The 70,381-nt window shown below is 52.8% G+C and overlaps 2 protein-coding genes across 4 annotated transcripts in view; both read right to left on the bottom strand.

Moving 5' to 3' along the window:
• ADCY9 (adenylate cyclase 9) overlaps positions 1-7,720 on the bottom strand; it is a 197,015-nt gene extending 189,295 nt beyond the window's left edge. Inside the window, exon 1 of the mRNA XM_051836275.2 lies at positions 7,245-7,720. The gene's annotated coding sequence lies outside the window, so the exon portion shown is untranslated. The remainder of the gene's footprint in view (positions 1-7,244) is intronic.
• Positions 7,721-12,921: 5,201 nt separating this feature from the next.
• On the bottom strand, positions 12,922-67,551 carry SRL (sarcalumenin). 3 transcript variants are annotated; one of them, XM_070063728.1, is made up of 8 exons: positions 66,178-67,551; positions 60,745-60,957; positions 59,337-59,401; positions 27,162-27,263; positions 24,067-24,162; positions 18,942-19,058; positions 17,981-18,214; positions 12,922-15,534 (listed from the first exon to the last, which is right to left on the bottom strand). In XM_070063728.1, the coding sequence occupies exons 4-8, from the start codon at positions 27,229-27,231 to the stop codon at positions 14,723-14,725; spliced, it is 1,329 nt and encodes a 442-aa protein (XP_069919829.1). In that variant the 5' UTR covers positions 27,232-27,263; positions 59,337-59,401; positions 60,745-60,957; positions 66,178-67,551; the 3' UTR covers positions 12,922-14,722.
• Positions 67,552-70,381: the final 2,830 nt, after the last annotated feature.

The raw sequence follows: 70,381 nt of genomic DNA, 5'->3' as shown, positions 1-70,381 counted from the left end.
GCTCAATAGGCTAATCCTCCGCCTAGCAGCGCCGGCACACCGGGTTCTAGTCCTGGTCAGGGTGCCGGATTCTGTCCTGGTTGCCCCTCTTCCAGGCCAGCTCTCTGCTGTGGCCAGGGAGTGCAGTGGAGGATGGCCCAAGTCCTTGGGCCCTGCACCCCATGGGAGACCAGGGGAGGCACCTGGCTCCTGCCATCGGATCTGCGCGGTGCGCCGGCCGCGGCGGCCATTGGAGGGTGAACCAACAGCAAAAGGAAGACCTTTCTCTCTCTCTCTCACTGTCCACTCTGCCTGTCAAAAAAAAAAATCTAGGCTGTCTGATGCCCAGACTTTATAGGGTTACTAATTCTGTTTTCCATGACCATCTGGTTGGATGGCTCCTCAATGGCCTGGACTTTGAAACACTGTGACAGTGACAGACGTTCATAGACTGTCTTACAGGACATTTGCAGACTTGTAAAAACCCAAGCTTCTGTATTTAAGGACTGCCTTCTGTGCCTCTCCTAGGTTAATGTTTCAGTTCCCAAGGGCTTTAAGCTGAGCTGTAGGCAGTGACAGAGCAGGTGAGTCATCCCAGCCCACACCCGTTCTCTGCTGAAGGGCCCCAGCATCTGTCTTGGGTGATATGGAAAATGAATGCTCTGAGCAGATTCAGAACCCAAGGCCAAGGTCTTCCCCTGCCCCTGGTGGTGAAAACAAGATGGTTTTGCCTATCTGAACAAACATAAAGGAACTCAGTGAGCACAGCGGACAGGTTTAGAAAAGCTGCAGCACATGATAAAGGTCAAGGGTCACTACTCTGTCGGACCCCAGCTGGAGAGATGTGTGGGGCCAATGTAGAAATCTTGTACCTAAGCAGCCTGTCTCTACTGCCTGCCCTCATTGGTGTCTTCATTTCCACAGATTCAAAGCTCTCAAAAAGATAAATAAAAAATAATATACACACACACACCCCAAGAACTTCTGAGTGCCCCACCAACCCTCTGACTCAACCAAGATACGGACCTTACATTTGAGTCTTATTATAACTAAAGTCAACAAATAAAGTTGAGGGAGAAATCTATGACTCTTCTCACAATAAAGAACTACCTAAAACATTCATTTACTGGGGGCTTACTATGTATAAAGTCCTCTGTTAGAAATTAGAGATATCCAAATACTAATGCATTATAATTCCTGCCCCCAACGAAGAAAATAACTTATGTACTCAAATTACTGTAATGTAAAGAATAATGTAGTAAGAGACTGCACTGTGGAATAGGTTAAGCCGCCACTTGCAATGCCAGAATCCTATACCAAGAGTGCCAATTCAAGTCCTGGCTGCTCTACTTTTGATTCAGCTCCCTATATATGAGCCTGGGAAAGCAGCAGCAGATGACCCAAGTGGTTGGGTGCCCACCACCCACGTAGGAGACTGGATGGAGTTCTGGGCTCCTGGCTTCAGCTTATTCCAGCCCCAGCCACTGCAGCTATTTGGGGAGTAAACCAGTTGACAGAAGATCTCTCAATCTCGCTCGCTCTCTCTCTCTCCCTTCTTCTGACATTCTACCTTTCAAATAAGCTTTAAAAAAAAAAAAAGAATAATGTCTCTTAAGAAACGCTTACAAAGGTGAACTTCGGAAACTGGAAGTGAGTGAGACTGCAGGAACACTGCATGGGAGGTGGCATCTGAGCTGGGCTTTGGAGACTGAGTTGGATGTTGCCACACATAATTAGGTGAAATGTCCTACAAATGGAGGAGACATCACCAGCAAAGGACTAAGGAAGGATACATGGCTACGAGTGGAACCAAATGTCCAGCAAGTCCATGTGGAAACCCATGAGCATGAGCTGAAACGATGCACTGCGTGTGAAGCCAGTGTTGTGGCACAGCAGGTTAAGCCCCAGTCACAACACCGGCATCCCATAGGAGCCCTGGTTCAAGTGCCAGCTGCTTCACTTCTGATCTAGCTCCCTGCTAAGGCAACTGAGAAAAGCCCAAGTGCTTGGGTCCCTGACATCCACGTGGGAGACCCAGATGAGTTTCAGGCTCCTGGCCTCTGCCTGACCCACCCTCAGCCAATGCAGCCATGTGGGTAGTGAACCAGCAGATGAAAGATCTGTGTGTTTGTGTGTTTGTGTGTGTGTGTGTGTGTGTCTCCCTTTCTCTCTGTAACCCTGCCTTTCAAATAAATAATTCTTTTTCTTTCTTTTTTTTTTTTACAGACAGAGTGGACAGTGAGAGAGAGAGACAGAGAGAAAGGTCTTCCATTTTCCGTTGGTTCACCCCCCAATAGCCACTGCGGCTGGTGTGCTGCGGCCGGCGCACCACGCTGATCCAAAGCCAGGAGCCAGGTGCTTCTCCTGGTCTCCCATGCAGGTGCAGGGCCCAAGCACTTGGGCCATCCTCCACTGCCTTCCCGAGCCACAGCAGAGAGCTGGACTAGAAGAGGAGCAACCGGGACAAAATCCGGCACCCCGACCGGGACTAGAATCCGGGATGCCAGCACCACAGGCAGAGGATTATCCTATTGATTCACGGCACTAGCCAAATAAATAAATCTTAAAAAGCAAAAAACAGGGCTGGCACTGTGGTACAGTGGGTTACTCCTCTGCCTGCAGCACCAACATCCCATACGGGCACAGGTTCTAGTCCCAGCTGTTCCTCTTCTGATCCAGCTCTCTGCTATGGCCTGGGAAAGCAGTACAAGATGGACCAAGCACTTGGGCCCCTGCACCCACTTGGGAGACCTGGAAGAAGCTCCTGGCTCCTGGATACCGATCAGCTCAGCTCTGGATGTTGTGACCATTTGGGGAGTGAACCAGTGGATGGAAGACCTTTCTCTTTGCCTTTCCCTCTTACTGTCTACAACTCTACCTCTCAAATAAATAAAATGCTTTATTAAAAAAAGCAAAAAACATAATACATTGCATATGCCCAAGACCCAGTGATGCAAGCAACTGCACAAAGAAAAGGCTCTGAACAGAAAAAGTACAAAACAAACCCAAACACTGCAGTGACATGGTTTATGCTGAAAAGTATGTCATGACAGGACTTGGAATTAGAGCAGAGTTCAAACTCCAAATTCCATCTTTACCTTTATATTTGTGCAAGGTTTGATAAATTTCCTAACCAACGCCTTCGTTCTCTTGCCTGCAAAGCCCCTACCTAATACTCTACCCACTGTGGCATCAAATGAGTCAGTGAGTATGAAGTGTCTGGCACAGGGTCAGGCCCACAGTACGTAGGCTACATACTCATGTCAGGTCCCTTTTCCATGCTGAGACGCTTGGATTATGAACAACAAACCCAGCACGTTAGTGGACCCTCTAGGAAAGAAGATGCCAGTGCCAAAGAATCCTGAAGAGAAAAGATGGTGGAGGAAGAGGAAGCACAGAGGAAAAGCCCCAATGCTTGCAGGCTTGAGTTTCTCTCCACAGCAGGCCATGGTAGGGGTGCTGGCAACTCTCTCCCAACCAAACTGGTCAATGGTTTGCCTCCAAAGAACGCTGTGTTCCAGCAGCAGCACCAGAAATGCAATTAGCAGAAATGAACTTGTGGGTGGAGTGGTGAGTAGGAGTGGAGCAGGGAAGAGAGACAGAACCCTGGGCCCCTGCCCAGATTGTGGGATATCAGAAATCAGGGGGTGGGTAAAGATGGCTAAGGTGGGTAAGACAGTAAAGACAAAAAAAATTTAATTCCAAAAGCTATCCTCTACTAGGAAAGGCAAGCAGAAGTCCAAGATTTTCTTTTCTTCAATCTTCCACATCTGCTAAAGAAGCTGACCTCTTCCAAACCAGGAGGCACCCACAGAAATCAACTCAGCTCTGTTGAGCCTTTAGTCCATAGAGCTGACCCTTCACGTTCTATGGAAAATAAGCACAGCTAGGCTCTTCAGTGAGATTTACCATCTATGTTTCTACTGATTAATTCACTCCACGAATATTCATAGGAACTATCATACACAGTATAGGCATCTGGAGCCGGCATTATGGGAGTTATGGGGCATGGGGGTTATGCCGCTGCCTGAGACTCAGGCATCCTATATGGGCGCTGGTTTGAGACCAAGCTGCTCCACTTCTGATCCACTTCCCTGCTAATGCACCTGGGAAAGCAACAGAAGATGGACCAAGTGCTTGGGCCCCTGTACCCACGTGAGAGATCCGGAAGAAGTTAGGCTCCTGGCATTGACCTGGCACAGCCTGACTGTTGTGGCCATTTGTGGGTCAATTAGAGGATGGATGTTCTCTCTGTCTCTTCCTCTCCATCTGTAACTCTTTCAAATAAATAAACAAACAAATCTTTTAAAAAAAGAAAAAAAGGCTCTTAAAAAAATAGGCTTCTGGAGAGGCAGCTGTCAACTTGGTTGCTTATTCCTCCATCCCTCACTTGTTGCACTAGTCAGTCTATCTGCCAAATGGAGAGAACCAAGTTTATGGGAAGATGCAAGGAGACGACACACATGCCTAACACAGTGTTCAAGGAATGTAAATTATGGGGCAGACATTTAGCCTAGCGGCTAAGACACCAGCATGCCACATCAGAATGCCTGGGTTGTTCCTATCCTGGTTCCAGCCCCCAACTCCAGCTTCCTGCTAACATGTATCCTAGGAAGCAGTGATCACAGTTCAAATTGGATTCCCAATGTCTACACGGGAGACCTGGATTAAGTCCCTGGCTCCTGGCTTTACCACTCCTCACTCAGAACAATATGCGTATTTGGGGAGTAAACCAGTAGATGAGATCTTCCCCTGGTTCTCAGATTTTTTTTTTTTTTTTTTTTAAGATTTGTTTATGGGGCCGGCTGTGGCTCAGCAGGTTAACCCCCTGGCCTGAAGCGCCGGCATCCCATATGGGCGCCGATTCGAGTCTTGTCTGCTCCACTTTCAGCTCTCTGCTATGGCCTGGGAAAGCAGCAGAGGATGGCCCAAGTCCTTGGACCCCTGCACCCACGTGGGGGACCCAGAAGAAGCTCCTGGCTTCGGATCAGCACAGCTCTGGCCGTTGCGGTCAATTGGAGAGTGAACCAATGGATGGAAGACCTCTCTCTGTCTCTACCTCTCCTCTCTTTGTGTAACTCTGACTTTCAAATAAATAAATCTTTAAAATAAAAAGATTTATTTATTTATTTCAAAGGTACAGAGACAGGGGAGAGACAGAGAGAGATCTTTCCTCTCCTGGTTCACTTCCCAGATGGCCGCCACAGCCAGAGTTGGATGGGTCCAAAGCCAGGAGCTGCTTCTGGGTCTCCCAAATACATGGGCCCTCTCCCGCTGCTTTCCCAGGCACATCAGCAGAGAGCTGGGTCAGAAATGGAGTAGCCAGAACTCAAACCACAGCCCATACGGGTGCTGGCAGACGGCAGCTTTACCCACTGTGCCACAGCGCCAGCCCCATCGGATATTTTTTTTAACTTTTACTTAATGAATATAGATTTCCAAAGTACAGCTTATGCATTACATTGGCTCCCCCCCTCCAATGACTTCCCTCCCACCCGCAACCCTCTCATCAGATATTTTAAATATAAATGATTAAGTATGCTTGCACCTTATGCTGGATACCTTCCACTTGTTCCTCCAGGTACCCTCATCCTGTTTCACCGTGTGCTGCAGCTTAGAACTGGCCTGTCTGCACTACACTAAGCTTCTCTAAGCAAGTAAACTTAAAAGCTGCATGACACCAAGTACTTGGGTCCCTGCCACCCTCAGAGAACACCAGGACTGAATTCCAGTTACCTGGCTTCAGCCTGGCCCGGCCCTGGCTGTTGCAGACATTTGGGGAGCGAATCAGCAGATGGAAGATCTCTGTCTCTTGCTTTTTAAATTAGTTTAAAAAATGTTTAAAGGTTCCCATACCTCTTTCACTTGGGTTTGGTCCATGGGAAGCCTTGGCAGACCAGAGAGAGGGAGAAAATGAGAACAGGGTTTGTATTCTTCCACTCCCTTCCTGAGCCCCACGGCCCAAAGCCCTAGGTACACAGGCTGTAAGACCCCACTACTACCAGCTCCAGAATATTCTATCCATAGTTGTTTCCCTACTGCCTAATTCAAAGTATGCAATTTAAATATGCTAATTTCTGCTGCATTCTGATATTCATGGTATAGGTAATTAAAAACAGGTGAGGGAGTTAGGAGTCCTGAATTCAAGCCCCATTTCTGCCACCAGGTGACTGCGAACCAGCCTCTTTCCTTTCCCAAGCCTTGGGTGCTGCACCTGTGAAACTAGTGGGTAAGTCTTTTTGTTTTTTTTTGTTTGTTTGTTTTGTTTTTTTTGACAGAGTGGACAGTGAGACAGGGAGAAAGGTCTTCCTTCTCCGTTGGTTCACCCCCCCTCCCCCCAGCGGCCGCTGTGGCTGGCGCACCGCGCTGATCTGAAGCCAGGAGCCAGGTGCCTCTCCTGGTCTCCCACGCGGGTGCAGGGCCCAAGGACTTGGGCCATCCTCCACAAACGGGACTAGAACCCGGTGTGCCGGCACCGCAGGCGGAGGATTAGTCTAGTGAGCCGCGGCGCCGGCCATAGACGAGAGGTTCTTTGGTGCTACAATCTCTTGCCACTTCTTGGTGTTCTGACAAGCTAAAACCCCAGAAAGGGAGGTCTGTAAAGGAACCAAGGTCCCCGGTGAAGCGTGTAAGGACGTGCAGCTCCACCAGCTAAGCGGCATCAGCTCCTGCTTACCCGGGAGTCACCTAACTCCTCTCGAGGGCCTTCCTTCGCCTTTCAGGGTCCCAGATGCCTAAAAGATCTCCACTCCAAAGAGATGGGCAGGGAAACCTAGGAAATTAAAGGCAAATTCCCTGTCCTTCCGGTAACCAATGGGCAGCCCATTGAGGTCCCTCCCCAGATTACAGCACAGCCAGGGGTCAAGCAGGGAGCGACTACACATGGACACCGATGTGTTGTAAAAGGGAAGTGACGCTGTCTCTGACAGAGCCCCCTAAACCAACACCCGTCAGAGAGATGGAATGCCCTGGGCTGCGGTCCCTGTCGCTGGACACAGAGGCTAACGACTTTCTGCTGAGAGTATGAGGGAATGTCTCAGGTCTTCGCCAGCTCCTGAAGTGAGTCCATCAGAAAGCCCCGGGAGCCACAGGGCGCCACTGCGCGCACACTGTCACCAGTCTGCCCCCTGCCCGCCCAGAGGTGCCTTCCCTACCGCCCCTCCCCCCGAAGAGGGGAGCAGGGGCTTCCGCTTAAACGACACGACGGGAGGGCAGGGAGGCCTGGATTGCAGGGCGGGGCGGGAATTTCTCCCTTCCTGTTTTACCTGGGGCTGGCCTCAGGTGAAAACCTCCCTCTACTAACGGCAGGCACCAATGTGTCTTTGGTGTCCTTTCTACAAGTTCGAGACCTTCGCCCGCGCCCAATCAACGCCTTCGCGATCCTCGCAAGGTCTCCAGCTTCTCTCCGGAGCCCACGAGGGCCGGCGCCGAGTCCCCGCGCGAGGGGAGCGCACAGCAGCGCCGGCCTTCGTCCCGGAGACGACAGGGCCCAGGTTTGGCGCGGACACCGCGGCGTGAGGCGGCGGCCGGCCCGGGGCGGACCTCAGCCGAGGCGGCGGACGGCGCCGCACGCACGGAGCTCGCGCTGAGTCCGGCCAGGGAGCCAGGGCCATGGCAGGGTGCGAGGAGGAGGCGGAGGTGCAGCCTCGCGCCCGACGCCCACCCCGTCCCGCCACCGACTCCCAGGCGGCTCGGAGAAGGCTCCCAGGTGCCGCTTTCCGGAAGCGCTGCGCCCGCGCGTCGCCGTCCGCGCCTGCGCGGGAATGCGCCCGGGAAAAGGCGGGGCCGAGCGCGACGGAGCCGCGCATGCGTAGGAGAGCCGCCGCGCGGGGGAGGTGGACGGAGCCTGCGTGAGATACTCGGCGGCGGGTCAGGCCACGCGTGGCGGCGAGGTCCCTCCCTGACCGGAGGGCGAGTGTCCAGCGTCTTTCACGCGAACAGACCGGGACTTGAGGGACGAGGCCAGGTTCAGCCGGGTGCCCGCTTCCATGCCCTCACGGCCCAGCCCGGAGCTGCGCACTGCGGCCCCTGAGAGCCACTGGGAAGGCTGGGCCCCTCCGGCCGCTGCCATTTCCTTCGGACGAGGGAACCGTGGCCGGCACGCGAGCTGCAGCCCCACGACCCCCCAGCGGGGGATCCCAGGAGGGGCCAGGCTGGAGGCATGGGCTCCTCGCCACTACCTCCCCTGGGCGCCCCCATCCGCTGCCTCCCCTGGGTGCCCGGCTCCGGCCTCTGCAGCCAGCCCCAGGGCAGCCACCAGCTGGGTCTTCTGTTCTTCGGGGCCCCCACTGCTCAGAAACTTGAGGCGCCTCAAGGGCACCCCCCCCCCGGTCTCCATTTGAGTCCCGTTTTCCCTGACTTAGCTCACTGCCGCTGCCGGCCTTTCCCCCAGGAGCCACCCAAACCTGCCCGTCTCGCGAAGGGCCACTAAAAGTGCCACTCCCTTCCCAAGCTTGGTGACACCCTGGCGGCTCAGGATTCTCAGAAGAGCCCTGGTAGCGGGTAAACTGTTTCCTCAGGGGTAATTATGGGTTAAAATAAATTTAGTAATTTTTATGCACTAGTCACTTTCAAATACCTTCATTTGGAAATGAGCAAGAAAATCCTTTCCCAGACCATGTGCCCTGGTTTAAGATTTGGAAAAAGGGGTCGCTTCAGCCAGGTGGACTTTGCTGATGGCTCCAATCCCGGTGGCTGTGTCCCTCCCTAGATGGCTCCTGCAGGGAACAGGCCAGGCCCTGATATGCAAGATTTCAAATCTCTTGAAATTGTGGTGGGAAAACTCCATAAATTTGGAGAAAATGGAATTATAACTTTATAACTAACACTTTCATAACCACAAATAAAATCTTTCAATGTGTCAGAAAAACACTACAAACAACCTGGTTGAAAACAAACACGACTCACTGTGATGGAGTATAGTAGGGGACATTGAAATGGGTAGAAAACTGGCTTTTTGGTTTGCTTTGTCATGGGGTGAATTCAGGCAGAACTCTGTAGGCTTCTCTGGTGATTTGGTGTCTGGTTTGGATCTAGGGATATAACTACAGCTGACCCATCTACTTGACAAAATCATGGGAAAGACCAAATGTGAAATGGAGTTAACATTTTTCTTCATTGAAGTTCTTTTTTGTTCAGGAAACAATCCCCAATGTTCCAATAAAAATTACTTTTAAATGTTGAAAATTTTGTTAATAACAAGCTTTGGGGTGTTGACTGACCTTTTTAAAAATCAAGCAATTGGGGTTGGCACTGTGACTCAATGGAGTAAAGCCGTGGCCTGCTGTGCCAGCATCCCACATGGGCACCGGTTCACATCTCAGCTTTCCACTTCTGGTCCAGCTCTCTGCTAATGTGCCTGGGGAAGCAGTGGAAGATGGCTCGGGTACTTTGGCCCCTTTACCCATGTGGGAGACATGGAAGAAGCACCTGGCTGTTGGCTTTGCTCTGGCCCAGCCCTGGCTGTTATAGCCATCTGAGGAGTGAACCAGCAAATGGAAGATCTCTCTCTCTAATTCTGCTTTTCAAATAAATGAAACATCTTTCTTTAAAAAAAAAAAAAGCGCCATTCTGAATCTTCCACCTTGTGAAAGAGGGACTCTCTTGTGATCTGAAAGTCACAGTGTCACCTAACGTGACCTTAATAAGTAGCATAGCAAGAGCTTTAGGGGGAGTCATGCATGGCACAGAATTCAGACCCTGCCACTCAAACTTGCCATTATTGCAACATCTGTCAGTCTCGTCATCTGTAAGATATGAATAAAATAATATTTACTAAGTGCTCTCTGTGAGCTGGGTACTGTTTCAAGCAAATTGTATGTACTAACTCATCAAATCCGCACAACAAGCCCTTGAGGAAGCAGCTATAAGTATTTCCATGTTATGGGTAAGGAAACTGAAGTACAGAGAAGTTAAGTCATTTGCCTAAGGCTGCCTAGGATAATAGAATAATAGGTTGGCACAGAACCTGAGTATACCCTTGTTACATCAGGTTACTGTTCTGCTTTTCATGTTGGTTTTTTTTGTTGTTTCTGTTACTGCTTTTGTGTTCTTTCCAAAGAAAAATTAAGGTGGGGCCTGCATGTGGTTCAGTGGGCCAAGCCATCACTTGTGACACCAGCATCCCATATCAGAGTGCCTCTTTGAATCCTGACTTACCTGTTTCTGATGCAGCTTCCTGGTAATGCACCTGGAAGACAGCAATGATGGCCCAAGTCCTTGGGCCCCTGCCACTCATGTGGCAGACCAGGATGGAGTTCCTGGGCTCCTAACTTTGCCCTGGCTCAGCCCTGGTGGTTGCAGCCATTTGGAGAAGCAAACCAGAAGACAGAAAAATCTTTCTGTCTCTATCCCTCTCTCCGTAGCTCTGCCTTTCAAATAGATAAATAAATCTTTTAAAAAGAAAACTTAAGGTTTCCCTGGATTGGGAGACGGTTGGGCTAATGTCATAAAGACAGGATGGGCGTGAAATGTTGCCAGAACTGGTGAACTGCCCAAGGCTTTTCACCTCATAGCTCCCTGGGGGGGGAGGCCCCTGCAGTGCCAGGCCTGGTGAAACATCTTCTGAGTCTCATCTGGGTCGGCTACCAGGCGCACCTGACACATTTTATTTCCATAGCACAAACCCCCATAATCTGCAATCCACACCCTCACGGTCAACCCCAGCACAACGATGCCCCCAGGGCGCTCTATGACACAACAAAGCACAGACACCTTCACTGCCCCCCAAAGCCCACTTAGGGGGAGGGCATGGGGCAGTGAGTTCCTGAGTGTTAGGAGGCACTGCGCTAAGGGGCTTGGGCATCATTTTGCCACAAAAACACCTGCACGTTCTTTCACGTACCATCCTCACATACATGTTTTCGCACACCTTTATCTGTGTGACTGATAAGATGCTCTCCCATTCACAGCCCTTGCAAGTGAGTGGCTGTGTTTAGAAATGCCACTGATTTCGCTTCTCCATTTTCTGTTTGTTTCTCTGTTGTCTCAGCAGCCGACTTAACAGAAGAATGGTAGGGCCGGCGCCGTGGCTCAATAGGCTAACCCTCCACCTTGCGGCGCCGGCACACCGGGTTCTAGTCCCGGTCAGGGCGCCGGATTCTGTCCCGGTTGCCCCTCTTCCAGGCCAGCTCTCTGCTATGGCCAGGGAGTGCAGTGGAGGATGGCCCAGGTGCTTGGGCCCTGCACCCCATGGGAGACCAGGAAAAGCACCTGGATCCTGGCTCCTGCCATCGGATCAGCGCGGTGCGCCGGCTGCAGCGGCGGCCATTGGAGGGTGAACCAATGGCAAAGGAAGACCTTTCTCTCTGTCTCTCTCTCTCACTGTCCACTCTGCCTGTCAAAAAAAAAAAAAAAAAAAAAAAAAGAATTAAAAAAAAAAAAAAACAGAAGAATGGTAGAGTATGAGGCTTGTGAAATAGTACAACTTTGATGTAAGAACTGTCCCATTACTTACACGTAACTTCAAAACAGACCTAACCTACTTTCCCTCTTCGAGGGGAGTTTCCATATTTCTCCCAGAAATGGTGGGAGGGCACCTGAGGTAGGTGAGTGAGCGGAAGCGGCCGTGGGAGGTCAGATTCTCAGCTGTTCAAGACCATGGACTGCAGACTCCCAACCAGAAGGCGAGCAGGTGCAGCTGTGCCCTCCTCTACAGCCCGAGGCCTACCCCCCAGCCTGAGCTGGAAGAACCCGAGACATCAGCTGCAGCCGCTGAATCCAGCCTCCTCTCTGGCGTGAATGCCTGGTGGCAGCCTGGGTGTTTAGGTCCCACGCTCCCTTTTTGGTTATTCCCAACCTCCCACTTCCTCCCCAGGGCCCAGTTTTTTCCCTTTCGAACTGTGCTCTCGGAGAGGGTATGGAATTCCTTTCAAGGTCCCCAGAGGTAAACCTCCTAGTTGAAGAAGCTGACCTCCCAGCAGGACATGGATAAGAGCAGCATGTGGTGGGAGGGGCCCTGGCCCAGGGTCACGGATGTATCTGTGAGGAGTTACAAGGAGGTTACCCTAACCATTCAGGCAGACCTTTCTGGCTTCCTCCAGCAGAGCCATCAGGTATCAGGTAGCCACACAGGTGAGTGTGACCAAAATGGGGTACCTGCCTGGCCACTGTAGGAGATGTGGGGAGGGAAACATGGAGACCCACAGGAGCCGAGGGGCTAGGGAGAGGGTCACAGGACAGCAGACCTTGGTTTCAGGACCAGCTAAGGGAGGGAACCATCTTCAGTGTCTGGAAGGCAGGGAGCAGGCATCCAAAACTAGGGCGAGCACTTCCTGGATTCTGGTCTATCCCCAAGAAACTTACAAAGTGGTCCTTCTGCCAGCTCAAAGGACGATGGAAAGTCACCTGGTTGGAGAGGACCAGAAAGCACAGGCGTCTGAGAGAGGCTGGAACGTTATTGAGACTCCCTCCCTGAAGAAGGCAGAACCAGTGGGCACCGGGAAGCTTCAGCCGCTGTCCAGGTGAAATCCTTATGCATAATCCTTTCTCTTGGGGCAATCTCTGGATCTAAGTTTCCCCCAGTTCCCAGCCCCAGGTTTCTGCTTGAAAGCTACCTCCATATCACTGGGCAGAAAAAACAGGGTCCTGACACTTGTGCCAACTGAGTGACACACCAGGGGGCAGCAGGTCAAAGTGTGGGAAGAACAGAGCTGAGAGAAGTCACAAGAAAAGGAAACTAGAGAAAAGAAGCACCCCGGGGCGGGGGGACACTGATAATACACCCCCCCCCCATAATATCCATACTTACAAGTCTGTCAGCTTCGTTCTACCTGCTCTCCCCACAGCAGCGATGACATCAACAGCTACAGGGCCCATGCAGTTCTGCATTTTTATTCCCCTGGCTGCACAGAGAAAAACAAGACGTGCCAGAAGCAGCTCCTGGGCGTGGAGGAGGGCGGGAGGGGCAGACTCCTGGGGGCAAATGAGGGAGAACGAGGCAAAGGCTTTTTTGTTTTTTAATGAGAAGAAAAGTCCAAGACAGATTCCAGCTCATTCCCAGGTCATTAGGCTCCTTGGATGCTCCTTTTAGAACTTGCTTTTTTTTTTTTTTTTTTTTTTTTTTTTCCGGGTTGACTTGCTCCTAGGAAACAAGTCCTGGAGACTTGGAGCCGCTGGTTTTCCTGGGGGAGGTTCCAGGCGCTCCACGAAGCCAAAAGCAGCGGCCTCCCTCGCAGCATGCACCAGACCGGTAACCTTCTGAGAAAAGGAATTCCTAAGCTGTGGCTCTGGGCGGCCCTCGTCTGCCTGCCTCACTTCCACTGCCCAATCCCTGGAGCGCCTATCGCTGTGCCCTCCCTTTCACTTTCCCTCTGGTCCAGAATGACCTCCTGGTGCCGGTGGATCCTGCTCCTGCTTGCTCCCAAGAGAACCCCTCCAGGCAGCCAAGCTTGGGCTGTCTCCTAGACTGCACAGACCACTCCCCACGCACCTTTCACCAAGAGGCTGCTGCTCCCCTACCTGTCCCCTCTGCCCAGTCTGAGATGGCAGCGCAGGCTGGCCATGGAGGACTCATGTGGGTTCCTCCTCTCTGCCCTCGAGTGGATGTCGCCTCCCTAGCCTCTCTCAGACCATGTACTCACAGGCACACCCGGCGGTATCTGAAGGGCCTGGCTTGCTGTGGTTCGTTCACGGACGTCTGCACAGAGTGCAGACAAGAAGCCTGGCTGTGCCCAGAACCACGGGGCTGGTGCTGGTTCTGACTCTCCTGGGAGATTCCTCCACGTGTTAAGTTTTGGTGCATCAGGGAATGGAGAAGAAAGGAAAGGAAGAGCCGTGGTAACGGAAACCGGGAAGGAACTACCCCTCTGCCAGGCGTTCCCACAGAGGAGTTGTGGAAACAGTCTCCTCTTCAATTCGGGACGTGCTGGCTGCCCAGAGACGCCCCCCGTGCCGAGGAGCAGGATCTCTGTTGTCTGCTCTGAAACCCAACGCCTTGGGATCTGAGTTTTCCAGGACATGCATTAGACAAAGACACACTGCAAACCAATTAACCCTCTGAGCCCTTCTACTTCCTCACTCCAGTCACCTCCGAGGGAAAAGTTCCCCAAATCCGCTGACCACTCACTCGCCTGCCGGCTGGGGCCCATACAGAACGGGCTGCCCAGCCAGCTTAGACAATGAAGTCAGAGAAAGGACCTTGGGGAAGGCAGATCCTTGTCCTAACCCGGGACCTTTGTTCTCACCTGGCACTTTGGTGCCACCACCACCCCACCCCTTGGGGAACCAGAAACAGGACCCAGGGGACAGGCTCAAAACCGAGCCCGATTCAGACCCCCAAGACGCACCCCTGTTGAAAGCAGTGCAAGCTCAGGAGGGGCCAGGGGCTGTGTGTGTGGAAGGAAGCGATGCGGACCTGAGCGCTGGCTATCGCTCGGGTCCTCACTACCTGCCCAGCATCCAGGGAAAAGCATGTAGCTTATTTGCTCCTCGGTGATTCAGAAGTGTACACGAGAACTTAGCTGCTCTCTGTCCCTCCAAGAGACCAAGGGAGGACCCAGGACAAGCAGAGGGAGCCTGACTCGCGTGTCAGGCCTCCTAAGTGAAGCCACAAGACAAGCACACTATTATTCACAGTTTCCACTCTCCCCCCAGACCCGCCACACCCCACCACTGGCCTGAAGGAACTCCCACACCTCCAGTGCACGACGATTCTTGCAGGAATCAGAGGGTTAATAAACCAGGACTTCTCAGACAGGACACAAGCTCATTCACCCACAGAAACTGAGAACAGCTACACCACAATCTAGTGCTTCTTGTAGCGATTCTTGGGGGTTTCGCCACACCCTGTTTTGTCACAGTTGAGAGCACCTGGATTCTTCCCGAGCCCGAGGCTCCCCAGGAGGCTGGGCAGCTCCTGGGTGATGGCCCGCTCGATCTTCTCCAGGAAGCAACCTCCCATGTAGGAGCACTGCTGGGAGAGGAGTTTGAAACTGGAAATGGGATTGATGCCAAAGAAGTCCTTATAGGCCTCGCGGTTGGGAAGGTCAAATTTGCTGACATTGGTCTTTGCCAGGATGGTCTTGAAGATGTAGAATTTATCAGGATCTTCCACAATGTCCTTAAAGACCAGCTCCCCATCACTGAAGAAGGTCATTTTGTCCTTGTAAGTCTGCAGGTAGCGGTCAACCAAGAGGGCGTGAATGCGCACCCGGATGGCGTGCTGGCGGATGAAAGCAATCTTGTTCTCCAACCTGTTCTCAATCACCTGGTTCAGGTCTTCCAGGAGGGAGATCTCTTCTCTGAGAAACAGCTCACGGTGGGTGTCAGGCTTATACTCCTGTGGCCAGAAGGAGCTGACGTAAACCCTCGGGGGCTCCGTGACGTTGATGAGAGGGGCCAAGCTCCAAAAGAGAGCCCCGTAAACCCGCATCAGCATCTGTGTGGCCAGGTTGTCCGCCTTGTTCAGGATGATCCTTATCTGGGATTCGCGCCCCTTCAGCTGACGGAAGAGGGTCTCCAGCTCCAGGCCCACGTCCAGCTTGGTGGGGTCGAAGACGACAAAGATGAGGTCAGCTCTGTCGATGAACCACTGGCACACGTCGTTGAAAGGGTAGCCTTCGGGGGACGGGAAGGAGAAGTCAAGCTGAGCCTCGCTCAGAGACCCTCGCACCTTCTTTCAGAACCAAACCATCCCACAGGCGGAAACGAGTCACAGCACTGGGGATTTTCTGGGTTTATGAAGAGTACTGAAGACTCAATCACATATCTCCTGCCCCTCGCCAGCCTTTTAACCAAGAACAGCCTGATCCTTGCTCTAATCTACAGTGAATTCCAAATCTCCAGTGAAGCAAAATACATGTTCAAAATGGAGATTTTCCTCCTGTCTAAATAAATAAATGAGTGAATACAAAAAATAAAAAGACCTGGGGCAATGGCAACAATGCTGAAAGACAGAGGTCAGATACTTGGAAGAACAGAAAGGGAAGGATTATTTGGGGGAAGAAATGAGAGTCCGGGGCCAGTGCTGTGGCACAGCAGGACCCAGCTGCCCACCTTCCCATCCAGCATCCAGCTAACGTGCCTGGGAAGGCAGCAGAAAACGGTCCAAGTACTTGGGCCTCTGCACCCATATATGAGATCAAGATGGAGTTTCAGGCTCCTGGCTTTTGCCTCACCCAGGCCTGGCCACTGCAGCTAGCTGGGGAGTGAACCAGCGGATAAAAGATTCCATTTCTCCTTCTCTCTCACTCTGCCTTCAAATACATAAATCTTAAAAAAAAAAAAAAAAGAAAAGAAAAGAAAAGAAACGGAGCCTCATGTTGGCAAAAACTGGGTGAGAATTTGGGCTTTTCTACTGATCTGCCAAGTATTCAATGTTTCTAAACTCCAGCATTTTCACTACCAAAGACAAGAACAATGACCTAAACTGATACAAACATTACTGTGTTGCTAACCATTTAGGAGAGCACAACTAAAACTGTCAGTCATACAGCAGGGACTCATTATTTCCAAATACCTTTAGGGCCGGTGTTGTGGCTTAGCAGTAAAGCCACCACCTGCAGTGCCAGCATCCCATATGGGCGCTGGTTCGAGTCCCGGCTGCTCCACTGCCAATCCAGCTCTCTGCTATGGTTAGGAAAGCAGTAAAAGACGGCCTAAGTCCTTGGGCCCCTGCACCCATGTGGGAGAAGCAGCTCCTGGCTCCTGGCTTCAGATCAGTGCAGTCCCAGCCATTGTGGCCATCTAGGGAGAGAACCAGTGGATGGGAAACTTCTCTCTCTCTCTCTCTCTCTCTCTCTCTCTCTCTGCCTCTGCCTCTGCCTCTCTGTAACTCTGCCTTTCAAATAAATAAATAAATCTTTTAAAAAATGAAATTTCTTTAACTTCTTATCCCTTCTGTTTTCTTTTTTTTAAGGATTTATTTATTTACTTGAAAGTCAGAGTTACACAGAGAGAGGAGAAGCAGAGAGAGAGAGAGAGAGAGAGGTCTTCCATCTGATGGTTCCCTCCCCACTTGGTCACAACAGCCGGAACTGCGCCGTTCCGAAACCAGGAGCCAGGAGCTTCTTGTGGGTCTCCCACATGGGTGCAGGGGCCAAGGACTTGGGCCATCTTCTACTGCTTTCCCAGGCCATAGCAGAGAGCTGGATCAGAAGTGGAGCAGCCAGGTCTTGAACCGGCACCCATATGGAATGCCAGCGCTTCAAGCCAGGGTGTTAACCCGCTGAGCCACAGCGCCGGCCCCATCCCTTCTGTTTTCTTATTTACAATGTGAGGAGATACGGAATACCTGTCATGAAACACTCAGATTTTTTTTTACAATGTCCAATTACTGATGCCTAAAATCATCCAATGTAAAATAAGGTCAACTTACTATTATATTTATTAATGATTATTAATGATAATGCTTGCTTAGGTAGAGCCAAAATGGCATTTTCACCATGACCAGGCCACCTGGTCAAATGCACCTCCGCCTGCCGTGCTTGGGACTCATCTCTGCACATAGCTTGCACAATGGCAGCTCTCAGTGGCCTATGTCACAGCCTCGTGCCTTCCAGGCCCGAAGTGGCCGCCCCTGCCACCTGCAGGCAAGTAGGCCTTGCCCTACTTAGGTAGAAGTACCCCACTTAGGTACCTCTGATGAAGCAGAAACAGGAACAGGAAGAGTTCAATACAGCAAGCCCAAGAGCCTCAGACCCAATTCAGCCCGTTGTCAAATACACCTGGCCTGGGATCCAGCTAGCCCAGGACAGCCTGGCTCCCAAAGACAACTCTGCCCCAGCTTGTACCTCCAGGAGCCGCCACAGAGAAGACTGGTCCCTGCCCCGGGGAAACGCCGATCATGGCCAAGCCAAACCCAGCCATGGGAAGTGGAAAGACGAAGTACTCCAAAACCCAGGGATACCCCGGTGAAAACGAGGAGCGGGTGCAGGTAAAGGTTGCGTGTCCTGGTGTTGGACAACACCAGCCACGTTTCCTTTCCCCTGCCCGCCTACACCCACTGTCAAAAACAGTTTCCTAAGGCAGAGCTCGCACTGTCCAGAAACGAGAGCTAAATTACCTCTTTCTTGCTGCTTGCGGTTCTCAATGATGCCTGGTGTATCCACAAAAGTGACACGCTCCAGAAGCTTGTGGGGAACCTCGATGCCAATCAGCTTCTCCAGGAAGTTCTGGCCAAACTTCTCGAGGGGTGAGAAGGAGCGGGCGCTGTCGGCAGCCATGACGATGCCCTCTATGGTTTTCAGCTTGGGTCCGTGCATGAGGACCGTGAACTCGGAGGTGGTGGGCTCGGCGCCTGCACACAGGGTGAGAACCGGGGGAGCACAGTGATCCCTGGAGCAGACCTACAGCTAGTGTGGGTGAGGAGGGGCGTCTCGGGGAGGGTTTTGTCACAATCATAGGATGTGTTTGCTTAGATGGTAGCTTCTTGTTAATTGTAACACAAGATTCGTGATTTTAGCCAATTTTAAGTGCACGGTTCTGGGGCACTAAGTGCGTTCACACTGTTGTGCAGCCATCAGCACCGTCTACCCTGCACGTGTTCCTGCAATGAAACTGCCTGCATTCACAGCAGCTCCCCAGGGCCCCCGCCCAGCCCCTGGAAGCCAGGGTTCTACGTTCTGTCTCCTCGAGCTTGTCCGCTGCAAGTACCTCAGCCAGCAGAATCACACAGCCCTTGTCCTTTTGTGTCTGGCTTGTTTCACTCAGCACAGTGCCTTCAAGGTCTGTCCACGTGCAGCCTGGCTTAGAGCCTGACCGCCTAATGTGTGCTGACAGCCGGGGGCCCTTCCTTTCCGAGGCTGTCTGGTACCTCGCTATATAGGTAGCCCACGTTCTGGTTATCCATCCATCCACTGCCGGACATCGGGTTGTCTCCATTTTTTGGCCGTTCTGAATAATGCTAGTCTGGATACTGGTGTAACTGCCAGTTTGCTTTGTTTTGCTTTTCACAACCACAGTGAAGACATACAAAAATATTTTATTTTTCATAGCACTTTTACGTACACACAAAAATCTATTACCTGTATAGAGCTGGTATCGAGTGTTTTCCAACCCAAGGAGGTAGTTTATCATGGTGGATTTACCAACACTCCACGGTCCCAGGAATAGCACCATAGGCTTGGAAGTAATTTCCCCATCTGTGGATAACAGGAGTTAGAAACAGAAGTAAACTAACAAGAGAATAGCAGTGCTGTTCTCCAAAGCACCCTGTATCCCATCAACCCTCATCCGGCTGAGTTGGGGCATTCTACATGGATCAGACAGTGTATATGGCACTCAGTGACACTTGCTACAGGAGTTAAGATGCCATATGGGATGTCCATATCCCATATCTGAGTTCCAGTTCCGCTTCTAATTCCAGCTTCCTTCTGGTGTGGACCCTGAAAAGCAGAGAAGATGATGGCTCAAGTGGTTGGGTTCCTGCCACCTACGTGGGAGATTCAGATTGACTTCTGGCTCCTGGTTGTTATGGACCTTTGGGGAAGAAACAGAGGATGAGGATTTCTGTCTTTGCCTTTCAAATAAACAATAAAAGTAAATAAATAAAAATTAAATCAAAAAATGGCAGAAGTCATTGTTTTGCCCTTGCCCATACCCATGGCCCAGCTGCCTGCATCAGCAGACCTAAGTGAATTCTCTGAACACAGAACCAGGGCTCATGTGGGTGAGGTCTCCTGGCACCATCAGAAGGAGGGGATGAGGGGAGGACAGAGCTTCCACACGGAGAGAAGTTAACTCTGCTATCCAGCCTGATAGCCCAGAAGACAGGATTTGTGTGAAGTTCACGCAGCTTTCCAGTCTAAACTCAGGCCCCACCTGTCCCCAGCCTCTGCAGCTCTAGCCGTGGTTCCTAAAACCCTCACCTCAGGCTCAGTCCAACCCAGCTTCTAGGATCACTTGAAAATATTGGCCTCCTGGGGCTGGCCGTGTGGACAGTGCGTCAAACCACAGCCTGTGATGTTAGCATCCCATATCAGAGTGCCAGTTCAAGTCCCGGCTGCTCTACCTCCGATGCAGCTCTCTGCTCATGAGCCTGAGAGGGAACAGGAAGAAGGCCCAGTTACTTAGACCCATGCCACCCACATGGGAGACCCAGATGGACTTCTTGGTTTTTTGCTTCGGCCTGACCTAGCCCCAACATTTGCAACCATTTGGGGATGGTTGAACCAACAGATAAAAGATCTTTTTCTCTTTGTTTCTCCCTATCTTTCTGTGTCACTCTGCCTTTCAAATAAATAAAATAAATCTTTTTTAAAAAATTAGCCTCCAAGGGACCAGTGCTGTGGTGCAGTAGGCTAAGCCTCTGCCTGCAGTACCAGCATCCCACATGGGCACTGGTTCAAGTCCCAGCTGCTCCTTTTCCGATCCAGCTCTCTGCTATGGCCTGGGAAAGCAAAAGATGGCCCAAGTCCTTGGGCTCCTGCACCCATGTGGGAGACCTGGAAGAAGCTCCTGGCCCCAGGCTTTAGCCTGGTGCAGCTCTGGCCATTGTAGCCACTCGGGGAGTAAACCAGCAGATAGACAACCTCTCTCTCTGTCTCTCCCTCTGTCTGTCTGTAACACTGCCTTTCAAATAAATAAAATATTTTTTTAAAAAATTAGCCTCCAAAGTCTGTGATAACTTTGCCAGTGTCTAAGACTAAACACTGAACTGGGGATCCTTGGGTTCCTGGGCCTGTGTCCAGAGGACTCCAGAGGTCATGCTGGGGAGAATGCCAGCAAGGGTCATTCCAAAGTTGGGATCCCTAATAAAGAAAAGCAGAATTCTCTGGTGCTTTCAAAACTAGGGGACAGGGAGGGCTGGGCAGGAGGCTTTCAACACAGGCTGCAGTCAGTGTCACTGCCGATTCACAGGCCTGGGCCCTCCTGTCCCCCCCCCCCCCCAGCTCCTCTCTGGACTGAGGCTCGGAGGATCAGCTCTGCACAGTGGAGCACTAAATTCCCATGACCTCTTCATCTCACCAAGCCTGGGAGACAGCCCTCAAAACAGGTGGCCCCCAGCACGGCATTTCGTGCAGCGGCTTAAGTTACTGCTTAGGACACAGGCACCCCCTATTTGAGTGCCTGGTTCAAGTCTCAGCTACACTGTCTCTGATCCAGCTTCCTGCTAATGCATTGTTGCTAGGAGGCAACAAATGGAGTTCTGGGCTCCTGGCTTCAGCATAGCCCAGTCCTGGCTGTTATGGGCATTTGGGGAGTGAACCAGTAGGTGGAAGATACCTCTCTCTCCCACTCTGCACTTCAAATAAAATAAAAATAAATAAATAAGATTTAAAAAGAAAAGCAAAGGCCCTAATTTTTTGTTTTCATTAATTTCTTATTTAATGTCTTGATTCATAAATCAGTAGTATAGGGCCGGCGCCGCGGCTCACTAGGCTAATCCTCCGCCTAGCGGCGCCGGCACACCGGGTTCTAGTCCCGGTCGGGGCGCCGGATTCTGTCCCGGTTGCCCCTCTTCCAGGCCAGCCCTCTGCTGTGGCCAGGGAGTGCAGTGGAGGATGGCCCAGGTGCTTGGGCCCTGCACCCCATGGGAGACCAGGAAAAGCACCTGGCTCCTGGCTCCTGCCATCAGATCAGCGCGGTGCGCCAGCCGCAGCGCGCCAGCCGCGGCGGCCATTGGAGGGTGAACCAACGGCAAAGGAGGACCTTTCTCTCTGTCTCTCTCTCTCTCACTGTCCACTCTGCCTGTCAAAAATAATAATAATAATAAATAAAAAATAAATAAATAAACATAAATCAGTAGTATAATAAAGTAAACAGTGAAAGGCCTCCCATCTCTGCCCCCAACCTGCTTTGTCCATAACCAGAAAAAGGTAACACTGCTAATTTCCTACATGTCCTGTCAGATATTCCGACACACATTTAAGCAGTAGCCACAGAAACCCACACTCCCCAACTTTTACAGGGCACGGATATGATACACCTCCGGCCGCATACCTTAGTTGTGATGCACTGGTTCTCTCTCTGGGGTGACTTTCTTTACATCCTAGAGGACCAAGCTGCTGCCTCGTAAATAGCAGGTGCACCTCTATTACCTCCAAGGGCTGAAATGGCCCTAGTCCTGCCCTGCCCAGAAACACACGGGAGCCGCTCCTGTCTCCGTGGATGTCAGCTCCTGACTTGACAGCAGGAAGGGAGAGGATGGCTGAGAAAGCAGCAGGAGGTTCCAGTCAGAGCCACCGGGATCTCACAGAAAGTGGCTTCACCTGCTTTCTGGACGCGGGACCCACAGCACGGAAGACAAACCACAAACTGGGCCTCCCTGGGCGGCTGCCGCCCCAGCTCTCTACAGCAGGGGGCAGCGCGGGCTCGTGCAGGCGAGATCGCACCGGGAGCTGGCGGGAGACTAGGGACCAGGGCCAAGTGCAGAAAGTTGAGACCAGGCGCTGGGAAGCCCTGGGGCAGCCGGCAGCCTGCTTGCGCTGTCAGGGCTGTGGTTTCCTATCTGGACCATGCCCTTGGTCTTGAGCCGGGAGAGAAGGCGGGTAGCGAGGGCGGAGCAGAGCCGCTGGAGGTTGTGGAACCTCCACCAGGTTGTGTCCTCTCTGGAGCCCGGAGAGAACTGGCGCTGAGGGGCGGGGCTTCCCTGGGAGGAGAAACAGGAAGCACAGTCCTAGGTCCCGCTGTGTGACCGGGAAGCCTGCACTTCTCTGGGCACCAGGCTGCGCTTCTGTCGAGTGGGACAAATATGAGAAAACTTCAAAACATTCATGGAAAATCCACGTTATAGAAAAACTATGCATGGTTTTATATTTCCTGGCACAGAAATAAACTTGTCTTGTAATTTCATCTTCCTTGACCTGTTGGAAGTCCCCTCTATGCATAACCTGGGACACTGCTACTCACTTGTCGAAACAGAATCAAATGAGATCATGTAGAAATAGCCAATTAACATGGGAAGAGATCTGCCATACCACTCACAATCAAAACAACCTGGATACCACTGACAGTGTTTCCACAGTGGCGTAACAGTAAAAAGTGGCACTCCCCTCTTTAACAGTAGGAGCTCTCGCCCACTGTTACTGTGAGCACAACTGTATATAGTCTAAGGTAATTCAGCAGCAACTATCAAAACGTTTAATTCCAATGTTCCATTTTTAAGAATTTCTCTACAAATATACTTGCATGAGACACATACTGATTCTAGTAGTGTTTGGGTCATTTTTAAAAATGGAAAATGCCCCATTATCCATCAGCCAGGGACTAGTTATACAGAGCACGGTGGATTTGTGCAAGATAGGGGCAGGCAGTAACAGATGAATAGGGTGGTTCTACCCACACACGTGCACATAGAAACACACAGGCACGTGGACATAGGCACATGCACACACATGTACACATACATATACATGTGCAGACACGCACACTCAACATATCCCCATGCATGCAGATGCACACAGCACCACATCTTTGAGAAAGGAAGATATACTCTTGTATGCTCACACACGCAGAGGGAAATGCCTGCAAGTATTTACAAGCAGTAGCAACAGTGGGTGCCTCTGGGAGTAGAAATAGAGAAGTTGGAAATCAAGAAGAATTTTTACTCTTCACGTATGAGATCTTCAAAAATTCCATGCTGTCTCCCTCTCTCTCTGCCTTTCAAATAACGCTTTTAAAAAAAAATTCTATGGAAAATGTACATTATAGGAAAAGTATACAAGAATTTCAAAAACTTTTGCACCAAAATAAACTTATCTTTTAATATAATTTTCCATGAACCTTCCAAAGTATCCTCATATACTATTTTGCAGTATTAAAAAATTAATAACAAGTATTTCTTGTTTTATTAATTTGAAAACCAATTTTTAAGAGAATCCAGGCACAAGAGAAGCCATCCAGGAAGGGTGATAGGAGGAGAGGAGGAATCCAAGCCAGTCAGGGGATTCAGACCTGAGCCATCAGGGAGTGGGCCTTGTGGGAGCTGAGACCAGAGCCGGCCCTCCTGAGGCCCAAATGCTTAGACATGAACGCTTCCTGCAAGGCCCTTGCAGTGCCAAGTGCTCCTCCGTGACAGGGGCAGCTCACAGGCCCGAGGCTGCTGTCCCGTCTGACTCCTTGGGAGAGCTCAGCCTCGCACACCTGTGTGGGCAACGGGGGAGTCCCAGTGGGTCAGAGATGTGACCCCAACCCCGGCCAAGGCTGTACCTGTGATCTCGTGCTGCCGCAGCTCATTGTATTTGTAAGACTGCTCCAAGGGTTTGATGGATGAGTGGTAGATCTTTCGAAGCCGCTGCAGTACCGCTGGGGACAGAGAGGTGCGGGGGAGAGCATCAGGCAGGGTGCACCCCAGGCAGCCCCTCCACCCCTTGGGCAGCTCCACCCCTGCCTGATAGGAGCTGGGGCCCTCAGAAGCCCAGCAACTCCACTACACATTCACAGTGTGGAAGAAACTGGTGCACAGCCCGACCCTCAAAACTCCTCAGACCAGAGCAGGTGTTTAGCCTGACAGTCAAGAGGCCCATGTCCCACATCAGAGTGCTGGGGTTCAAGTCCCAGCTCTGGCTTCTGACTCCAGCTTCCTGCTAATGCAGACCACGGGAGGCAGCAGGCTCAAGTACTTGCATTCCCACCCAGGACGCGGAGTCTCTGACTGAGTTCCTGGCTCCTGGCTTCAGCTCTACCATTTGAGGGCTTTTGGAGAGTGAACCAGCATATGACAGCTGTCTGTCTGTCTCTTTTTCCCACCCTCCCTCTTCCTATCTCTCAAATAAACAATGAAATGAATAAATAAATTTTTTAAATGCCTGAAAACAACACACTCTCTGACCCCTGGCCTCCCTCCAACCTGCAAAGCCTCCTGAGCTTTTTTAAACACCCCGCTCCTCCCTTCCTCCCACCTCAGCAGTACATCTGAAGACACTGTCTAAGCCCACAGCCCACCTGAAGACCCTTTCTCTGGGAGATGTGAATTCTACCTCTTTCTCTCTGCTGCCCACTGTGTGTGCTGCCTCAGGCCCAGGGGCCAGGGAGCCAGAGGCCCCTAGGACAGCCATCCTGCCCCTTGTCCCTCACTGTATCCCAGGTACTCCTGGGAGAGAGCAGCCCCAGGGCAAAGCTGGAAGCACTGGGGGACGAGGGGTGTTGGTGCTCAGGCTGGCTAGGCTCTACCTCCCACTGCTGCTCTCTAGCCAAGTGACCCAAGCTCTCTTGGCCTTGCTCTGAGGTCTCGCTATCTCATCAGTTAAGAGGAGACAAACCCAGTTGAAATTCTTGGATACGAGAGGGCTTTATAGTCTTAAAATCAAAGTGGGAGGGTGGATGAATTTGTCTTTTAAAAAGATTTATGGGGGCCAGCACCGCAGCTCACTAGGCTAATCCTCCGCCTGCGGCGCCGGTATTCTGGGTTCTAGTCCCAGTTGGGGCGCCGGTTCTGTCCCGGTTTCTCCTCTTCCAGGCCAGCTCTCTGCTGTGGCCCGGGAAGGCAGTGGAGGATGGCCCAAGTGCTTGGGCCCTGCACCCACATGGGAGGGCAGCAGGAAGCACCTGGCTCCTGGCTTTGGATCGGCGCAGCGCCGACCATAGCAGCCACTTGGGGGGTGAAACAACGGAAGGAAGACCTTTCTCTCTGTCTCTCTCTCTCACTGTCTAACTCTGCCTGTCAAAAATATAAATAAATAAATAAATAAATAAATAAATAAATAAATAGATTTATGGGAGTGCCGGCACTGTGGTGTAGTGGGTAAAGTCATTGCCTGCAGTGCCAGCATCCCATATGGGCGACTGTTTGAGTCCTGGCTGCTCCACTTCTGATCCAGCTCTCTGCTATGGCCTGGGAAAGCAGAAGATGGCCCAAGTCCTTGGGCCCCTGCACCCATGTGGGAGACCCGGAAGAAGCTCCTGGCTCCTGGCTTCAGATCAGCACAGCTCAGGCTGTTGCGGCCAACTGGGGAGTGAACCAGCAGGTGGAAGACCTCTCTCTCTGCCTTCTCTCTCTATGTAACTCTCTCTGTGCAAGTTTGACTTTTAAATAAATAAATAAATCTTTAAAAAAAAAAAGATTTATGGGGCCAGTGTTATGGTGTAGTTGGCTAAAGCTGTCGCCTGCAGTGCTGACATCCCATATCGGCACTGGTTCAAGCCCCAGCTGCTCCACTTCCAATCCAGCTCCCTGCTAATGCACTTTGGAAAGCAGCGGAAGATGGGTTAAGTACTTGACCCTGCACCCACATGGGAGACCTTGATGAATCTCCTGGCTCCTGGCTTCTGCCTGGCCCAGCCCTGGCCATTGCAGCCATTTGGGGAATGAACCAGCAGATGGAAGATCTCTCTGTCTCTGTCTGTCTGTCTGTCTATCCCTCTCTCTGTGTGTGTGTCACTCTGCCTTTCAAATAAAATTTTAAAAAATAGGGAGAGACAGAGAAAGGGGTGTTTTCCATTCTGGTTCACGCCCTGTGGAGGTCAACAGGAAGTCCCTGGTGAAAAATCCCCAGCAATAAGGAGCTCAGTGCCTCTGCGAAGCCCCTGGCCAGAAGCATCTGCCTCAGTTAGATGCAGATTACAATCCATGGCACTCCAGTTGTCAGTTTCCTGCTGGCCTGGCTGCCCGCTGCTCCCTTGCAGTGTGTTTTAATAAAGCTAACTCTGCTCACGCCTCTCTGTATTCTACTCTGGTAAATTCTTCTCAGTGCTCACAACACTGGCCTCAGTTGGTGGCTTCCTGTGACACTCCCCAAATGGTCTCAACAGCCAAGGCTGGGCGAGGTCAAAGCCAGGAGCCAGGAACTCCATCCTGGTCTCTCACGTGGGTGGCAGGAGCCCAAGCACCTGGACCATCTTACACTGCCTTCTCTGGCACGTCACCAGGAAGCTGGATTGAAAGCAAAGCAGCCAGGACTCCATGTGGGATGCCAGCATCATTGGGAGCAGTAGCTTAGCCGCTGTACCACACACCAGTCCCAGAGGCAGTAAATTCTTATTAGCCACCCACTCCTGCCATAGTGCACAGGCTGGCATATCCCACAGCCTGTGGCGCCAGACTCACCCTCCATGTTCAACATTACCACACTGGCTGGGACCAACATGTCCCCCTCTCTGCCAATCTGGAGCCTCCTCTAGCTTGGTCCCTGCTCACAAAGCCAACTCCACACAGTCCCCAGTCATGGGTGTCCTGTTCCCTGGGGTCCTTGCCGGTCTACAGCCCACTTGTGGCCTGGCTTTCAGTCACCTCTGAAGCTCTGCCTGGCCTCCAGCCCTGCTCCAGCCCCAATCCTGGTCCAGCCCTGTCCCACGCCTCTGGTTACCAGAGAAGTCATCAGTCGGCTTGTCCTCATTCAGCATCAGGGTTTTCTCGATGTGGGAGCGGTCCCTCATTGGGACTTCTTCACTCACATCTTCCGTCTCTTCTGCAGAGAAAAGCAGAAAACAGGTTAGCAGACAGCTGAGCTCTAGGCCCCTTGGAAGGTGCACCAGGCCTGCAGCCTTCAGTGGGTGCTGAGCTGAGTTCTGCCTTTAGGATGGAATGTGGAGACCTGGACTCTCCTTCTAGGCTCGTGATCCACTTTATTCAAGCAACGACCACTTACTGAGCATCTACCATGTATCAAGCATCACAGCAGAAAGACAGTGGAGTCCAAGACGGCACAGAACCTGCCCTCGGGGAGCTTCCTACAGCCTAGTGGCCAGAGAGCTGAGAAAGTCTCTACAAGAAAGTCATGCAATCATGTGTCACTTGGCCATGAGGACGCATCCTGAGAAGCGCGTCGTCAGACCATTTCCTTGTTGTGGGGACACAAACCTCCACGGTCTGGCCCTCTGAACATCTAGGCTCCACGTACAGTCCATGCTCCTAGACGCTGTACTCAACACTGTAGGCAACTTGACACAATGCTAGGTGTTTGTGCCTCCAAACAGAAAAGACGCAGCAAAAACACTAAGCAACAGAAATGTTCTAGCTCCACTCACAGATGTGGTCCATCAGTGACCGAAACATCCTCGTGCTGCTGTGCCCATAATTACACACAGCGAAGTAGCTATGGAAGGAAACATTCCAGAAGGCGAGAGGGCCTAAGATGTGTGTCTAGACAGGTCCACCAGGGGGACTGCACGGTTAGTCAGGTAAAGGACGGAGGGGAGCCCTCGGTGAAAGCCCCCAGACAGGAAGCAGGAAGCAGGGCTGAGCAGGCAGCCGCAAGGGCCACCAAAGGGGTTCATAATTTATCCCAAGGCAAAGGTGGCCTCAGTGGGCATTTCACAGGATCATACTGGCTATATGGAGCCAGGAGGAGCAGGTGCAGGGGTCAACTGTTCTCCCAACCAAGCAACCAAGAGGTGCCTGTGCCTGCCACGACTCCAGGAAAGGGGCTGCTCAAGTCCCTGGGCCTCCACAGCCACAGCTGTTTCTCCCCAGGCCACCTGCACAGAGGCTCTTAGGAGATTAGAAGATGGACCCAGGCCTGCAGGGCAGAAGGAGGCCAGTTCCCAGGGAATGAAGACTCAATAACACCATATGGGCGACAGCTCAGGAGGCCAAACCCAGGCAGTCCCTGACCTCAAAGCCAGAAGAGGGAGAGCAGGAGAGGAGCAGCTTGCAGGTTGCAGCCCCGCCCCTCCCTTTATAGAGGCTGCAAGCTCTTGACCAGTGGTTTGTAAGTTAAACTCTGCCCGGAAACCCACCGAGAAGCCTTCTGGGAAAGCAAAGACCTGGCCCCACCCACCCTGAAAGCCCAGCTTTTGGTTGGTCTAAGCTACTGAGCGGATGTGGCCTACAGGGTCCTGACCCCAGCATCAGATCAGTGTCTGTGGCCCTGCCCTCCCACTCCTCTCCTGTTCCCCAGCCCTTTGAGGATGGCCGCTGCTGCTTCAGGTGGCCATTTGGAGGACACAGTGCATCCGAGTTCTCCACGCCTCCTATGGCTGTGTCTTCAAAGGGAGGCCCAGGAATCAGCCCACCAAGTGGTCACCTGCACAGTTTGCAGCCCAACTGTACCAGCTCCCTGCAATGTCACTGCACCAGCTGGCCTCAGGACCCCAGTCCCTGCACTAGTTCCCTTGTGGCCTTGTCCTTAAGGCCCTGGTCCATGTTGAGGCTCAACTAGGAACCCTAACAGGGACCCTCCCATGGGGCTTGACTCAGAAGTGCCTGGGTCCCTCTGTGACTTCCCATTCAGTCCCTCCAACCTGGAGGGTACCTCCCTGGGTTTGTGCCCTGGACAGGGCCCCTCTCTGGCAAACCTGGAACTAACTGGGGCTCTCCCGCCCCACCCTGCCCCTGCCTGTCCCCAACTCCACACAACACCTCCAGGAAGAACACAGCTGCCCCAGGTTCTGGGGTTGCTTTAAGAAATTCATTCCTACCCTGGGGGGCAGTGATGGGACTCTCTGGCCCCTGATGTCCCTCTTCAGGCTCCTCTGCCTCAGTGTCCTGGGCCTGGCTACCTGCAGGCCCGGAATCCAAGCCCTCGGTGCTGGGCTGGGTCTCTTCCTCCCCGAGACCTGCAGTTCCTGAGGCCTCCTCAGAGGCAGCCCCTGCTTCTTCTGAGCTGGCTCCATCGCCGCTGTCTTCCCCGGAATCTTCTTCGGATGGGTCTCCCTCTTCTTCCTCACTTCCACCTTCCTCATCGCCCTCTTCTTCAGAGGAGGCCTCACCCCCCTCGTCCTGGCGCATCACTGGCACCTGGCCCTCTGGGGGGCGGTCCTGCTCCATCCCCTCTTCCTCAGAGTGCTTGGTGCCCCCAGGTTCAGTGCCGGCCTCTGCAGCAGCTGGGCCAGCCTCCTGGCCGGGGCTGGGCTTCCCCTGGTCCTCAGCGCCCTCCCTGGCTTCCAGGCTTTCTCCCACAGACACGGTGTCCGGGCCTCCATCTACCTCTGCGGGGCCCTGGTGAGGCCCAGGGCCACCTTTGCCTTCTGTCTCCAGGGTGTGGACCTGGTGCTGGTCCTCAGCTCTCTCTCTGGCTTCTGTGTCCAAGTCGGCCTTTGGCTCTTCTCCCGCAGATGCACCGTCAGGAGTTCCATCTAGCTCCGTAGGCCCGTGGTCAGGCCCAGGGCTGCCTTTGCCTTCTCCCTCCAGGGTGTGGATCTGTTCGTCCTCTGAGCTAGGGGCGATCCCCGAGGCTTCAGGCTCGGCCGTCTCTGCAGCTGCTCCTTGCACAGGGCTGTCCCCTAGTACCCCTTCCGCTTCCTTGGGGACCTTGCCACCCCCAGCCTGCCCTTGCGTCTCCCCGCTGGCAGCTCCCTCCGAGGGGAGCCCGAGCCCAGCTGCCTCCTCTCCCGGTCCCTCTCCCGAACTGAGCTCTTGCCTCTCCTCTTGCAAGGACCCCTCGTCCCCTCCTGGAGGAAGGGCGCTTGCTGCTGCTGGGCCCTGCTCTTCCCTGGGCCCTGTGGCGTCCCCGGGTGGGGCTGACTCTGTGGCTGAGGCATTGGGGAGGCTGGCTTCCGGCTCGGAGCCTGGGCCGGGGGCAGCTGGAGGGGCCCCGGCGGTGGTGCGCTCCGCACTCTCGGCCTCCCTGCCGTCTGGGTAGTGAAGGAGCAGGTTCTCGTCTCGTGGGGCCGCATCTGCATACAGAGCCCTTTCTTTCTCCTCTAGACTTGCGTCTCCAGCAGAGAAATGATTCTCCAACAAATTGCCAACATCTTCTGTGCCACCCGAAGCAGGGACTTGCAGTTCTAAATGATTAGAACATGATTGGTCAGTTTCAAAGGGTTGGCACTGGTTTTGTGTCTCAAAAGAGTCTATGTTAATCTAGCTCCCCTCTTCCGGGAGAGCCTTGTGGGCCTGGTGTGCAGGGTTGCACCTACGCCCCGGGTCTCCATGACTACCCTGTGTGTAACAGGCACAGCAGGTGTTATCCTGCCTCCCTCCCAAGTGGTGGAAACTGTGGATCAGGGGGTTAAAGGACAGACCTGCTGTCTATCAAGAAAGGACTTGGTGGTCACACTGATTCGAGAGCCCAAAAAAACCCTGACCCTGACCTGAGACTTCCTGCCTAGGTCCTGACCACTGTACAGGGTGGAAACTTGGGCAAACCCTCCAGTCCTTCCTCAACCTTGCTGATGGGCACGTGCAGCCCAGCTCACCAGAGACACATCCAAGGGAGGACTTCATGACTCTCATTAACCAGCGTGCTTTTTATACAGCTATCAGCAAAGCAGTGAAAACAGGTGTCTCTAGGCCAGATAATCTCAGGTTACAAGGCAAAGTACTTAGGGGATTACTTGTGGCTCTCATCCTTATTAAGCCACATCCAACCCTTTCCCCTTAAGGGCAGGCATTTGCTGGCCTGGCTACGGTAGATTAGAGGGGACCGGCCTGCGCAGGAGATATCCAAAACAGGCAGGGCCTGGGCTTCCCGGTGGCCTCAGCCAACCCCTTCCTAGGGGATCCCCTTCTAAGGGCTGTGCGTCACCCGGAGAGTTGAGGGCATGGGAAGAGCAAAGCAGGAGAGCAGGGCGGGCCCAGTCTGTGCCAGAGACCTCTACTGAGGGTCAAGTTTAGAACTGCTGGAAAATGGGGTGGGAGGGTTGCCAGGTTGCAAGCTGGGATCTGTTTTGAGGAGGAGGCGGATGAGTGGGCCACAGGTGCCCCGCTGTGAGGGGGCAGAAACAGCACGAGTCTCCTGTATGTGCCCTCCTCTCCTCCCCTGCACACATCTCTTAGGCCACACCTAGAGCTCCCATCTCTTACTCAGAAAGCTGGGACAACCTCGAGGGATTAGGAATGAGTAGTTCCTCATTAGACCCCATAGACAGCCAACCTCCTATCAAAATCAAAAGGACAGGAAGCTTTGCACCTCTGATTATCAAGGAGCCCATGTGTGGACGCAGAAAACTTCCCCTCCCAGCCTTGATCTCAGGGCTTGATTAGTAGAAGTCTTCGATCTGCCCTAGACACATGGTCACCAGGTAGACATGGCCACCTGGTGGACCCAGAACTGCCCATTCCTGGGGCCAGGTTTCCCACACCATGATGTGTTGGGGGGGGCACTAGGGCCCCCTTGCCATGGGACCTCAGCCTCTGCCTGCATGAGCCTTCCCCTGAGGGTCATGCTCTGGGCTGCTCCTGACTCCTTACAGATTTGCAGGAACCAAGTCCTAGTTCTGTGTTCCCAGGACCTGGGACGCTGCCTGACCCACAGGAAAATGAGATGCTTGGTTAAAGTTGGTAGAGCTCCTGATCCCTTAGTTGAAGGCGGCATGAGGAGTTAGACATTACTCACTTACGTTTTCTTTCATTACCACCTAAACACCTTCCTGTAAGTCCTACACGTCCACCCATGGGGAAAAGTCTATGGCAGGAACTTGGTTTAACCCAAGGAGACTGAGAGTGCTCCAAGCAGAAGGACAGATCCATCACGTAGCCTGTAAGATTTATCCACAGGTGTGCTCAGTATCCTGAGTAATGCACCTGCATTTTACATGTAAACACGATCTTTAACTTCATCTCACTGAATTGATTTAATCTTAGTTGCTTCTGTAAAGCAAGTATTGCTCTATTACTCATACCCCCATTTTACATGTGACTGGCTTCAGCCATTGGACTTCAAAGCTGAAAAGGAGACTGTCAGCCTTTGAACTTATCCCCACACCCTCACTCAAAGCACAGGTGGAGGAACAGCAGCCTCAGTGTCCCCTGGGAGCCAGCAGAGTGGGCCTGGGCCAGGCCTGAGGCCATACCCACGGATCAGAATATGCATTTAACAAAACGCCCAGTGGAGTCATTGTACATGCCAGTCTGGGAGGCGCTGGTCCACACCACCATTAAACTGCCTCCCCCCGGCCCTCCGCAGTGGTTCTGATGAAAATCGACTTGCAGGGTGGGGAATGGCCCACCCACAGGACACGTAGGGCCCATACAATCACATGGTCTGGCCCTGCCAAGGTAACCACAGGCAGGACTTGAAATCCAATAAATCTATAGCAGGCTAATTTTTAAGTTCATAATTTTGAATGGCCCATGAATGATATTATAAATATACAAATGGCCCTTGGCAGAAAAAAGATCCCTGCCCCTAGATAGCCCCAGCATGGGGACTTATTGACTGTGACAGGCAATTCGAAAGCTCAAAGGTAATTCCAGTGTGCAAAGGTGCAAAGCAGTGCAACCACTAAACCAAATAACCCGGATCCCAAGACCCCTCCTCACTGGAAGGTGCCCACCGAGGGCTCCCAGAGCTGGCGTCTGCCCTTGGAAAAGCAGTGGATAAGGCTGCTCACTTTCCAAAGATCCCTGTTCACCTCTAATCATGTGATGGTGATGACAATGGTGATGGTGGTGGTGGTGGTGATACAGAGCTCAAGAAACTCTAGGTCTGACCCACTGTAGGATTTGATATTCTCAACAGACCATCGTTCCCCACTGAGGGCAAGACGGCCACACAGTCCCAATGGGGGGTGAGAACTCCAAACAGTGGGGACTTGCTGTGACCTTCACACTGCTGGACAGGGAGCTGAGCATGTGCGTGTGGTTGAACATGTTTATATCCACATCCTTCCCTGGTTATCAGAACCTAGTGCCAAGCTGCCCCGACCTGCTAAATAATTTGGAGTGAAAAAGACTGAGGGTGATGGCTTCGCGCCCTGTGATCTTCCTTCCCAGGCTAAAAATAACTTCCCTGACAGAAAGTCTCTCAATGAGGCAAGCTGTCCCTTTCGGCCCCCAAAACTCAACCCTGGGAAGCAGCTGACCACTGGGCCTCGGTCTCCTCTAGGTAGCACAGCAGAGACTCAAGAGCTCAAGAGCCCGAGATGACACTCAACTCAGCCGCACAAAACCAAAGCGCGATGTCTTTCCCTCTCTCCCTAACCCCTCTGGCTTCTTGTAGAAGCCCATTACTGGCCCCTGGAACAGGGGGCATGGGGAAGGCTCAGAGGACCCCAAGCACCCTGGATGGGTTGAGTGAGCCTTGGTCCATCCAAGAACATGAAGTACCATACGTGTGTGCTGTGGCCAAGTCAGTCACCCCAGCCCCGGACAGGCCTGGGCACTGACGTCAAGGCATACAAATAGCAGGCCTGCAGCTCAGCCCCAAACATGGAAGGCCTGAGTGCCTCTCTCAGCCCAGGGGGGCACAGCATAAGCCCGCCCTGCTTCTCTCCAAATCGCCATCTGCCATCCGCCTTTCCTGGGGAGCCATCCCTTCAGCTACTCCCAACAGCCCCCCAGACTCAGCCCCAGTCCCAGGCTCTCCCCTCCCTCCACCTCCAACCAAACACTCTGACGTTTTTTCCTTCAGCTCCTGACTGGTCCAGAGCACTTTCACATGGACTCAGAAGATTGTGGGGTTGCCAAGAGCCCTGGTGAGGCCAACTGTAAAGGAGGAAGCTCTGGCCAAGAGCTCTAGAAACCTGCCCACGGCCAGGGTCACACTGGGACAGGACCCAGGTCCATCGTCCTCAGTCCAGAATTCTTCTCCTGAGGAGTTCACAAACCACATCCCAAAAAGTGTCAGGGTCCCATAGAAGCAACTACAGGGGCGAGGGAAGACCACATAGGTGGGGCCTGGCACATGATGTACACAGCAGGTCAGCCGGCCACCCTGTGTCCCCTGTGTCACTGCCCTCCTTCAGCCTGTCTGCCCCGTGTTTGAGGGGGAAGGAACTGGAAGGAGATTAACAACCACTGCTCCCTTCCTCTCTCCCTGCATCTTCCCTAAAACCTCTTCCTGTCAATCATTCTCTCCAACATCCAGCCACCCTCAAGGCGTCTTTTCACTTTGTCGAGCCACAGGAGCGAGGCCCTGAGCTAGATGGCTTCTCACCCTCGTGCAGGACTCCGTGTTCATGTAGTTTCATGGACATGTTCCTCCCGGCCCTCCCAGCAGCTCTGAAGCAGAGAAAGCAAGCACTGCTAACCTCTTGTGAAGCGAGAAAGGCTCAGCAAGTGAAGCCATTTGCTGCGTCAGTCACTCGGAGAATGGGCTAGAACCAGGCCAAGAAAGAGCGGAGCTCCCTGGCCAGGGCGGGGTGGGACCCAGGGCCCACAGAGCTTTGGGGGCACAGATGCCCCGTCCCTGGGTCAGGTCAGAGTGACTCTGGAACACCAACTTCTAAGAACCTCTTCTCTGAGCAAGCCAAACCCCAACATCAGGGGCCAGGGAGTCTATCCCAAAACTGAAACTAGACACCAGAAGACAGGTCAGAAACCAAGATCTCTTGTGTTGTGGCCTGGAGCCCGCTCCAGGGCACCTGCACTCCACCCATCCAGGCCTCCTCAGACAAGGATCTGTCAAGGTGGTCCTTCCACTGGAGTTCTCATCCATTTAAACCAAAACTGTTGAGTGCTGAGTCACACGAACCTCAAATATTCAGGGCCGGCGCTGTGGCATAGTGGGTAAAGTTACCACCCGCAGTGCTGGCATCCCATTTGAGCGACAGTTTGAGTCCCGGCTGCTCCGCTTCTGATCCAGCTCTCTGCTATGGCTTGAGAAAGCAGTAGAAGATGGCCCAAGTCCTTGGGCCCCTGCACCTGTGTGTGAGACCTAGAAGATCTTGGCTCCTGGCTTTGTATCGGCCCAACTCCGACCACTGCAGACATCTGGCGAGTGAACCAGCAGATGGAAGACCTCTCTCTCTCTCCAATTTCTCTGTAATTCTGCCTTTCAAATAAATGAATAAATCTTAAAAAAAAAAAAAGAAATACTCACACAGTTACGTGAAGGATTTATCAGTGATAACATTCTGGGGAGAAGAATTCCTTTCAGGTTCTATGCCTGGATCCTTCTGCCCTAGGGAGTTGGGAACCCTGGCCGCGGCATCTTCACCACCTGCGCTAGGTCGTTTTGGTTTCTCAGAATCTCTTCAGAGCGGCGGGAGCACCTCGAGGCCCTGGGCTCAGGCAGCTGGGACAGGCAGCCTGACCCGCCTTCCTGGAGACGGTTGTCTCTGAACACTCCTGGATTCAGAGCTGTGCGTCAGCAGCTCTCCTGGCGTCTCATCTTCTCTTGTCCTTATTCTCTGGAGCGAATTCTCCACTCAGAGCCTCCTGTGCTTCCACTCGCTGGGTGAAGCCCTCGAACGATTTTGCGGAGGGACAAGGCCATTAGGGGACTTGGAAGGGAAGTGCTCGCCAGAGGAAGGGTTGTCCGCATCCTCCGTGACCTGAGACCATCCCTCGCCATTCCTTGACCTTTTCCCCTAGACCAGGGTACGCAGGGCGCAGAGTACAAGCAGCCATTCTTGGAAGGGTTCTTTGGCTTTCTGGCCAAGCTCCTGAAGTCAAGGCTAACCCCACCAGGACAGCCTGTCCCTGGTCAGCATCTACCCCAAAATGATAACCCAGGAGGTAGAATAAGACAACAGACAGAGCAATCAGAGAGGACCTTGGAATTTGGGGCCCAAAGTGACTTTCCACAGAACAATTAGTTTGATTCCACTAATGAATGAGACCCTCAAATGCTAATAAGAGCCAGACCCAAGGACACAGTGCTGGTTAGGTGCACTGACAGTAAGCACCCGGCCCTCCAAGACTCCAGCACCACATGGCGCCTGTACCGCCAGCCCTAGCCTCACTGGGCCAGTGAGTGGGACCATGTCTGTCTGCTTTAGCCTACCCTCTTCTTCCTGCCTTCACCAAGAAGTCTAATGTCAATGTGAAAATGCTGCTCCATTCATTTTGCAGACTTTATCCCTTTATTCCTTTTTATAAATGAATCATAGTCCATTGTGTATCTACATTTTCTTTATCCATTCACCCTGACTGATCCCATAGTTTTTTCTGAGACAGACCGAGGTAGGGGCCTGGCTTCCCCTACCTCCCACCTCCTGCCTCCCTGGGGTCTGTTGGGAGGAGCTACTGGGAGGGCTGGGAGATTAACTGGCGCCCTGGGCAGGGAGGGATCCACTTGGGAGTCAAAGGAATGTGGCTCCCTCTAGGCACAGGCAAGCAGATGCCCTGGGTTAAGGTCAGAGCCATCTCGGGCTTGGCAAGAAGGCCAGAACCTCGTCAGCCCCAACCCCAGGAGGCTGGGGAAATCTGCCTGACTCCCCAGCATGAGCTCAGGGCTTCCCTTTGCCTTGTGAGCTGTGTAGGTGCCTATTTTCTGGATGCACCCAGAAGTCAGGAGAGCTAGGCTCTGTGCCTTCCTGTGTTACCAACCAGCTACACGACCTTGGGCCCCTTCCCCCAGCTGTATTCCCCCACAAAACACAGATAATAATGCCTGTTCTAGCAATCCCCTCAGTGTTCAAAACCATTCCACACAGGACTAGAAGAATAACTGTTAATCCCCAGAAAGGCCAAATTCCAAATTTACTCGGTAGTCAAAACAGAACTCTGTCCTTCTGCCCGCCCTGGGTCTGGGGGCTCCTGGGGGTCTGGGGAGATCTTTCTGCCTGGGTTCCTTCTCTCTGCTGCCACCCAGAAGCAGCTTGGGCTGGGTTGCAGGCACCCTGGGGTCGCCCCGTCCTGCCCTGCTCTGCTCATGCGGTTCCAGCTGGTCTGGGAACAGGAATGGGCCTGGGCTGTCAAGGTCCTGGGCCAAGAGCTTTTCCTACTGAGCCCAAAGTTAACCCCTGCAGTCACTGGCCCCATCCAGCAGGCCCTGACTCAGCCAGAAGCATCCAGGGTGACCACAGCTCTGCGGCCCTGAGGTGAGGGGGCCCTGTACTTCACCCCACACGAACGCACGCACACAGGTCAAATAAGCCGACCCTTCGTGAGGGTGTGTCTGTCTGAGAGCAGGTAAAAGGCCCCTCCAGGGGTGGAGAACAAGTAAGCACCCTTCGAGTCGCTCCGAAACGGCCACGCCGTGGGAGAGCAGCCGCTAGCTGTGCCCCCTGGCCTCCTTGCCCTCACAGTAAATGAGCAGGGAACAGAGAGGCGCCCCGGCCCCCGGAGTGGCGCTTTGCTGGTGCTGCTCAAGTGAAATCAGAGCTGATGTTTCTATAGCCTGGAGAAGCCGCCACGAGGACCGCACAGCCACCCACACCCTCCTCTGTGGCTCTGGCCCTGTGAGCAGCGCCGACAGTAAGTGCACAAACAGCACCCCCTACCCACTCAGCTGTGAGCTGTCCGTGGCTGCGCTTGTCCTGGAGAAGCTGCCCAGTCCCAAGTCTGCTCCGAGGAGGGTAAGGAGGAAGGTCAAGCCAAGGGCAGGGTATCTGCGCCCCTGGCCCACAGGCCCTTCTGGGAAAGTTGCTGGTCAGCAGCAGGAGACCAGATTTTCCACTTCTTCCCCAGGACGCAGCACCACACCCGCCACAGATGGGCTCCACTTTCAGGGCTTCACGTGTGTGGCCCCAGGTGCCCCGTTACTGTTCATCCTTACAGTTCTTTTCCCATTAGACATTTCTGGAACTGGAAGGAAACCTGGAAATTAAGTAGCCCAATTCCTTCACTTTCTTGGATGAGGAAACCAAGGCACAGAGAGGGACAAGAAGCTGCCAGAAGTCACCGAGCCATGGGGCAAAGCCAGGACTAACCACAAAGCCTCTGCTGCGGTCCTCCCAGGGGCTCCCCCACAAATACGACTTCCTTTCCTCTCTGGTATGGCCACTCTTTTTATGCTCACCCCCTACCCATTCTATCTAGAGGACCTGGTGTTCCCGAGTCGCTTGTCCATTTCCCTATTTGTCCCTGCACCCTGTGAGTGCTACTGGGAGGTGGCCAGAGCGGATGTGACATCAGATTGTTCCCCAAGCAAGGTCTACATGGAGATTTCGGCTCCCCGCCTTCGCCTTGAAGCACGGTGTTCCACAAAACAAAGCAGGAAGGTTCTTGCTGCTGTCATCACTGGGGACAGGGGGAGCCAGTATCATGAGAACCGGGCGAAATCAGCTCTTAGCTGAGTTTAGGACAGTAGAGACCACAAGAAGACAGGACCAGAAGGCTTGAGTCTTCCGGAGTCCGGGGCATCACAGAAAAGGAAAGACCCTCCCGTCCACTGCTCCAAGAAGCGTACAAGCCCTCAGATCCTCCAGAACAAACCTGCCGCTTACCCTGAATTCTCGCCCGGAGCAGGGGGCACCACAGGCAAAGACGTCGAGAACACACAGGCCACTCCAGAAACTCCTGTCTGCCCTCTGGTTTATATCTCCAAGTAGCCTGGACCCCTGGACCTCAGACGCATGGGGACACGCATCCCTGAGTAAGCCAGACTCTGAACTGCACCCTCCGAGGCCTGTCGCAAGCCTGTGTCTCTCAAAACCCCAGCCTAAGAGAGAAGTTGTTCCAGGGCAATGAAGAGGAAAGCAGCTTCCTTCTGCAAGCGCCCGGGCTCTTGTATCCCACGCCATCTACTCAAACACTGGCACCGGAGGCTGACACCTCCACAGAGCCACTGGCTGCTGCGCGCTTGTCCTTTCCCTTGGCAGCCCCGGGGCACACAGAAGGCCCTGCAGGCCATCTCCTCCTTAGTTCCCCCAGGGCTCACCAGGAGAAGGGACGCTCACAGCCAAGGGCCATCTAGAGTACGTACACATTCCACACAATCGCTGTCCCCAGAGTGACGCTCCCTGGCCAGCCCTGAGAGTCACACATGGCCACCCTAGACTGCATCGTAGGAGCCCAGGGTTGGCCTATCCAGAGGGTTCCCCTCAGCACTAAACAAGGCCCAGATCCCTGTGCTGCAGCCCTACCATGATCTCATATTAGTTTGTGGGCAGCCAGAACAAAGTACCAGAAACATAGTAGCTTAGGGAATAGGCATTTAGCCCAGCACTTAAGTCACTCAAATCCCACATTAGAGGACCCGGATTCAGTTCCTGGCTCTGGCTCCTGACTCCAGCTTCCTGCTAATGCAGACCCTGGAGGCAGTGGTGATGGCTCAAGTAACTGGGTTTCTGCCACCCACAAAGACTGGCTTCTGACATCTGGAGAGTAAGCCAGCAAATGCGAGAGACCTCCTCTCTCCCTGTCTCTCTCTTTCTCTGTTTCTGCTGCTGAAATAAATTCATAAAATTTTTAAAGGTTTATTTATGTATTTGAAATGTGGAGTTACAGAAAGGCAGAGGCAGAGAGAGAGAGGTCTTCCATCCTCTGGTTCACTCCCCAGATGGCCGCAAAGGCCGGAGCTGCAGTGCCCTGAAGCAAGGAGCCAGGAGCTTCTTCCAGGTCTCCCATGTGGGTGCAGAGGCCCAAGGACTTGGGCCATCTTCCACTCCTTTCCCAGGCCATAGCAGAGAGCTGGATCACAAGTGGAGCAGCCTGATCTCAAACCATCGCCTATATGGGATGCCGGTACTGCAGAAGCCTTACCCACTACACAGAGAACCGGCCCACTAAAATTTTTAAAAAAAAAATTTTTAAAGCCTCCTTGGCTGGAAATAGTAGGAAAGTATCCCTCACGACTCTGGAGGCCTGAAGTGTGAGACCAAGGTGTCAACAGGGTCATGGAGGGAAGAAGCCTTTCTGCCTGTCTGCCTTCCGGCATTTGCCACATTCCTGGCTCCTAACTGCATCTCGCCACTCTCTCCTCTGTCTGACTGCTTCCCACCTCCCCAGAGACTTACAGCTGCAAAAGGTGGAACACACTTTCACGGGGGTCACTCCCACTGTGCTCCTAGGGCTCTGTTCCTGGTCATGCTACATCTCCAAGGCCATAGGCAGCCATGAGGGGCTGAAGCCCAATAGCTCTGGGCCCATCCGTGGGCCTGGAGTACAGCTGGCCTTGCTATCCTGTCAGGCTGCAAAGAGGCCGGGGATGCTGGTGGTGGGAGGTCTGCCCACGGACAGAAGCCTGTGGTCAGGCAGAACTGCCTCGAGGGGCAAGGTGAGGGCAGCAGCCTGGGGACCTGGGGATGCTGCAGGAGGACAAGGAGAGAAGGGAGGGGGTCAGGGACAAAGAGCAGAGCCAGAAACAGAGGGAGCCAGTTTGCGAACTTCTCTCCGCTGGTTTCATCAGTAATAAAATGAAAAGAACGCCAGCCCTGCTCGCCTGACCCTGACACTGTGGATCAAGGGCCTGCTGCACACCAGGTCAGGCAAGGCTCCAGGGATATCTGGTGTGATTCTGAGAGCTGGACAGAAATGGAAATGGATAGCACATTTCTAACATGAAAATACAGTGTTCCCAAAACACATGTCCACACCAAAGCCTGTAGTCTGACGTGTGCAGCAGCAAGACTCAAATGTCCACCAGCAAATGGATGGGTGGACTAGGAGGGGTCTAGCACATCCTCAGCCATGAAAAAGAGTGAGGCTCTGACCCACGTGTCAACACAAACCAACCCAGAAAACACAGCACTCTGTGAGGGAAGCTGGACACCAGAAGTCACAAGATGTACGGACAAAGGATTTCTTCTTGAGGTTGGTTTAAAAAAAAACCACCACGTGTTGACTACCTTTAATCTAACCACTATTTATCACTGCTTGTTGGCTCCTGCCATCGCTCACCTGGCTTGTTGAAACCTCTGCTTCTACCTCAGCCCCCACCCCCTGCTCCCTATGTGTTCTCCACATGAGAGGAGTGACTGAGTGACATCCCCCTTGCACAGCCCCCCGGTGGCACCCACCTCATACAAAAGGGAGGCTGAAGCCCACATTGTCCTGCACTGCATGTCCTGTGGCCTCACTGCCTCTCCTGCACCACCTGTCTGTCCAGCTGCCGGGACTCGCTCTCCCTTGACCACCCAAGCCCCTCCTGCCTTACTGTTGGAGATGCTCTCCTCAGACAAGTGCCTGACCCACTCCTTCTCCTTCCAAGTCTCTGCTCCAATGTCAGGGCTTCCCTAGCCACCCTACTGGAAACTGTCTCCCAATCAGCCTTCCTCATCCCCCTTCCCTAGCTTACTCTTCTTCACTTCACCTACTGCATTCTCATAAACTATATAACTTATTTATCTTCTTTTTGTATCCCTAGCCCCTAGAATAGCCACTGAGAAGAGATGGATAGATGGAGGGTAGAAGGAAGTAGATCGATGGATGAGGGATGAATGGGTGGATGGATGGATGGGTGAGGGACGGATGGAAGGGAGATGATGAATGGATGGGTGAACAGATGGCTGGTGGATAGGGATGGATGGAGAACGAAAAAATGGATGGATGGGAGATGGACGGATACATAGGTGAATGCATGCATGGGTGGGTGGATGGGTGGAAGGTTGATAATGCCAAGTAAAAAGACCTCCCTTCAACTTAGTAGCAAAGGGAAAGGACCAAGATTGAGAACAGAGAAGTGCCAACAAGCTATGTGTCCTGCAGCCAAGTCAGTTAACCTCTCCAGGCCTATTGCTCACATGACTAAAGTGCCTGAGGAGGGGCCAGCGTTGTGGTGGAGCGGGCAAGCTGCTGTCTGCAGTGCCAGTATCCCATAAGGGCACCAGTTCAAGTCCAGGCTGCTCCACTTCAATCCAGCTCTCTGCTGTGGCCTGGGAAAGTAGTAGAAGATGTTCCAGACACTTGGGTCCCTGTACCCACGTGGGAGACCCAGAAGAAACTCCTGGATCCTGGCTTCAGATTGGCATAGCTCTGCCCATTGTGGTCATCTGGGGAGTGAGCCAGTGGACAGAAGACTTTCTCTGTCTCTCTCTCTCTCTCTCTGCCTCCAACTCTGCCTTTCAAATAAATACATAAAATCTTAAAAAAAAAAAAAAAAAAAAAAAAGGAAAGTGCCTGGAGAGCTGCCTTCCTGGCTTATCATCATGTGATAACCAAATGAACTGAATTGGTGAAATAAAGATTTTCTCCTTAAAACCATCCGGGTCTTACTGGAAGGGGAGGCAAGTAGGAAGGGAGAACTAACAGTCTGATGGCAGAGTCTCAGCACCTAGGTGGGGATGTGGACACGCACACCACACAGTGCAGCAGCCAAGCCAGTTTTGTATAGGGAATAGTGGCTTCGGTTAGGAGGGTGAGGCAGAGCTGGACAAAGGAGAGCCCAGAACAGCAGACTAAGGAGAGAAACTGGTAAATTCTCCCTGTCCCCACCCTCCTCCAGAACACCACAGCCAGGCTGAGTGGCTGCCCATGGAATTCTCTGCCCCCAACCAGCTGCCTGTCCTTCACTCAACATGCTGCCCTGGCTGTGTCAGCGACTGCAGAGGCTTGGAGGATAGGGGCCACCTCTGCCCGTACTGTGTTGCATGGCTTCTTCCAAAATTCATGCCACCCAGAACCTCAGAACGTGACCTTTTGGAAACATGGTCTTTGCTGATGTTGTTAATGACAGTGAGATCATAGTGGATTACGATGGGTCCTAAATCCAGCATCATCCTTGCGCATGAGTGATGAGGGGAGGACACAGGGAGACGCACAGATGGGGAGAAGGTCATGTGATGACAGGCGCCAAGACTGGAGTGGTGAGGCTACAAGCCAGGAAGGCCAAGGTTGCTGGCAGCCATCACACACCGGAGGAGGCAGGAGGGCCTTCAGAGGGAACATGGCCCTGCCCACACCTTGATTTTGGCCCCTAGAATTGTCCAAGAAGAGAGGCTTGTTGCTGTAAGCACCAGATCTGTGAAGACTTGTCACAGCGACCACAGGAAAACAGCACAGGAACCAACACTTGGGCTGGCTCTGGGAAGTTTCCCACAAACTGGTCACCTCTTCCCCAGGCCCCCAGCCCCAGTCCCTGCCCCATGTCCTGAGATCCCCATGCTGTAGAATGAGCTCGAGCCCCACCCCAGCCCTCTTCCTCTGGCTGTTTATTTTTAGCCCTGATCCCACCTGCCTTATATGGTTCTTAGTGCCTGTCAAGAGCACAGCCATGTCTCCTCCTGGCTGTCAACTCTTGGAGGACAGAGAACCCTAAGGATCCCCACAGCCCAGAGCAGGAGCAGAAACACTGTTGGACACCCGGGTTGTGTTTGAGTCCTGTTATTTGAGGAAGCCGGTGTGACTGTCAGGTCGCAGCATACTTGTAACACTGAGACCCTGTCACTGCTGTCACAGTCCTCTTAACCTTAAACAGTATCTGATATCAAAAAATATTTTAAGCATCCGATAACCATTTTCTTATTTTAGTCATGCAACAGCCCTGTGCTGTAAATAGGACAAATATTATTTCCCATACTGTATGGGTGAAGAGACAGGTGCAGAAATGGTAAGAGGTTTGGTGGCTCACTTGTGACAAAAATTAGTGCTTGCTCTGTCCCCAAGTCCTGGTGCTCCCACTCCACCCCATGCTGGCTACTCTGTCTTCATGTGGGCAGCTTCAAGTGAGGAGGAACTTACAGCCTGATCACCAAGTTGAAAAGGCAACTGAGGCAGGAAAAGACAGGAGAGGGGGCGGATTTACCACTAGATTTCTGTTTACCCACGCTCAGTCCACTGGGAACCTGAGGCCAGGATGGTCTCCCACAGGCCAGGGCAAGTGCTTGGCAAGACCCTTGCCCAAATTTTTCCAGACCCCTTCCCAGGTCCCAGATAGCACTACTGATCCCTTGACACGCCCCGCCTTCCCAGTAAGTGCTGGAAAGATGCATAATCCACCTGACACTTGAACAGAGGTAGGAGGAAAGGCAGGGAAGCTAAGTGAGCAGCCACTGGTGAGAGTCCCTCTGGTGGACACAGGGGAGGGGCAGAGGACAGTGGAGCCAGGAGCTTAGCACGGAGTAGTTGGGATGCTCATCAGATCTGCCTGCCAGGGAGTGACTCTGCACAGCCCTTAGCTGTTGCCATCTAGGGAACATCCTATGGGAGATGACTGAGCCGGCCCAGGTCCTAACTGAATGGCCATTTGGAAGAGGCCCAGGGCCCACAGTTTTGGCAGTTATTGGTGGGGGAGGGAGGAGGGGGCTCCCAAACCTCAGGGCTCTCCCCTGGCTTGGCTTTGGGCTGAGCTCCCAGCACAACCCACTTCCTGCAAGCCCAAAACTCCAGGCCAGGATTTGTCTGCACCTGTTTGAGTTCAGGGTGCAGTCCCTGCTCTAGAGGGATCCAAAAATAATTCAGAGGGAATGGTGCAGGGACCAGCCTGAAGAGGAACGGGCTAGAGGTGGCTGGGGCCTGGGGAAAGAGACACTTGTTCCCAACTGGCCCCAACCCAGCAGAGTGCCCTCTCTCCCCCAGACATGAGCCCCACATCATAGCCAGGGCATGCTCTGTGCTGTCCCACCCCCTGGCTTTAGGCACTGTCTTCACATGTCTCTACACAAAGCATCTGCTCATTCATTAGACATTGTTAAATGCCATCAACAAGCCAGGCATTGTGCTGTGCTAGTGATGCAGTGCAGTGTCCCCACCTTGGGGACACCCCCAGAGGACTGTAGTGAGGCAGTGCAGTGTCCCCTTATCTGTGAGGACACCCCCAGAGGACTGTAGTGAGGCAGTGCAGTGTCCCCACCTTGGGGATAACCCCAGTGGACTGTAGTGAGGCAGTGCAGTGTCCCTTATCTGTGAGGACACCCCAGAGGACTGTAGTGAGGCAGTGCAGTGTCCCTTATCTGTGAGGACACCCCCAGATGACTGTAGTGAGGCAGTGCAGTGTCCCTTATCTGTGAGGACACCCCCAGAGGACTGTAGTGAGGCAGTGCAGTGTCCCTTATCTGTGAGGACACCCCCAGAGGACTGTAGTGAGGCAGTGCAGTGTCCCTTATCTGTGAGGACACCCCAGTGGACTGTAGTGAGGCAGTGCAGTGTCCCCATCTTGGGGACACCCCCAGATGACTGTAGTGAGGCAGTGCAGTGTCCCCTTATCTGTGAGGACACCCCCAGAGGACTGTAGTGAGGCAGTGCAGTGTCCCCACCTTGGGGATACCCCCAGAGGACTGTAGTGAGGCAGTGCAGTGTCCCTTATCTGTGGGGACACCCCAGTGGACTGTAGTGAGGCAGTGCAGTGTCCCCACCTTGGGGACACCCCCAGAGGACTGTAGTGAGGCAGTGCAGTGTCCCCTTATCTGTGAGGACACCCCCAGAGGGCTGTAGTGAGGCAGTGCAGTGTCCCCACCTTGGGGATAACCCCAGTGGACTGTAGTGAGGCAGTGCAGTGTCCCTCATCTGTGAGGACACCCCAGTGGACTGTAGTGAGGCAGTGCAGTGTCCCTTATCTGTGAGGACACCCCCAGAGGACTGTAGTGAGGCAGTGCAGTGTCCCTTATCTGTGGGGACACCCCAGTGGACTGTAGTGAGGCAGTGCAGTGTCCCCATCTTGGGGACACCTCCAGTGGACTGTAGTGAGGCAGTGTAGTGTCCCATCTTGGGGACACCCCCAGAGGACTGTAGTGATGTAACACAGTGTCCCTCATCTGTGAGGACACCCCAGATGACTGTAGTGAGGCAGTGCAGTGTCCCCATCTTGGGGACACCCCAGAGGACTGTAGTGATGCAGCACAGTGTCCCTTATCTGTGGGGACACCCCAGAGGGCTGTAGTGAGGCAGTGTAGTGTCCCTTATCTGTGAGGACACCCCAGAGGGCTGTAGTGAGGCAGTGTAGTGTCCCATCTTGGGGACACCCCCAGAGGACTGTAGTGAGGCAGTGTAGTGTTCCATCTTGGGGACACCCTCAGAGGACTGTAGTGAGGCAGTGCAGTGTCCCTTATCTGTGGGGACACCCCAGGGGGCTGTAGTGACACAGAAGTGTCCCTCATCTGTGAGGACACCCCAGTGGGCTGTTACTGAGGCAGTGAAGTGTCCCCATCTGGAGAGCACCCCTAGTGGACTGTAGTGACATAGCAGAGTCCCTTTTCTGTGATGACACCCCCAGTGGACTGCAGTGAGGCAGTGTGGTGGCCCTCACCTGTGGGGAGATGCCCAGAGGATGCCTGACACAGCACACAGCATCAGACCCTGTATGCACTAGCTGTTAACATTATACACATACCTATGGTAAAGTTTAATTTTTAAACTAGGCACAGTAAGAGACTGACAACATAACTACAATCAATTAGAACAATTATAACAATATACTCTAACAAAAGGTACGTAAAACTTATGAGTGGTTTCTTTCTGGAGTTTTCCATTCAAAATTTTCAGACTGTGGTTGACTGCAGGTAACTAGAGCTATGAAAAGCAAAACTGCAGATAAGAAGGGCCAGCGTTGTAGCGTAGTGGGTAAAGCTGCCACCTGCAATGCCTACAGCCCAGATGGGCACCAGTGTAGGTCCCAGCTCTCTACTTCCAATCCATCTCCCTGCTAATGGCCTGGGAAAAGCAACAGAACATGGTCCGAGTGTTTGGGCCCCTCCCACCCAAGTGGGAAACGAAGATGGAATTCCTGGCTCTTGACTTCAGAAGGGCCCAGCCCTGGCTATTGCAGCCTTTCTGGAGTGAATCTATGGACGGAAGATTCTCTCTCTCTCTCTCTCTCTCTCTCTTCCTCTCTTCCTCTCTTCCTCTCTCTGTAACTCATTTAAAATAATTAAATCTTGGGAAAAAAAAACCCTGCGGGCAAGGAGGGACCAATGTACAAGCAAATGACACAAAAGCACAGCCCCCTGGTCGCTCAGAGCTGAGAGCCCGGTGTTCACCCCTTCCTGCACGGCGAGCTGGAACCCTGCCCCTGCAAGACTGACCTTCCCAGCCATCCTCTGAACCAACCAGAGCGTAGGCTGCCGGCGGGTGTAGTTCCATTTTTTTTTTTTTTTTTTTCAGTGCGAGTCATCTTCCTAAATAGAAGCGCAGCTCCAGAGGCAGAGACACAGCCCATTCCTGCCTGCACCATGCAACCCGGCCAGGACCTTGCTGAGCCCACCAGGCCTCGTGCTGCGCTTGTCAAATGCCCCACTCCTCTGAGCCCGCGTGCGTGAAGCACCCAAGTCTGGGTCCCTTTCTTTCTGATCATATCCTGTCCCTCACCCTAACCCAGGTCCCTCCTGCTTTCCCTGGCCCAAGGGTGTGCTCCCCAAGGGAGACTGTACCCACATTTCTTCTGGACTCTGCGCTGAGTGCCTCCTCTGCCCAGGGCAGGCCACACAGCCTGCACTCACTAGGTGTCTAGAACACTTCGCACTGCAAGCAGTCAAGGGCTCGGGAGGTTGTGAAGAAGGGCCCTGGGAAGGGAGGGGAGGAGAAAAGCCCCTAGGATGCAGGGAGCCTGGCACCAATACCCCCTAGAGTGCTCCTGGGCCCCAGCACCTGCAGCTAGATGCAGTATCAGTGACCACACTTTCCCTTGCTCCCCACTGCATGACCTGAGCAAAGACAGGCTCCTGGCTCCTGCCATGGCCTCACAATGCCCTTGGAATCAGCCCCCAGGGAGGCCCTGGGCTACCTCCCCTCCCCTCCACACCACACCACACCAGAACCAGCACCAGCACCAGCAAGGCCCTGGGCCGTGAGGCATCAATGACTGATCTCCTAATAGCTGGGCACTTTAATTCTGATTAAATTAATCTCTTTTTTTGGGTGGCTTTATAAATTGAATGATTCATTACATTCTGATTTAATTATATTAATTAGGTTTGGTGTGTGATTACATTTAATTCTGATTTAATTCTGGCCTTTAAATTTCACTCTGTCACCCAAACTCCCAGCTCAGGACTGGCTGCTCTAGGGGTCTCTTCAGGGAGGGAGAGGGGGTGGCAGGTGTGTCCCTGGGGTGGGAGGGCACCTGGGACCTTGACTCTGAGGGCTGAGGCTGAAACCAGAGGGAATAGAACTTCCTGAACCCTAGAGAAGCAGGGCAGACCAGAGCATGCGCCTGGCTCCAGAAACTCAGCTGACCCCCTCCCACCCCCAGGCCCCACTGTGCCATCTGCCTCCTTCGTCTCCTGCTGCCACGCCAGGCTGGGGCTGAGCACAGGGGACTGGGACCTCTCCAGCATGGGGCAGCTCAGTTTGGCATGCCTGTGTTCACCATGGCCATCATTCTTCACTCACTCACCCTCGCAAGACCAGGCAGAGAACGCCTGACTCTACAACTGAGTCCCTCTGCCCTCAGAACCCCTGGACTATCTATTGCCTCCACGCTGTGACTCAGGGACTCTGAGTAAGACCTTGCTCACCAAGCAAATGAGCAGTTCCTCTTCGGAGATGCGTTCTTTGAGCTAAACTCCTTTGACTCCTTTACAACAAGGGATTTGTGCAAGAGCTGGTCTGAGCTCGAGCATCGGCCCTCCATTTGGGCGGGTTTCAGAGCCTTTCCTGACGGAGCTTCCTGGTGGCAGAGTGGAGGACACAGTAGGATGCCGGCATGGAGCACGAACCTGGGATACGAACTGGGTGCAGCATGGGGGAAGTAGAGGGAGATACCGAAACGGAACCCAGGAGCCAGACAGGGTGGGTGCAGAGTCTGGGGCGGGGTTTGAGCAGAGGGGGGAGATAACACACGCCAGTCCACCAAGCAGCTCTTCTCCATTGTCCCCCTCACGTGAAGTGAGTCCCCCCACCCCTGGGCTGTGAGAAGTGTGCAGCCCTCCCAGGAGACCTGAGACGGGACTCCTGCCTCCAGTCACAAGGAAGGATGAGAACGAGGCTGGCTACTGTGTTACTCAGGCCACGTGCCCGCTTGTGTCCTCTGCACTTAACAAAACTAACGCTGATGCAGTGAAAGGAGGGATTTACCCACTGCAGACTTTTGGTGAATGAAGGAGGGTGGAGCTAGGAGGGGAACTCTGCGCCTGTTGTCTCCAGCCTCCTGGCCTGCGACAGCAGCTCCCACCACTCAGAGGGATGAAGACAAGGATGTACACTGACTTCACCTCCAGCCTCCCTTCTCCCTTTGCCTGATGTCACTCCAGCAATGGAGGCCAGGGAGTGGGCCTGGTGCTGCCAACACCACATGACTCAGGGCAACAGGCCTCTCTTCCTCCTTACAGGGTCCCTGAGACAGCCGCTCTGCCCTCTGTGGCAGGACCCAGTGTAGGCTGGGGTCCCCCGCCTCAGTCCTGCTAGATGGTTTCCGAAAGCCCTCCACGCTTACCTGCTGCCCACAGAATAAAGCACTCCTCCTCCTCAACCCAACTGGCCAGGCCTTCACGCTTCAGCCCCAACCTGACCTTCCAAATCAGACCCTATTGCCCCCACTTCTATCTGCCCAGCCTCGCCCAAGCCAGACAAGGCGACCTCTCCCAGATCTCGCTGGAGCCCATTCCTGTGACCTTGACTCTGCCTGTTCCCTGTATGTGGAATTCCATTCCTGTGTCTCTGCATCTAAATCCTCCTTTCCCCAAGGCCCAGATCAAATATTCTCCGCTCTTTTCCCCCTCTGCTGCCCCCACACTGGCCGAGGGCCTTTCTAGATGCATTTGCTCACTCCAGGCAGACTCCCTACCTCCTCTGGGGCCCCTGCTGTTGCTGAGTCTCTCTTACTCCCACAGATGCAACCATGAGGAAGAAGGAGCCCCTCCCCTACTGGGCTGCAAGCACAGCAGGGACAGAAGGCCTATCCGAATTCTCCCGGTGTCCCATCCGAAAAATCACAGGGACACAAGACAAACGGGCTGAGCTCATGACTGACAGAATGCAATGAGGTATTTGAAGGGTCTTTGCAGCATATGCATGGCAGGGGCCACGCTGCGAAGGGCCAGATTTGGGTTTGGAGCAGGGACTGTGTCTGGGAAAGGGCTACGCCAGGGTTCTCCATCCAGGCAGCTACAACCCCACCCATTCCCACTCTCATTCCAGCCAGGACAGACAGCACCTGCCCGATCCTTGGCCCCTGGGGCCAGGTCAGGGAATAGAAGCCCTGCCCAGCCCCCTGCTTGGAAGCTACTGGCTTCGTCTGGACCTCCGTTGGGTCTAACTAGGCAAAAGCACTTGCAAGGGAGTAAAGAGACCTGGATTCCAGCTCTGACCTCCGGGAACTAGAGGTCTGACCTTCACTCTTTTTTTTTTTTTTTCTCTTTTTTTGATAGGCAGAGTTAGACAATGAGAGAGAAACAGAGAGAGTTATAAACAGTGAGAAAAGTCTTCCTTCCATTGGTTCATTCCCCTTATGGCCACCACAGCTGCGGCCGGCACTGTGCCGATCCGAAGCCAGGAGCCGGGTGCTTCCTCCTGGTCTCCCATGCGGGTGCAGGGACCCAAGCACTTGGGCCATCCTCCACTGCACTCCCGGGCCACAGCAGAGAGCTGGCCTGGAAGACGAGCAACTGGGACTAGAACCCGGGGTGCTGGTGCTGCAGGCGGAGGATTAGCCTAGTAAGCCACAGTGCCGGCCTGACCTTCACTCTTAACACCCAGACATGGGCCAAAACCAGCATTTCCCACACTGGCCCCACAGGCCACCAAGTAAGGCCCTGTTTGGTGGTGGTGGTAGCTGCACCCACTTTGTATCCCAGGTTAGCTCCGGAGTTCCTATGGAAAATCGGTACCAGATGCTCCCATGGGCTCACCCAGCTGTCCCAGCCAGGAATCAGGGGACTGGCTGCAGATGCGGCTTTAGGGGACTGGAAAGACTTCTGGGGTCTGTGCTCTCAAGACCCCTGACCCACCACCTTCTCTGAGCAGCCCTCCCCATTATGCATGGGAGCAGTGGGGCTGCCCTGCTGAGGAAACAGGACACTGGCCTCCTTCTGGGAATGGTAAGGTGTGGGGAGAGGCTTCCTGAAAGTCAGCCTTCACCCTCCTCTCGCATGGAGGGGAGGTCAGCCCTGGACTCTCAGACGGGCACCCCCAGCTGCATTCACCCTTGCATGGGAAGCAGGGTGGGTAGGCTGCAGCTGACTGGCAAGTCTGCATCCCAGGGCTGGCTGGGTGCACAGGAAGATGAAGTGGGAACAAGGTCTCTAGTCTCTGTATCAGACAGCAGGAAGGACAACAGGAAGCAACGGTATCCCAAATGCAGACTTTAGCAATGAGCACCTATGGCTTAAACCCAAAGCAATGCTTCCCTGGCACCCCCATCCTCTGGGGGGCCAGAGGACCGAGAGCATCACTCTGCGCCCAGCAACCACAGCAGCTTCCGCTGAGCACCGGGTAACAGCCACCACAGGCAGGGCCTGGCGGGGAGAGGCAGGCGAGGGGAGGGAAAGAGACCCGCGAGGACAAGGGTAGCACTGGCCTGGCGTGGCTGTGGCTGACTCCCTCTGTTCTCCCTGCCTTGCCCTGGACAATGAAGTCCCAGATCCAACCACCTCCAGGGTCCTTCCCCTTGTCCTTCACGGGGCTGATCCCCAAGTGAGATTCGTCCAGAGAACCCTGGTAGGGACAAAGGACTGGGGGCGGGGGCACAGGTCGGGGGTGGAGACCAGGGAGGTGTCTGGTGACAGCCCGGCTGCTTCACACAGGTCATGGCATGGGCACTTGTGACTGATGGCAGGAGAAGGAGTGGCCTTGGTCTCATCACAGGGAGAAGAGGAGGCTGCAGAGTCTACCACCCTAGTCCAGAGGGACAGGAGAGCAGTATGGGAGAAGAAAAGAAAGCGCAGCTCTGCCCAGAAGCCCTCTCCAACTGGAAGCTGGGGGTAGAGAGGTGGGGGTAGAGAGAACAGCTGCTGCCCAGCCGAGGGGCAGGCAAGGCAGGGAGGGCGGTGAGGGTACAGCACGGGGTGGGAAGAGGAGTTCAGTGCAGAGACGCTGCCTCTAAGAGTCAGGTGGACTACCCAGGACAGCACGGCTGTGGGCAGGATGTCTTTACAGGGCATGGGGGAACAGCCCCTGTGGTTTGGAACCTCCCGGTGGGTACGGGAAGAAACCATCTTTGGGGTCTGCATTCTACAACATACAGAACCATGATCAAATCCACAGCCCAGAAGTGGGGAGGGAGGGGGCTCCCACACTGAAGCACAGGCTGGGGTAGGCACAAAAAGGTCAGGGAGCCACAGAGCACCTGCCGACCCCTCTCCCCATTGCAGAAGGGCCCAGCAAGGCCCATGGATAGGCCCGATGTCCAGTTGCCTCAGTGGCAGGAAACATAAAGGATGTCCCTAAAAGGCTAAAAATTCTTGGGACCTGCTGTGTGGAAGCCCAAATGAGGTGGCAGCTGGGACCAGCCTGCGGGGGAGGGGGTACAGGGGAGAGGGTGGCTGTGGCTCAGGATCCAATTACACTGCTGTTTCCATACTTAGCCACCTGACAGCCGCTTGGAATACTCACCACTCCAGCCTGCAGCCCCACAGGGCCCAAATTAACTCAAGGGCAGACAAGGGCAGGGCCCAGCAGCACATGCAGTGGCCGGAGCCCCCAACTCACATCCCTAGCCACCACAGAACAGCTTCTGCTCCTGCCCATCACCCCTCTCCTGGCTGGAACTACACCCTGGCAGCACCCCCTTCTCAAGAGACAAAACCTCCAAACAAGACAGACTGGGACTCTAGATCCACGTGCAAAGACTAAGGGCTGAGCCAGGTGACAAAGTGGGGAGCCCTTGATACCTAGGGGATCCCCAGAGCACCTCCCCCAAGGGAAGCCAGCCCTAGGAGTCTTGCAAGAGAGGTGGCAAAGTGATCTAGTGTCCCCTCGACAGCCTATAAATAACCCCCAGGCTGCAACCCAAGCCACCTCTGCTGCACAAAATGCTGAGATGTCAAAGGAGAGCCTGGGCAGGCAGAGCCGAGCCCCCTTCCCAATGAAAGCCCCGCTCCTCACACAGGCTCTGCTCCAAAATGGGCCCTACTCCTCAAGTCCATGTCCAGCTGTTTCTAGCCCAACCCCCAGCCCTATGCCCAACCATACCCCAAAGTGACTCCAACTCTATCCCACCATGCACAAAATGATTTCCAGCTTTGACTACCACATCCCTGCATCCTCAGTTACTCAGACCCAGGTCTTCAGGTGGGGTGAGGCCCTCCATCTGTCTCCCGCGGGGTGCGAAAGTCACCCAAACGACCTGCAGCTCCAAGTGTGGGTTTGTCTGGTCTATCTTGGAGGCTCCTCTGGTCTTGACTTTTGGGGAACTCTTTACTGGCATCTGCCAGCCAGACTCTCCTCTCTCACCCCTGGCCCAGGCCTCAGGCCCACACACCTCTCTCCACTGCCTTTAGCCTCCCTAAAGCCCCCCAGCTGCTCTCCAGTTCGGCACCCTGCTCTTCCTCCACGGCCCGGGGACAAGAGAAGGGTACAAACACCAGGATCAGCAAGGAGCAAAGCTGTGCCTTCAGGCTCACACTCCCCCCCACCCCACAGCAAACAGAAAGCCTGGGGGGAGCACTGGGGGCACCATCTGGGCCTGCCTGTGCAGGGTCGGGCATACCTGCTTGTCCCGAGAGCAGGAGCGAGGCCACAAAGCAGAACAGGAGCAGCGCCCTCATGGTGACTGCCAAGAGAACCCAGCTGCTGCTCGCCTCTATTTATACGGTGGGCGTGGGTGGCAGCAACAGGCTGGGGGGCGGGAGAAGGGTCACACAGTCACTAGGGCAACTGGGCGGGCGTGATGGGGAAGAAGCCCAGACCCCGACAGGCTGCACACAGGCTTGGCTGCCGCTGTCGCAAGCCCAGCTGCCAGGCCCAGAAGGCAGGGCCCCGGCTGGATTGGCTCCCCCCACCTCCCAGCAGCTCTCGGATCACATGACCTGGAACACAGAGCAGGGTAGCAGAGATAAAGTGGGGCACCCCTGGGAGCTGGGAACCCGAGTCTTCCCAGACCTTGCACTATCTTGATCTAAAGTCTGGGGCAGGACAAGGACCGGGACAGGCCTCCGACTGACACAAGCTGCAGGTCAGATCAGAAGAGATCCTACCTGATAGTGACTGATAGGAAGCCTTGCCAATGGCCAGTTAAGGAAAACATGCGACATCTGACCTTTGAGGTGCAAGGCCGGGAGCTTAGGCTTCCAGGGGCTCTGTGGTGAGAGTGCTGAGCAGGGGGAAACCGGGGAGGCTGACAGGCACAGTGGCACTTGGGAGTGAGGGAGAGATGGAGTGGCACACACCTCTCCAAAGACCTCTTGGATGTAATTTTCTGAAGGTTTAGCTGGGGGACAGTGCCACGGCAGGGGCGGGTTGGGGAGGAGAGGTGTGGAAAAGGGAGGAAGTTAGCAGTGGGCCACAAAGAAAATGCAACCAGGAAAAAACAAGGCCTCTTGTAGGGCGAGGTGCATAAAATGGCTTTACTGAGGCATAACACACGATACATTTGTAAAGGAAACAAGCTGATAAATTCTGACGTGTGCTTAACTGTGCGGCCGTCGCCACAATCAGGATAATGAGCAGATCCCCCAAATCTTGTACACATCCCTGCAGTCCCTTCCTCCCACCCCTTCCAGGCGCTGATCTGCTCAGTCGCTATAGATCAGTCGGCATTTCCCAGGTTTTGCTGGAAATGGAATCACATCAGGTGTTTTGTTATTGTTGTTTTTTTAAAGATTTATTTATTTATTTATTTGAAAGTCAGAGTTACACAGAGAGAGAAGGAGAGGAGAGAGAGGGGGGGGGTCTTCTATGCACTGGTTCACTCCCCAATTGGCAGGAATGGCCGGAGCTATGCCGATCCAAAGCCAGGAGCCAGGAGCTTCTTCCAGGTCTCCCACGTGTGTGCAGGGGCCCAAGGCCTTGGGCCATCTTCTACTGCTTTCCCAGGTCATAGCAGAGAGCTGGATCAGAAATGGAGTAGCCGGGACTCGAACCGGCACCCATATGGGATTCCAGCAGATTTACCCGCTATGCCACAGCACCGGCCCCACACCAGGTGGTTTTACCTGTCTCCTTCCATGCCCACAGCCACTTTTTTATCTATTCCTGGCGAGGCACGTTTCTGTAGTTCATTCCTCTCCACTACTGAGTAGCCTTCCAGCTCATGGACAGACCATTCACCTGCTGACAGACTTATGAGTTGTTTCCAAGGTTCAGTATTACAAAGAAAACTCTGAGAACATTTGCATACAACTCAGTTTTTTTTGTTTTGTTTTGTTTTGTTTTGTTTTGTTTTTTTACAGGCAGAGTGGACAGTGAGAGAGAGAGACAGAGAGAAAGGTCTTCCTTTGCTGTTGGTTCACCCTCCAATGGCCGCCACGGCTGGCGCGCTGCGGCTGGCGCACCACGCTGATCCGATGGCAGGAGCCAGGAGCCAGGTGCTTTTCCTGGTCTCCCATGGGGTGCAGGGCCCAAGCACCTGGGCCATCCTCCACTGCACTCCCTGGCCACAGCAGAGAGCTGGCCTGGAAGAGGGGCAACCGGGACAGAATCCGGTGCCCCGACCGGGACTAGAACCCGGTGTGCCGGTGCCGCTAGGCGGAGGATTAGCCTAATGAGCCGTGGCGCCGGCCACAACTCAGTTTATAAATACATGCTGTCTTCTCGTAGGTGAGTGCCTAGGAGTGGAATGGCTGGGTCAGACGGCGGGTGACTTTTTTCTGAGATGCTTATACCATTTTCTGTTCTGTTCACACCAGTGAGCAGGAGACTTCCACTCCTTCCCATCCTCATTAGAACAACTGCAGTCCAATCCGTGGGCAGCGGTAACTCTGAGGAATTTTAAGTTGTATTTTCCTAAAGATTAACGATATTAAGCATGTTTTCCTGAGTATGCTTGCCATCCACGGTTTTGATTTATCTTCAGTGAAGCATCCAAATCTTCTGTCCATTTTTAATAGGTTGTTTTGAGTTTTTGTTGTTTTTTAAAGATTTTATTTATTTGTTTGAGAGGTAGAGTTACAGACAGTGAGAGGGAGGAAGAGACAGAGAGAAAGGTCTTCCATCAGCTGGTTTGTTCCCCAAATGGCCGCAATGGCTGGAGCTGAACTAATCCAAAGCCAGGAGCCAGGAGCTTCTCCCAGGTCTCCCACACAGGTGCAGGGGCCCAAGTGTTTGGGCCATCCTCCACTGCTTTCCCAGGCCATAGCAGAGAGGTGGACTGGAAGAGGAGCAGCTGGAACTAGAACTGGTGCCCATGTAGGATGCTGGCACCGCAGGCAGCGGATTAACCTACTACACCACAGGACCAGTCCGTTGGAGATTTGAGTCACTTATACATGTTGGATACAGGTCTTCCAGCAGATATATGATTTGCAAATATTTTCTCCTGTCTTTTCATTCACTTAACTGCCTTTCAAAGAGCTAAAGTTATTCAATTTTTAAAAAAATAAACGTTTATTTATTTATTTGAAAGTCAGAGTTAGAAAGGGAGAGAAAGAGACAGAGACAAAGACCTTCCATCTGCTGGTTCACTCCCAGATAGTCCCAACGATCAAGGCTGAGCCACACCAAAGCAAGGAGCCAGGAGCTTCTTCCAGGTCTCCCACTGCTTTTCCCAGGTGATTACCAGAAAACTGGACCATAAGTGGAGCAGCCAGGACTTGAACAGGAGCCTATACAGGATGCTGGTGTCGCAGGCAGCAGCTAAAGCCACTGCACCATAATGCCAGCCCCTAAAGTCTTTCACTTTTAATAAATCTCATTTATAGTGTGTTCTGTTATGAATTATACTTTTGGTGTCATATCTTAGAGCTCTTTCTTTGCCTAATTTAGGGTTATAGTATTTTCTATTTTCTTCCAGAAGCATAATAGTTTTAGGTTTTACAATTAGATCTATGATCCATTTTTCACTGTTTTTATAAGTTTCAAGAAATGGACAAGTTTAGAGTCTTACATATAGATATCCCGTTGCTCCAGCACCGTCTGTTGAAAAGACCATCCGTTGAGGCACACACTATGGTGTAGCAGGTTAAGCCACTGCCTGCAACACTGGCACCCCATACAGACACAAGTTCAAGTCTCAGCTGCTCCACTTCCAATCTAGCTCCCTGCTAATGGACCTGGGAAAACAGCAGATGGTCCAAGTACTTGAGTCCATCCATGTGAGAGACTTTGGCCTGGCCCAGACCTAGCTGTTGTAGCCATTTGGGGAGTAGACCAGCAGATGGAAGATTCTCTCGCTCGCTCTCTCTCTCTTTTGAAAAAATCTTTAAAAAAAAAATAAATAAATAAAGACTGTCCCTCCCCCACTGAATCGCTTTTGCAACTTTTAAAATATTTATTTGAAAGGCAGAGTTACAAAAAGTGAGGGAGAGACAGAGAGATCAAGCTTCCACTGTTGCTTCACTGCCCAAATGGCAGCAGTAGCTGGCGCTGAGCCAGGCTGAAGCCCAGAGCCTGGAACTCCATCTACGTCTCCCGTGTGAGTAGCAGGGGCCCAAGTACTTGAACCACCTTTCACTGCTTTCTCAGGTGCATTAGCAGGGAGATGGATCAGAAGTGGAGTAGCCAGGACTCAAACTAGCACTCGTATGGGATGCCAGTGTCACAGACAGGGGCTTAATCTCACAACACCCACTCCAACCCCTCACACATTTTTCTAAAGGCCACAGCACACACATGCCCACGCAGGAATCTATTTCTGCATTGTACTCTCATCTCTGGGTCTGTTCTCTCACCAATACTCTGTCTCGATTACTGTAGTTTCCTCAGGGTCTTTCTTTTTTTTTTTTTTTTTTTTTTTTTTTTTGACAGGCAGAGTGGACAGTGAGAGAGAGAGACAGAGAGAGAAAGGTCTTCCTTTGCCATTGGTTCACCCTCCAATGGCCACTGCAGCCGGTGCACTGTGGCCGGCGCACCGCGCTGATCCGATGGCAGGAGCCAGGTGCTTCTCCTGGTCTCCAATGGGGTGCAGGGCCCAAGCACTTGGGCCATCCTGGGCCACAGCAGAGAGCTGGCCTGGAAGAGGGGCAACCGGGACAGAATCCTGCGCCCCGACCGGGACTAGAACCCGGTGTGCTGGCGCCGCAAGGCGGAGGATTAGCCTAGTGAGCCGCGGCGCCAGCTCTCCTCAGGGTCTTAAAATCAGTGCAAGTCCTGATAAGGCTGATAAGATAGTGGAAGTCCTGTAACTTCATTCTTCTCTCAGAATTCCAGATAGACAAATGTCTAGTTCCTTTGTATTTCCATATAAACTTTATTTTTTAATTTATATAACTCCAAATACTAGGTTTTGTTTTGTTTTGTTTTGTTTTTTAGTTATTTTATTGATCTGAAAGGCAAAGTTACAGAGAGAGAGGGGGATCTTCCATCCGCTGGTTCATTCCCCAAATGGCCACAACAGCTGGGACTGGGCCAAGCTGAAGCCAGGAACCAGGAGCTTCCTCCTGATCGCCCATGTGGGAACAGGGGCCCAAGCATCTGGGCCATGCCCTGCTGCTTTCCCAGACAAATTAGCAGGGAGCTGGATGGGAAGTAGAGCAGCTGGGACTCAAACCAGCACCGCAGACAGCAGTCTTACCCTCTACACCACAGTGCCAGCCCCAACTTTTCAATTTTTTAAAAACGCCTTAGTGGATTTTAATCGGGATTACAACGCATCTACAGGTAAGTTTGAAGACAACAAGATATGAGTTAGGACTGTCTTGGTTCACTGTTGTGGAACAGAAGGCCCGAGACAGTAATTTATACAGGAAGGCAGTCTGCTGAGCTCTCTGGAAGCTGGGGGGCTCAAAATCAGGCAGCTGCAGCCACAGAGGACCTCACGCTGCATCCTAACCAGAGAAGAGTACAAGGCCCAGTAGGCACGTGTAGAGGAGACAGAACGAAGGGGCGGCCTCGCTGTATTCCTACCCGCAGGCTTCCACAGGAACAGATCCAGTCCTGGGGGGGAAGCACTCACTCACTGCCACAAAAATCAGCCCAGTCCTCAAGGGCAGCATGAATCCCTTCCTGACTGCACACCCTGGTGACCCAAACACCCATACAAGTCCCATCACCTCTCAACACTGTTACACCAGGGACCAGCTGTCAACACAAGTTTTGGAAGGGACAAACCACATCCAAGCCATGGCAACGATGGGGACTTTACAGTCACCTCAGTTGGGCAGTGGTGCTGCTGTTTGGTGAAACACCTGTCTGGACATCGCTGGGAAGGTATTTCTAAAATTTAAAAAAAAAAAAAAAAAGATTTATTAGTTTGAGGCCCCGAGATAAAGCCCCCACTTGCAGTGCCCATCGCCACATATGGGCACCAGTCGAGTCCTGGCTGCTCCACTTCTGATCCAGCTCCCTGCTAATGTGCCTGCGAAAGCAGCAGAGGATGGCCCGAGTCCTTAGGCCCCTGCACCCATGTGGGAGACCCGGAAGAAGCTCCTGGCTCCTGGCTTTGGATCGGCACACCTCTGGCCATTGTGGCCATTTGGGGAGCACACCAGCTAATAGAAGACCTCTCTCTCTCTACCTTTCTCTGTAACTCTGCCTTTCGAATAAATAAAATAAATCTTTTTTAAGAATTTTTTTTATCTGAAAGCAGAGATAGAGACAGAGGAGAGAGATCTGTCTGTTGGTTCACTCCAAATGGCTGCAATGGTCAGGGCCAGGGCTGGGCCAGGGTGAAGCCAGGAGCCAGGAGCTTCTTCTGGCTCTCCCACAAGGGTGGCAGGGGCCCAAGCACTTGAGCCATCTCTGCTGCTTTCCCAGGCACACTAGCAGGGAGCCAGACCGGAATTGGAGCAGCCGGGACTTGAACTGGTGCCCCTAGGGGATGCTGGCACTACAGGCTGTGGCTTAACCCACTACATCACAGTGCTAGCCCTGGTATTTCTTTCTTTCTTTCTTTCTTTCTTTCTTTCTTTCTTTCTTTCTTTCTTTCTTTTTATTTATTTATTTATTTATTTTTTTTTTGACAAGCAGAGTGCACAGTGAGAGAGAGAGAGAGAGAGAAAGGTCTTCCTTTGCCGTTGGTTCACCCTCCAATGGCCGCCGCGGCCGGCGCGCTGCGGCCAGCGCACCGTGCTGATCCAATGGCGGGAGCCAGGAGCCAGGAGCCAGGTGCTTTTCCTGGTCTCCCATGGGGTGCAGGGCCCAAGCACCTGGGCCATCCTCCACTGCACTCCCTGGCCACAGCAGAGAGCTGGCCTGGAAGAGGGGCAACCGGGACACAATCCGGCGCCCCAACCGGGACTAGAACCCGGTGTGCCAGCGCCGCAAGGCGGAGGATTAGCCTAGTGAGCCGCGGCGCCGGCCCAGCCCTGGTATTTCTAACATTTAAAATAGTATACCGTGAGTAGAGAAGACCACATTACATATTGTGGCTGGGCCTCATCTGGTCAGCTGAAGGCTTTAGAAGACTGAGGTTTTTCCAAGGAAGAAGTTCAGCCAACCGACTGGCTTCAGACTCAAGACCACAGCATCAACTTCTGCGAAATTCCCACCTGCCAACACCCCTGCAAACACCAGACCTGCCAGCCCTTACAATCTCTGCCTAAAAATCCACATCTTACCGGAACCGAATCTTCCAATCCGTGTATGGCTGTGGGAGGGGTGCACGCTAGGAGAGGAGGTAGGAGGTGGTCCTGGGGGAGGAAAGGAACCAGAAATCCACGAAGCGGCTCCTGTGGGCTAGGCACTGCAATATGAAGAGAGGCGGGCACGTCTTCACCACTTCACAATGAGGTGCCAGCACGGGGCTGAAAGTGCTCGCTGGCATCGTACAGCTAGGAACGAAGTTGTCTGGATTAGAATCCACAAACACCTAATGCGTTAAGCCCAAGACTTCCCAACAATCCAAGTTAAAAGGAATCACCATGGCAGGGGAGGGAGGTGGGAGTTCCAGGGCACATGTTGAAGGGTCAAAGCAAACCCCAAGAACCCACATCCAACCAGGAAGGGAAAGAGTGAGCCTAGCACTGCTCAGATTGAAACACACCCGTGTACATCATGATCACAGCAGCCCAGGTGTCATCAGTAGGTACATCCATATATGAAGTTCTTTTTTTTTTTTTTTTTTTTTTGACAGGCAGAGTGGACAGTGAGAGAGAGACAGAGAGAAAGGTCTTCCTTTGCCGTTGGTTCACCCCCCAGTGGCTGTCGTGGCCGGCGCCCCGCGCTGATCCGATGGCAGGAGCCAGGTGCTTCTCCTGGTCTCCCATGGGGTGCAAGGCCCAAGCACTTGGGCCATCCTCCACTGCACTCCTGGGCCACAGCTGAGAGCTGGCCTGGAAGAGGGGCAACCGGGACAGAATCCGGCGCCCCGACCAGGACTAGAACCCGGTGTGCCGGCGCTGCAAGGCGGAGGATTAGCCTAGTGAGCCGCGGCGCCGGCCCATATGTGAAGTTCTAACACAACCTACAACAATGATCAAACCTGACAACGTCACAGTAAGTGAAATAAGCCGGCTGTTCTCTCGTGCACTGGGAGGCAGCTTGTCAGATTTCTCTCACTCATCAATAAACCTCCTCCCTTATTCCGGTGTTTGGTGTGTTTTGTGGTGGCCTTTCTTTTCATTGGTACCAAAACCCAGGGCCAGGCTGTCCCATTGATCTGGCTCTCCCCTGGGGGATGTGAGCCTCTTCGGAATCCTGGACTTCTGCCAACCACAAAACTCACCACCCTTGGATCTCCTTCTTCACCACTGAACGCTCTGCGATCTCCATCCACACACTGGCCCTCCAAAATTCCTAAGTGTTTACAGGAAGTGATAATGGGATGAACCAAACCCTTCACCAACCAGGCAGTCAACCAAATGCTACCACAGGGATATACTTGGCTCCCTACCCAGGACATCACGACTTTAGACGTTGCCCATGCCAGCGGAGAGTAACTTGTCACCTCATGTCAGCAGGAAGCAGCAAGAGAAGACAGATCATTGTCCCTCCATCCCTCCTGGACTTTCGGGGCCAATATAATCCCATACTTGCTTTATAAAGAAACAAAAGGGGGTTCTGCCGCTGTGGCGTGGCAGGTAAAGCCACTGCCTGCAGTGCCAGCATCCCATATAGGCACTGGTTCCAGGCCAGGTTGCTCCACTTCTGATCCAGCTCTCTGCTATGGCCTGGGAAAGCAGTAGAAGATGGCCCAAGTCCTTGGGCCCCTGCACCCGTGTGGGAGACCTGGAATAATTATGCTCCTGGCTCCTGGTTTCCAATCAGCACAGCTCTGGCCATTGCTGCCATTTGAGGAGTGAACCAGCGGATGGAAGACCTCTCTCTCTCTCTCTCTCTCTCTTTCTCTCTCTGCCTCTCTGTAACTCTGTCTTTCAAATAAATAAATATTTTTTAAAAATAAATAAGTAAAAAACAAAAGGGGGAATGTTAGTAAAATGGTACCATCTTCCTGAGCCCAGCCTGGCTTACTAGAAGTCAGGTGACCAAATGGCCCAAGCACAAGCGTCAGGTCCACCCCCACCCTAACGGGCTTTGCTGCTCCCACTCCCTTATCTCTGCAGAGCTATGTAAGACTTCTCCCAGTACAGGCTGCTGTTCTCTCTGTGCACGGGGAGGCAGCCTGTCAGGCTTTCCCCACCTGACAATAAACCTTTTCTTTTTTTTATGGAAAATTTTGATTTAATAAATATAAATTTCAAAAGTACAACTTTTGGATTACAGCAGTTCTTCCCCCCCATAACCACCCTCCTACCCGCAAGCCATCTCATCTCCTACTCCCTCTCCCATCCCATTCTTCATTAAGATTCATTAAACCTTTTCCCTTAAAAAAAAAAAAAAGTGAAATAAGCCAGATACAAAAGGACAACATATTCATCTCCTAGGGCTGCCTCAACAAAATACCACAAGTCAGTTGGCGTAAACTCTCTCCGGCACACATCAACAAGAAGCTAGTTAGGAAGCAGAGTGCGAACTTAAACACACGCACTCCAATATGAGACACAGGGGTCTCGTGCAGTTATCTTAACTCCTGCATCAAATGTCTACCTGCTGCTCCTCCGCACGCGGAGGAGCCGCACCGGACCAGACGCTTGTTGTTCCCCTTTTTTTTACAAGTCTTTTCTATAGTAAAGTAAGAATAAGCAAACAGCGAACTCCCAAAGCAAGAATGAGTAGAGAGAAATGAGAAAGAACGAAGCAACGAACTTCCCCGCGAACTCTCCTACGCACTCTCCAACCAACCCACACCACCGTGGGGCGCTCTCTTCCTTTATAGTCCTCTCCACAATTCCGTGCTCTGCTACCCACACGCCGAGCACGCTGCTCTCCTCCAATCAGGAGCAGGATCAGCTCCTGCAGTTTATCAGTCAAGTTGGCGAGAGGCAGCTGCGTAGAAGTTTACTCCTCCCCAGCGCCATATTGTGGGAGAGCAGATGCATAGAATAAGTCTTAATTCCAGTAACTTAGTCTAGTCTGAGTTGCTCCCCACATCTACCCTTAGTTATTCCTATAAAAGCCCTGTCTCCAAACACTCATATTCTGAAGTACTTGGAGTTAAGTCCAACATATGGACTGGGGAGGGCGGAGGGAAGGTGGACATAATTCAGTCCAGAACAGACAAATGTGAAGTGATTCCATTTCCATGAGGTACTAGAAAAGTCAAATTCATAGACAGGAAACAGAATGGTTATTGCAAGGAACCGGGAAGGAGGAGTGGGCGTTGGATGGTATGCTTTCTGCCTGATAATGAAAAGCTCTGGAGACGGATGATGGTGATGTTTGCAAAACATGAATGTTCTTAATGTTGTCAGACTGTACACTTCCAAATGATCAAAATGGTAAGCTTTGCATTAGGTACGAACTACAATTTTTTTTAAACGGAAGAATAGCCGGCGCCGTGGCTCAATAGGCTAATCCTTCACCTTGCGGCGCCGGCACACCGGGTTCTAGTCCCGGTTGGGGCACCGGATTCTGTCCCGGTTGCCCCTCTTCCAGGCCAGCTCTCTGCTATGGCCAGGGAGTGCAGTGGAGGATGGCCCAGGTGCTTGGGCCCTGCACCCCATGGGAGACCAGGAAAAGCACCTGGATCCTGGCTCCTGCCATCGGATCAGCGCGGTGCGCCAGCTGCAGCGGCGGCCATTGGAGGGTGAACCAACGGCAAAGGAAGACCTTTCTCTCTCTGTCTCTCTCTCTCACTGTCCACTCTGCCTGTCAAAAAAAAAAAAAAAAAAAAAAAAAAAAAAAAAAAAAACGGAAGAATAAAGTACTCTGTTTTGTAAATGAGTGATGTAAAAAGGAAGACTCCACTGAAAACGAACTGAAGTCACAAATTCTCAAACAGACCTCACCTCCCCTGTGAAATCCCCACACTGGCTTCACCCCGTGTCACCCACTACCACCACTGACTTCTGTTCTCAGAGCCTGCCCTTCTGCCAGCTCAGCCTCAGACAGAAGCTGCTAGTGACCTCAGCTCAAGGGTCCCCAGCCTCATTTCCAGAAATCATCATTCCCAACTTACACCTGCTCCTGACGTCTCAGGCAGATGTTTCTTGAATGAACGGGAACAAAGTAGTATGCTTACGCTTTCTCCGACCAAAGGAGGAGAGGCCCGGGAGCTGGCAAGTCACCACCAGTTACTGACCTCTGTTTGGAGGACCCGTCAGTTCCATCTCAATTGCAAAAGTGCTGCTGTATGAAAGAGATGTGCCTCTTTCATAGTCTCAGGCGTAGACATGCCACCCAGACTGGGGAAGGCTCAGAAACCATGGCCCACGTACACCACCGTCGCACCTCATCAGTAAGCACAGAAGCATCAGGAGGCTGGGTTCACGCTTGTGACACTGGTGGTGTGCATCACCTGACTTCACCAAATACCAGGCAGCTCTGAGAAAGCCGGCAGAGGGTGTTGCCACTTAAAGAGGAACACTGCCCAACTGTCTACTGGGTAACTCGTAGGCACTGGTCAGTGAACAGACACAACAAACACTGCCAAAAGCAAGAGTAGAGCCGCTCCCAGCATTCATGCATTTCAACTGGGCTACTGTGGAGTTCTAGAGACAAGAAAGCTGCCACAGCAGCCTGTCATCGTGAAGGTCAAGTTCTTCAGAGAAGACCCGGAGAGGTAAGGGTGTCTGGAGGTCACAAGGAGGGAAGTCCATTAAATGGCCGTGAATGCTGGGTTGGGCATCTGCATCCCATAGTGCAGTGCCTGAGTTTCAGTCTCAGTTCTGCTTCCAACTCCAACTCCCTGCCAACATGTATAACTCTAGGAGGCAGCAGATGATGGCTCCAGTACTTGGGTCCCTCCACCCACGTCTCAGTTCTGGGCTCCTGGCTTTGGATGGTTGTTGCAGGCATTTGGGGAATGAACCAGCAGATGGAAGATCTCTCCCTATGTGTCTCTGTCTCTTTCTGCCTTTCAAATAAAAATCAGTAAATTAAAAAAAAATTATTTTTTAAAATGCTAACAAATGTGGAAAGAAAGAAAAGACAGAAAGAGAAAAAAATCTTGGCTTGTTCTATAGGCTCTAGAGAGCAACAGGGGGGTTTCATGGTCAAAGGCTACACAGAAACATTTTAGCTCAACATGAAGGTGAATTTTTAGGTTAAAGCTAATAAAAAGGTAGGGCCGGCACTGTGCCACAGTGGGTTAAGTCCTGGCTTGCAGCGCTGGCATCCCATATGGGTACTGGTTTGTGTCCTGGCTGCTCCACTTCCAATCCAGCTCCCTACTAACAAGCCTGGGAAGGCAGAATAGGATGGCACAAGTCCTTGGGCCTCTGCACCCATGTGCAAGATCCAAAAGAAATTCTTGGCTCCTGGCTTTAGCCTGGCCTAGCCCTGGCTCCACCATTGCAGCCATTTTGGGAATGAATGAGCAGATGGAAGATCTCTCTCTACTTCTCTGTTACTTTACCTTCAAATTAATAAATAAATATTTAAATAAATTTTAAAACGCTAATAAGGGGCGAGTACCCTTTTCCCAAATGGCTCCAGGAGAGACCAGGCACTCAGGGTAGGACACCGCACCAATGGCTCCCTTCCCAGCTTACCCTGCGAGCTTGGGTCTCAGGTGGATGTCTTCCAGAAGGCCTTCCCCAACACCCCGCACATCCTTTCTTCCCAAGCACGGGCCTCCCCGGTTTCTGCAGGAAGCATTTTCCTGTGCCTCTGTCAGCGGCCACATGCCCTCCTGTGAGTCTCCAGCGTCCCTGCACAGGTTGAGACAGAGAGTGATAAGGGATTTATCTAGCAAGAGGTGTCCTTGAGCAAAAGCTGTTCTGACAGTGGGACAAGTCACAGGTGAGGAATGGCCCCTGGAAGCTGGGGGCTGTTGAAGGAAAAGCAGGGTTCTTGCCACACCCTGTCTCAGCCATGCAGGGAGGGCTCCTCACCGACCCCCTAGTCTCCCATGTGCACTGCACATGGTCGCTCCTCCTGAAGGAACAGACATCCCTTTGCCCGGGTGGAGGAATTTCCGGGGCACAGCTCAAAGTCCGACACTGGAGACCCATGGGGAAGCTGGGTGGCCCCCAGGACCTAAGTCTCCAGCGTTGTCAAACAGGGTGGCCAACCTCACAGAACTACTGAGATGCTGGCAGGGGAATAATACTGGAACTGTTCACTGAATCACAGCACCCACACTGCTACGTGCACGAGTCATGAGTGTGCAGCTCCGGCAGGGTTGGTTGGGGGACCACAAGAAAGGCCACCGCCTCTAGAACCAGACTTGGATTTTATAGTTCCGGGCACATAGTTCCTGCAGCTCAGTCCCTCTCCAGCAGCTGATCTGCTAGATCAATGCACAACTCAACACAGGTCCTCAAGGGTCTGGGAAAACCAAGTCAGATGCTGAACAGCCCAGGCATCTGGGTTGAGATTTCTTCTACCTGTCACTAAAATAAGCAGAGTCTGATTGAAAAGTCAAAGTGGAGGTTTAGTCAGCTCATCAAACTGAAGACACAAGCCGGGAAACAACCAGGCACTTGCCTGAGTGGGTATTCTGCAAGCCCGAGTCTGCTACAGGTCTGTCAATTTTGTACAAGGTGGGTGCTCGCTAGCTTTTTATGTGGTTATCAATCACAATGAAAATAAAAGACTACCAAAAAAAAAAAAAGAAAAGAAAAGAAAAGACTACCGCACTGCAAATCAAAGAATACCCCCTTGCGGCTGGCACTGTGGCGTAGCAGGTAAAGCCTGCAGTGCCAGCATCTTATATGGTCGCCGGTTCGAGTCCCGGCTGCTCCACTTCCAATCCAGCTCTCTGCTATGGCCTGGGAAAGCAGTAGAAGATGGCTCAAGTCCTTGGGCCCCTGCACCCACATGGGAGACCCAGAGGAAGCTCCTGGCTCCTGGCTTCAGATTAGAGCAGCTCCGGCTGTTGCAGTCACTTGGGGAGTGAACCAGTGGATGGAAGACCTTTCTTCTCTCCCTCTGCCTCTCTGTAACTGTCTTTAAAACAAATAAATAAAATCTTTTTAAAAATTAGTTAACATGGGCCGCCTGCAGCGCCGGCACCCCTGGTTCTAGTCCCAGTTGGGGCACCAGGTACTGGTCCCGGTTGCCCCTCTTCCGGTCCAGCTCTCTGCTGTGGCCCGGGAGGGCAGCGGAGGATGGCCCGGGTGCTTGGATCCCTGCACCCACATGGGAGGCCGGGAGGAGGTACCTGGCTCCTGGCGTCAGATCAGCGCAGCACCAGCCTTGGCAAAAAAATAATAATAATAATAATAATAATAAGTTAACAGATGTGATTACTGATGAAGGAGATGCACCCCACGCTCACTGCCATATTCCATGTGTTCTATACGCAGAGATGCAAACAGTGGCCTCCTTAATCATGTTTCCTACAATGGTCCTAAGACCAAAAGCTCCCTCCTTACTCACGGGTAGAATCTGCTGGAAGGTCCTGTTACCTGGGAGTGAGCTCAGGGGTCTTTGTGGCATGGACAGCATGCCAGCTGACTTCGGCCCCTGCAGCCACCATTGCACTCATGCCCTCCACATCATCATCTCCCGCTCATCTTGGAAATGATGGGTTTTCTATCTTGGAAGGGCCCATAATCACTCCTGCTGTAACGTGGACAGACATTCATCCAACCTCTGCTTGAATACCCTCAGGGACAGGGAGCTCACTACCAGAGAGCAACAGCTCTGCTGTTTTGAATCCAGAGTGGGCCCACAACTAGCACAATGCTGCGGATCTCCCCACCTGCTGCCTCAACTTCCCACTGAAAGTCAGGGGCAGACAGCACAAGGGTGCCGTGGAAAATGTGCACGGCCTCTCCTCTGACAGCAAGCAAGACTCCCCCAACTCTCCCTCAGGACCTGTCCAGCCTCACTGGCGTTTCTCTCTCCCATAAAAGTACAGCAATTTTTGTCAATTCCCTTTGCAGCTAGACTTTTCAAAGCAGTGTCCTCACCTAGGACAGCAAACTCCTATCAACAGACCAACCTCTGATGTCTGCATAGTGCCTGCAGCCTTCCCAGATCAGCTGCCTGTTTCCCATCGATTTAACCCTGAGAACGTCCATCGATACGGGCCCATGCAGGGGGAACCTGTGACTCGGCCCCCTAATTCAGGAAGCTCTGCAGCTGTCACTCTGAGCTCCTTTTTCAACACGTGGGGTGGGTGGAGGGAGAGTGGTTTGGGGAGCTCATTCCTTTCTACAGCTGCCGGATTTAGGGCTGGTCCTACCCCCTCTGCTCAGTCAGCACACGTTCTTGTCAATCAACACAAGAAACCTGCGACTCAGCTAGGCAAAAGAAGAAAGGGGACGAAGGCAGAGGAGGGACGAACTCCACCAGCACCCCAAGACTTGGAGGGCATACAGAAGGACTCCAGAGGGCATGAAAAAGACAGATGCTACAAGGCCAACAGCATGGAGGAAAGCAGAGAGGCGGCTGGGTACACAGGCAGAGGATGGGCTTGGGTGCGGACAGAGAGGACAGACAGGAACCAGAGCCAGCAAAATCAGAGGCTAAGGACAGCGTGGTCAGCCAGCTCAGAGCGGCAGCTTGAGGATTTGCGTATGCTTTACATACTGGTCTAGGGCCAGTCAGTCAACACCTAAGGAGGCCAAGGTCACAAGAAGAGTCCCCTCTTCCTCTAGGCAGCCCCTCAAACATCTAACAGAACTGATGCACTGTTTTGTGGCATGGCCAAAAACAACCCAGCTCAGGATACATAACCCGTGGTATGCCAGAGAATACAAAAATATAAACTTATAAAAATATAAATCCCAAGAACTCATGAAACTCACAAGAAAGTACAAACTGGAAGTAGGAGAAGCAAAACAGGAAGGCACATAAAACACAGCCATGGTAAGGAAACAGGAAAACAAGGGATCCTATATATTTAAATCCCCCACATGTGTGTAACTTGACCACTTGCCCTATTCACACTGTCCTCAAAATAAGAACAAACCAAATGCTTGGGACGAGTGGAATTATTTAGGCTACTGAGGCTCGACAAGAATTTCTTCTGAGAATGCTCATAAAGGAGGCACGGTGTAATCTAATGATCCTTGAGAACATTCCCAGAGCAGACAATACATTTCCCGTGAAGCTTTATCGGAGACCTTTCAAATAACACAGGGAAGGCCACCAGGAACCAGGGATGGTCAGCCTCCACTACCACAGAGGGTCGACGACACACACTTAGGGTGAATCTCCCGAATGCCACGTTGCCACCTCACGCGCTGTCAGAACGAGGGAAAGCTGGCACAACTGCTTGGGAGAGGGCATCCAGTAACGTAGTCCTAATAGTTCTAACCTGGAAACAGTGTAAATGTCCAGCACTAAGTGAACAGATAAATAAACCGATACACTCACACACTGGCACAGTGCTTAGCAACGCGAACCAGTAATGTGCACAAAAACATAAACGAATGACAGAGACGTCACGCTGAGCACAAGAAGCCAGACAACAGCCAGAGTGGTAAAACACAGCAGGTCGAGTCCCAGCTGCTCCACTTCTGATCCGCGCCCTGATAACACACCTGGGAAAGCAGAAGTGTCTGGGCCCCTGCACCCACATGGGAGACCCAGATGGAGCTCCAGGCTCCTGGCCTTGGCCTGGCCAGCCTTGGCCACTGCTGCCATCTGGGAAGTGAACTAGCACATGGAAGCGCTGTCTCTTCCTTTCTCTCTATAACTCTGCCTTTCAAATAACTAATTTTTTAAAAAACAGACAAAAATCATATATATGCTGCATGATTTATATGAAGTTCTGAAACAGTCAAAACTAATTTATGCAGC

Source organism: Oryctolagus cuniculus, chromosome 19, assembly GCF_964237555.1.
Source record: "Oryctolagus cuniculus chromosome 19, mOryCun1.1, whole genome shotgun sequence".
Classification (NCBI taxonomy): domain Eukaryota; kingdom Metazoa; phylum Chordata; class Mammalia; order Lagomorpha; family Leporidae; genus Oryctolagus; species Oryctolagus cuniculus.
The sequence above is the reverse complement of the archived record's forward strand: the minus strand, read 5'-3'. Positions and strand labels throughout refer to the sequence as shown.

What these genes read in the sequence shown, in the direction of transcription:
- SRL (XM_008249591.4), bottom strand. Translation starts at nt 53,859, where the DNA reads ATGAGGGCGCTGCTCCTGTTCTGCTTTGTGGCCTCGCTCCTGCTCTCG. An exon ending in GCCGACTGATGACTTCTCTG is followed by an intron (nt 24,163 to 27,161) that starts GTAACCAGAGGC and finishes CTCTGTCCCCAG; the next exon opens with CGGTACTGCAGCGGCTTCGA. An exon ending in CCGCAAGCAGCAAGAAAGAG is followed by an intron (nt 15,535 to 17,980) that starts GTAATTTAGCTC and finishes CGTCCCCCGAAG; the next exon opens with GCTACCCTTTCAACGACGTG.